General features: G+C 34.9%; 1 protein-coding gene and 1 non-coding gene across 5 annotated transcripts; both read right to left on the bottom strand.

Moving 5' to 3' along the window:
- Positions 1-24,458: 24,458 nt before the first annotated feature.
- On the bottom strand, positions 24,459-54,325 carry LOC149539472 (uncharacterized). Of its 4 annotated transcripts, none has more exons than XM_089800715.1 (8): positions 53,897-54,325; positions 44,211-44,290; positions 26,341-26,377; positions 26,105-26,246; positions 25,777-25,959; positions 25,320-25,421; positions 25,063-25,218; positions 24,459-24,940 (listed from the first exon to the last, which is right to left on the bottom strand). In XM_089800715.1, the coding sequence occupies exons 2-8, from the start codon at positions 44,245-44,247 to the stop codon at positions 24,779-24,781; spliced, it is 819 nt and encodes a 272-aa protein (XP_089656841.1). In that variant the 5' UTR covers positions 44,248-44,290; positions 53,897-54,325; the 3' UTR covers positions 24,459-24,778. The 4 variants fall into 4 exon arrangements, with proteins under 4 accessions (XP_089656841.1, XP_089656840.1, XP_089656839.1 ...); XM_089800714.1 differs by having other exon boundaries at positions 26,093-26,246; positions 53,897-54,140; XM_089800713.1 differs by lacking the exon at positions 44,211-44,290.
- Positions 41,869-41,949, bottom strand: LOC149539473 (small nucleolar RNA J33). The gene has a single exon (XR_016356587.1). It is a non-coding gene; the product is annotated as a small nucleolar RNA J33 (small nucleolar RNA).
- Positions 54,326-72,089: the final 17,764 nt, after the last annotated feature.

Below are 72,089 nucleotides of genomic sequence, written 5' to 3' on the forward strand. Positions count from 1 at the left end.
CACGTGTCCTAATTTCAAATAGTTCAACCAAATTTTAAAGTGTTTAGCCAAATTTCATGCATAGTTCAAGAAAACATGCTTGCCTATATTACAAGTTATTTCTATCTCGTATCAAGTGGATCAGCTCATTGTTGGATAATGTGTAATATTCTCTCATGGTCATCAATATAGAGCCTCAACTTATGTATTACACGTCCTTTGACTGGATGAAGAGTTAGACCAGTGGCAATTACATGGTTACTATACTGATAAACTTTGTTGTTAGGTTGATAATCAGTGAAATAAATCCCATTTTTAAGTACTCTTTTTTGTTTCAAAAATGTTCCCTATACAACAATAGAACCTGCATACACATTTAAAAATATCATAGATTAATTACTTACTGAATATATGTACACATATCCATGTATATCAATCAAATAAGTCAATAAATTTGAATTCATAAAAAACATAGAAGTGTGTTAAAGTATACTAAGTTGTGGGAAACATAATTCCATCACTTATTTCAATCTTTGTTAGCTTCTCCCTTTCCATGGTGCAACACAATAAATAATAGCTAACACCTTCTACATTTTCATATTCTGCCACGATTGCAAAAACATTGCCTATACAAAGTATATGTATAAATTCCATGTACATGAGTATAAATTATAAATTAACCAAAATTATGAAACAAATATTTATATGTGCATACCAACTCTAATCAATCCTAATATGGTTCTAATCACTAGAAATCAATGGAATGTCATCAAAGGTTGCATTCTTTGACCCATTCGTATTAATAAAATATAGTAGCACCAAAGTCCATTCACCCACATATCCACGTTCTTGATTAATGCAACCACCATAGTTTTTATTAATACAATCAGGACAAAAACATGAGTATTTTCTAATGTACAATGACCACACATTACTATATGTACTCATAAATGAATTCAAAGATTGTGTCTTCTCTACCCTCTTACATCCATGCATTGATCTTATATCGACACTTGAATGTAAGGTCCACGCATACATATAAAAAATGAGTTAAACATGTACATATTAGTTATCACCTAACACATTAAATACAAATTTGATTCAATTTAATTATTCAAATTAATTTTTAACATGTGTTGCATCTATACCTAATACCTCCCAAAACACTTGGAATAGTATGACTTGAACTGCTTGCAATGACATGTTATTTGTATTTGCTAGCACCATAAAATGTATTTTGCACCATTCAATCACATCATGAGCATTATTAATGTGATATCCTTTATAGTCCATTTGATACTTTCTTAGAGAACATTTAATACAAGCTCATGCACCATCATGCTCACCATTTCCATGTCCATTCTATAAAAAACTTCAAAAGTGTAGTATATTTTGGTATTGATGATATCTACATAATGCATAAAAGGGTCTAGCTAATTTAATTTTTGTTACACATCCATCTAATCATACAAAATACTTTTCTATTTTTATGCCTTTAGTTTTCAAATATTCAAAAAATTCTTAAAACAAAGTTCCACAAAATGTGTGTCATGCTCTTTGTCATCACTAATGTAAAAGTGATACTCTTTTTTAATGAGTCATGCTTGATCTATGATTTATGCACCATCCAAATCAATTTGTCCATGTCAATAAGGCACCTAGACCATAATAGTAACCTACTCTATAAGGTATTACTCTACTTGAAGTAACTATTTTTTAGAAATGAAAAAGTAATTCTCTATAAAGTCAACAATAGATTAAAAAATTTCCAAGTGGGAAAGTTTCTCTTAGTGTTTGAAATGCTATTGCTTTCCACTTAGAAAAAAATGCATGATGTATATATGGTTGAATCAATTTACGAAAGTTTGACATAAATTCTTCAACAAGTATCTCATCCTCTACATATTCCAACATTGTTGATTCTTTTCCAACTTTTATTTTAGACTTTATGTACTTATATCTCTAAAATTTGACCATCCTCATCATATTAGTATCTTCATCTCTTAAAGGAAATTTAGTTAGGTTACCACATGTTTCACAAGTTCCTCTTATGCAATCTATTTCACCTATTGCATGATCATCTAATTTACCACATAAGTTTGATGTTATGAATTGGCTTGGTCATTTTGGAAAAGAATTTTGAGAACCACCACTTCTTCTATCATCTTTCAAAACCCTTGATAGTATAGATAAAATTCAACATGATATTGACAATAACAAGTTTCAGAAGATTTATTTATCATCACAAATTAGTTCTTCAATCTTTCAAACATTGTTTGTCCAATCTTTACATCAAGATTTAAATTACAAAATGAGAGATACAATTCATGTTTTGTGACATCCAACCAATGTTTTGTGTGTTGCAAATATTCCTTAGGCCCAATCCTTTACTTGATGATATCTCTTCTATTCGGCGAAGGACTAGTATTATCAATCCAAAATTGAATAACCTAGTTTTTAACTATTTCCCCAATTATATCGAATTGAGGAACTCTACACATTAGTGCCCAATATTCTAATGGACTATCATCCAAATTGTCTCTCCTTTTAAGATAATGTGGTATTGTCTTTTGACTATTCTTGATATGAGATGAAAGTGAAGATATCTATCTTTTTTGGGAAATTTTCTTATTTAGAATATATGTCAGTTTCACTCTTTGTGCAATAGATCTATCTACAAATCTAGTTGTTTTCCCAATAGAATGCAATCCTTCCTTAACACTTTCAACAATATCTTTTTGTAACTTAGAAATCCTCTTTTTTATACTTGTATCTATACCCAATAGTTTCAATGGCTCTTTTAATTCATCATTAAGAAGAGAAATTGATAATAATTGAGTTTTATCCATTGTATCAAGATTCTCAAATTGTGCAATTATTTCCTTAGAATTTTTATTCAATGTCCTCTTTGTAACATGTGTGCCTGCTTAGCATATTCTCTCAATTTTTCCACATCCATTTCAATTAAATGATCTATGTTTCTATGATTATTTTTTCACTTCTATCTTTCAGCTAGATTAACATTATCATTTGTTGCTCGATCTCAAGCTACAAGAAAAAAAATTAAGTCTTAAGATACAATCTTCTTAGAGGACATATATCTACATACATCTTGAAATATTATATAATTTTATCTAAATTTCAACATCTACAAATACTATTAATTTTAATTTTAATGAACTAAAGAGCTCAATGAACATACTTCTTTGAACTTGTGATGAACCTTCGTCAATATCCATTGCTTCAACTTCAATTTCCTCCTATCCAACATTTCCATCATTGACTACTCTGCACACACGGTAACAAATAAAATCAAGCACTTGTAAGGGGAAACGTCTCTAAAATTTAAAATTAAAGTTAGAAAGCTTGCCTACCTAGAAACCTAGAGAAAGATTATACTTGTGAGAGATGTGTGTACTTGTTTGAACTTGGGATGACCCTTCTCCAACCCTAGGAAGTTGTCCTTGTTGAGTACGTTCTACACATGTACATGTTTGAAATTGCAAATAATTTAGTCATTAAATCACTTTGAATCTTAACAATTTATATACTAAATTGAACCCTAGGCGTGATACTTTTAACCAAATTATCTACCCTCACATAAATTAAGTGGACCCTTAACCATAACTCTAAAATAGGTCATTTACTTAACATAATTTTAAACATATATATTTAAAATGATAAACCCTAACTCCAAACATGGTGATACCTAAGTTAATAGTAACCCTAATTTAATAAATGCTAAACTTAAATATTCCTAATTTAATAAACCCCAATCCTAAATATATAAAACTCTAGAATTAGATTGTACACTATAAATATAAAACGTATTAGAAAAAAGATTGTACATGTGTACCTTGCCTCCTTCTATAGTATCCTGCTAAACTTATTTGATGATTTTCATTGTCTTTTTCCTTCATTCTTTTTCATGCAGACTTGCTCTTTTATTTTTATCTCCCATCACAAATTCTTTATGCAAAAATTGAAAAAGACAAGCTAAATATATTTCCTCCATTGTGAAGTGTGAGTTATCTGATTTATTTTTATTCTAAAATGAAATAATTGATTGTTTATTTATATGGGAAGCACAAAATTGCAAAAAAAAGTTTTGATTAGTAGATGGGTTGATGTCGTGATAAGTTTAATGATTAATATTAAATGTTTTTAATTAGTTCTAGATAGGTTATGATAATCTCTGGAATTAAGTATTAGTGTGTTATGATAGATTAACCTTTAAATGCATAATTAGATTCTCCTAAGGATTGATCTAGTATAGTGTTAAAAAGGATAGCATCATAGTCAACTTATGAACTTGGAAACTCTAATATGTAAATTTGAATTCGAAGTCATACCTTTGTAAATTGAACCTAAATGTTAATCGATCATCTCATTCAACCCAAGCTAAGTGTTCCTATAACACAAGGACTTTGGGTTTTCAAACCTGTGCATTATGTTGGAATACTGACTCTACATCTTTATGATGGATCGAAACTACCTATATAGTAAGAATTCAATTGTATGAAACTTCTATAAATTCCTATAAAATCTATTATTGAAGAAAATTGAGACCACATTAACGCAAGGCTTTGGGTTTCGAAGGAGAGAACCCCAAGGTACCCTTGCTAAGAGTTACATACATAAGCTTAATCAAACACACAAAAAGGAACAAGAGACCATATGCAACATTTATCAGTGTAATTATTTAACTTCACATATAAAGAAACAAGCATGTTCAGTTGTGAGGCCTTTCGGGTTACAGCCATATACAATGGAGTTATAGAATTAGAATTCAAACTTACATCCTTTATCTTCCACACTTTAAGATCTCCAAGTGTTTCCCCCTTGACTATCTCTCCTACATCTAACCAAGCTTCTTATATAGCTAGCTAGGCCACAAGTCGGCTAGCCAATCATTTAATTACATTATAGCTCTAGTCTTGGAAGAGTAAACCAAAACCCAAGTAAAGGATAACATAAGATCACGCACACTTAAAGATAGGTTCACACGAGAGATATGAGTCAGCTCCCAACTATGCATGATGCCACATCATCACAGGAAGCGACATAAGCAGAAATAACATGCCTCACTGGATGAAAACTACAAGAAATAGAGACTGCAAAGAATGACATAGAACTTGAACAATATGAAACATTAGAACATGCACGCTTAAGACAAGGATCTAGGATAAGTCCTCGACATGATATCAAACACAACGTGAAACCAAAAGTAGAAAAACTACTTCACAAACAACAAACTGGTATAGAAAATAAGAAATGTTTTTTTGTTGATGCAAGATTACTCAAAGACCCAAGATGCTCCTGCATCAAACAACTGGGATTAATAAAGAACTAATGTCCAACATCAAAATTACTGACATTCTAAACTGAATCATAAAGATCCAATTTCTCTTATGTAATTCATGAACTATCTTCAACTGGTTTGTCTGTCCATTTAACTAGGTATTCTATGTAGTCTTTTCCTTTCGTATTCTTTCTTTATTCTTCTATTCAAGATTGTTTCAATGTTGTATGTCTTCTTAGGATAATCTAGTTTTTTTGTAGATTCATCATCTGATTGAAAATACTCAAAGATATCTAGAATATTGAATATAGGTAAAATATTCATATCTTTAGGTAACTCAACTTCAAAAGCATTTCCATTATCAAACTTTCTCAGAATCTTACAAGACCAAATTTCTTCATTTTCAGCTTATTGTAGGTGCCAACTAGAAATATGTTCTTCTTTAACTGAATCGTAATCATATCTCCAACTTCAAAATATTTATGTCTCCTCCTCTTATCTACCTTCTATTTGTATTTCAAACTATTGTCCCTCAAATTCTTGTTCACTTCCTCATGCAATGTCTTCATGAAATCTGCAAATCGTTACCTTCGGCACTTCATTTATCATAAGAAACCAAATCCCTTAATTGATTAGTTCCTTTAGGACTCATTCCAGTAACAATCTCACAAAGTGTTTTCTTAGTGCTCCTATCTACAAAATTGTTATATGCAAACTCTACTTGTGCCAAAACCAAATCCCAATTACCAGGTTTATCTCTAGCCAAACATCTCAACAAGTTACCCGAACTTTTGTTTACAACCTCAATTTATCCATCTATTTGTGGATGAAATGCAAAACTAAACTTCAACTCTATGTTTAGCTTCTTCCAAATTGTTTTCCAGAAATAACCAGTAATCTTAGTATCTCTGTCTGAAATATAGTCTTAGGTAAACCATGAAATCTTACTACTTCCATAAAGAATTATTCACCCACATCTACTACATCAAATGTCTTCTTACAAGGTATGAAATGAATCATCTTTGAAAATCTGTCAACCAATACAAAAATAGAATCATTACCTCTCTGAGTTCAAGGCAAACCAAGAAAAAAGTCCATACTGATATCATCCAAAGGTTTACTAGGTATAGGAAATGGTGAATACAATCCCAAATTTTGACTAGTTCCTTTTGTTGTTTGAAAAATTCTACAACTTGTCACCAATCGCTACACATCCTTATAAATCTATGGCCAAAAGTACCTATCAGAAATCAACTTCATTGTCATATCAATTCCAAAGTGTCTTGCAAGTATGCCACTGTACTTCAATGAAAAAGAAAAGTTCTACAAATACTCAACCCACTTCATATGTCTTTAATTCAACTTATTCTCACTTCCCAAATACTGCAAATCTTTATGGTCAATATACAACACAAAATATTTAGGCATCAAATAAGGTCTCCATTTCTTCAAAGCTTGAACAATAGCATAGAATTTTTAATCATAAACTAAATATTTTATCTTATCATTCTATTTTTCAATAAAGAAAGCTACAAGTCTTCCTTCTTGACTCAAAACAACTCCTATAGCATTTCCACTAGCATCACATTCAACTTGAAAAACTTTACTAAAATCAAGCAAAACAAGTATAAGTAATTAAATGCAATCTTTTGTTTTAACATTCCAAAACTCTTTTGTGTTCCATGTGTCCACTTGAAATTCTTTTTATCCCCTCTCATAGTCTTAGTCATTGCATCACAGACAAAACTAAAATTTCTAAGAAACTTCCTATAAAAACTTCTCAATCCATGAAATGATCTAACTTCTCCAATATTCTCGAGTGTAGACCAAACGAGAATAGCTTTTATCTTTTTAGGATCCATCTTCAAACCATCAGTTGAATAACAAAACCAAGGTACACAATATCTTCCTTCATGAATGAACATTTCTTCAAGTTAATCAACAATTTCTCCTCCTTCAATCTGTACAATACTTGCCTGATATGCTTAAGGTGTTTCTATTTAGCTTTATTGAATATCAAAATGTCCTCAAGATATACAATTACAAACATACCCAAGAATTTATTTGAAACTCATAAAAGTACTAGATGCATTTGTTAAACCAAAAGGCATAACCAACCACTCATACTAACCCTCATTAGACTTAAAAGCAATTTTCCATGATGATAGCCACTTTTCAAAATAATCTTAGTAAAATACTTTGCTCCACCCAAGAAATCCATTATTTCATCCATCCTAGGCAAAGGAAACCTATAATTCACTATTATTCTTGTTTATAGCTCTAGAATTAGTGCACACTCTTCATTCTCCGTTCTTCTTAGGTGCTAATATAGGTACCACACAGAGACTCAAACTTTCTCTAATCAAACCTTTCTCAAGAAATTATTGCACTTATCTATTCAATTTAGTTTTTTTAGCAAGTGTAAGCCTATGTGATGCTTTATTAGGCAAACTAGCTTTAGGTATCAAATCCATACAGTGACTAATACTTCTAACAAGAGGTAAACCAAACAAGAGGTAAACCATTAGGTACATTATTAGAAATAATGTCTAAAAACTTCACCAACAAAGATTCAATCTCAAGTGCATGTTCTAGTTCATCTTGTTTCTCAGTCTTTCTAGGAATCAAAGAAAAACAAACATCATGTTTCTCCATATCCTTAGCAAATTTTTTTCCATCAACCAAACATACTCTGAGTGTAGTACAATAATTCTCTTCAAGTTTTTCAACCAAAGGAAACAATACATGTTTCTTTCCATCAACTCAAATAGTATATTGATTCAATCTACCATCATGCAAAGCTTGTTTATATACTGCCAAGGTCTACCCAACAAAATATGACAACAATCCATAGGCATAATATCACACAAGACTTCATAATGATAATCCCAATTTTAAATTTAACAAGGCATTGTTCACTTACAAGTAGATTATGTTCCAAGCAACATGTTAGGGCTTAGGATGTCTCAATCTCTACAATGGCAACTTATTAACCAGCTTCTTAGATGCCAAATTATCATAACTTCCACCATCAATGATTACTTTACAACATTTTCCAGTGATACATCTGATCTTGAACAAATTTATTCTCAAAATAGATTCTTCACTAACTTCTTCATTCCACAAGATTCTTCACAATATTAGGATCTCACCATTCTCAAGTTCATTAGGTATTTTAGCAACTTCTTCACAAGGAAAAGTGTTTATGCTACTGCCTCCAATATTTTTTCCAGAGTTAGTCCATTCAAAAGTTTTATGTCATTCTTCTCCACACTTGAAAAAAGTGCCTTTAATCCAAGACCTTTTCTCTCTTTTTCCACCATCATTATTCCTAAAGTAACCAATATAGCTGCCTCTAGTGTAGTTGCCTCTTTTTTTTAGCAAGTTCTTCTTTTCATTCTGTCTTTCATGTATCTTGCATCGCATTGTCAAATCTGCTACCTTCTCCATAGGTACTCCCTCTACTTCTTTCAAATCTACCACCTTTACCTTTTTTTCTTTGATCATGTTTCTTTGCCAATATTTCTTTAGCCTTCAAAGCATACTGGTGTATTTCTTCCACATTGTCCATCTTAACATAGTTGATCTCATCTTGAATTGACATCCTCAAACCCTTTAGGTATCTAGCCACTTTCTCAACTTCATCATCAACATGTCCAAATCTAATATCCAATTTGTAGAATTCCTTAGTATATTATTTCACACTTATGTCCTTTTGCCTCAAATTTTGGATTTTCCTCATCATATAGACCTGGGTGGATCCTCTAGGGGGACTATGTCCGAAGATGGCTTTCTATGTTGAGCACTTCTTAGATATTTGGGATGGGATTATTGTATGCCCTGAGTACTTACACAAATACTAGACACATGGCCTGCATATCTCCCTTTGCTCCTTCAGGGTGGGCTCACATAGACTCCAGATCCAGGTCGATCACAATATTGGTAGAGAGGATCGGGTGTGTAGACTTTATACCTTAGTAGAGGCTGAATCTAAGATCCATTTCTTGTTCAAATGCCCCGTATACTACAAGATTAGAGGGATATTTTATTGTTTATTTAGAGATTGTAGATCCCTCTCAGATTTTTTCAGGTACACAAATCAGCGTTGCATTGTGCTCTATCTCCGTGAGTCTTTATAGCTCTGTGACCATACTTTACAGCTATCATTTCCCAAGAGTCAGACCCAGGCAAAACTTATTATGACCACCTTCTCGCCCTTAGCTCCAATGAGGGGTGTGAAGTGACCATATAGTTTCTCTCACATGGGCCATTCTAGATCTGTGAGACCCTGCAGGGGATCTCTTCACCAACGACACTCCTCTCGTAGTACTCAGCTTCATCACATGGCCTCTGTTAGCCCTAGATCAATCATTGTTGGACTTTTTCTCATCTTTTATGTGATGTCTCTTTCTTTCTTCTTCTTTTGTTGTACTTGTTCTCTTTTTCGGACACTGTTTGGTGCTTCGTTTGTCTGCTTTCTTCTTGGTGTAAGTTTCTAGTCCCATAGACCCAAGTTGTGGTCTTTTATTGGACATTAATAAAATTACCGTATCTTATCTTATCAACAAATTGACTTGGTAATTCAAAAGAAGAAATTTCTTCTCTATCCTTCCAATCATTTTCATCCATGTCTTGATCTTTTCTTTTCCTCTCCTTTTTCTTTCATTTTGCAGATGATTCCACCAAACTGAAGCGTGACCCTTCAACTTTGTGGCTTTTATCTTCACCTTCTTGGTATCAAGCCCACCTTCATACTCGAAGTATCTATCCATCTTAGAGATCCAATCCAATACTGCACTAGTCTCAAGTTTTCCATCACAGCAAGCAACTTCAACAATAAGTCTAGCATTTGCCCTAGAAAAAACTCTCAAAGGCCTTTCTTCATCTTGCTCAACCTCAGGTTCAAGATTTGGATTAGGTTTTTCTTCTTCATCATTGCTAACAACTTCAATAGGTACACCTCTTCTTTGTGGTGTCTCAATAGCATCAAGTCTTTCTGAAATATGTCTCGACATGTCCATAATAGCATTATTAGCATTTTCTCTACCACAAACCATCTTGACAATGGTTCCTTCAAAATTGTAACCTTTTGCAAGTTATAGGATTTCAGGTTTGCCACCCTAACACCAAATTTGACAAATTTCTCCATGATCCAAACCATAAGAAAGAACTCAACTCTGATACGACTTGAAACAAGGCTTTGGGTTCCCAAAGAGAGAATGCCAAGCTACTTTGTTAATAGTTACACACAAAATCTTAATCAAACACACAAAAAGGAACAAGAGGCCATATGCAACATTCAATAAGTGTAATTATTTAATTTCACACATATAGAAAGAAACATGCCCAACTGTGAGGCCCTTTCAGTTGCGGCCATATACGATGAAATTACATAATTAGAATTCAAATTTGCATCATCTATCTTCCACACTCTAAGATCTCCAAGTTTTGTCGCCTTAACTGCCTCTCCTACATCTAACATAACTAGCTAAGCCATAAGTTGGCTAGTCAAGCATTAAATTACATTATAGGTCCAATCTTGGAAGAGTAAACCAAAACCCAAGCAAAGGACAACATAAGATGACACACACTTAAAGATAGGTCCACACAAGAGATACGAGTTAGTTCCCAGTTGTGCAAGATGCCATGTCGTCATAGGAAACTGCGTGAGCAGAAACAACATGCCTTGCTGCATGAAAACTATAGGAAATAGAGACCATGAAGAACAACACAGACCTCAAAGAATATGTAACATTAGAATACGTACACTTAGGAAAAGGATCCAAGATAAGTCATCGACATGATATCAATTGTGCACAACCTAAAACCAAAAGAAGCAACGGCTACTTCGTGAACAATAGATTGGGACAAAAAACAAGAAATGTTTTTGGTTGATGCAAGATTGCTCAAAGACCTAAGATGCTCTTGCATTGCACATGCAAATATACTTAGCAATCATCATTTCCCATTAATTATCCAACAGGGGTTTTGGAGCAGCCCACTAAGATGATCATGCATCAATGGCTTAAATTCTATTTTGGGCCAAAAATTTGGAGGACACAAGATTTTCAAGAATGTTTCTGAAATAGAGACATGTGTCCAATGTTAAATGTATTTTAGGCAAAAGTTAAAAGGATGAAAGGTTCCATATAATGTCTCTAGAATAGAGACACATATAAAATATATGTATACTCAAACATGTGCCCTAACCTTAACTATTGACCACATATTGACAAATATGGTCATTGATTAAGACAAGCTTTGGAAATTGTAGGCAAAAAAATTCAATTTACCATGTCCAAATAGTAGATTTGATTGGCAATTTCATGAAAGAAAGAGAGAAAATTACAAAAACTGATGGGTGATGGGCCCAGCCATTAGACCTAATATTTATATTCTTTGAGTGGCATAACTACCCCAATATACACATTTTATTCGCCATATCCCAAGTCACTAACATGAGACATCGCCACTAAATTTATCCCTAAATCTTGACCTTTTGAAGAATGAAAGACAATTTTCATATATTAGCAACAATGCATGATGTATTTGTTATCTCCTAATAATCTCGCCACTCATTATTTTTATTAATTAAACAACCTAACAAGGGAGTTTACCCTTGCGAGTCCAAGGCTTGAATAAGGAAATTCGAGCCATCAAAAAGTCCACGATGAAAACAACAAAGACAGAACACAAAGCACAAATGCTTTAGGGGCCAAACTCACATTACATGAGGAGGGTGAGTTCTTTCTACGTTGTCATAAAACTATCCAACTAATAATATCCTTAGCCTCCCCAACAAAGGAGATTGTACTAGGGTAGTTGTTGGCACAATGGTCAAAGTGTTGTTGAAGCTGAGCAGCATTGGCAAAAGCTTTGTGTAGAGGTGTAGAACTTGAACTTGAGACTTATCAGTAGTAAAGTATTACCCAAACACCAAAACACCAGAACAAGAACAAGCAGAGGGAGCGGAAAGGTCTTCATGGAAAGAGGGCATTGCACTAGCAAAATTAGGGGTAGAAACAAGAGTTGCGAGAGGCATAAGACTCAAAACGGCACTAGAAGTCTGACACAAGGGCATTGTTAAGATTTTCTGCTAGGGTTTCATATTTGTCAACAGCTTGTGAATCTTCAGAGGAAGAATCAGAAAGAGAAGTAGAAACACAAACTATCAAATGACCATTACTTGCAACCTTTCGCTAGGCAACAACACATTTTCAACACTAAAGAGCACAATTAATAGTTGTGTCCAATAGAGAAGCAATGTTGACAATGGAAGGGAACACCCACATTATCCAATGCTTTGGTCCATGGCATTTCTCAACTATGAGCCCCATGTCCTCCATAAGGAGTTGTTAAACATCTATATCAAATAAAATATTAGTGAAAGTGTAGTGCCTCTCTCATTTGATTTCTATAAGTCATCTTGATGGATGCAACCTTGATGATTTTTCTTTGTGAGTGATCATGATTGAGAGCATGATTGGTCTACACCATTGGGGTAATTTGATTTATATTGTTGCATTGGTCGATCGATTATACTTTTGGCCGATTTATGAGATTATGATGTATTTGATAGTTTCACTGAGGTTTGTGCCAGTGGTTACCTAGATTGATGTGCTATCATGATGTTTTTCCATGATTACCCTAAGATGTGTGCATTGATTGCATGGTGTATTATTATCCTGTTGCACTTGACTAGGTTCCTGCAGCAGTGTTTACTCGTGTATTGGACCATGTTAACTTATATGTTTATGGTGCCTTTTTCCATTGTTGAATAATTACCATTAATTCTATTATTGAATGCTTAATGAATTAGAGAATGAGTTATCCATATTAGATTCATGGAATTATGTGCTACAGATATTTACTTTATTCATTTCAGTAATTTATGCAAAGTGGATTATTTAAATGATTATTTAAATGAAATTAATTAAATGTTTTAATTACATGATTTCACGTAAATACCATTGAATTCCATTTAATTGGAATTGCCAGATTTTATCTAGGTCAAGAAAAGATTTAATTAGTGAGTCAGTTATTTTCCTATTTTAATATTTCATTTTTTAAGTGAATATAGATCCTAAAAAATGAGTTCTTTCTGACTTCTCGCTTTTAAAACTTGATTTTGGAGAGCAAAATCCAAAATCCTCTTAAGGAGGAATTACTATTTTACTCATTCTAGAAGCTGCATGCGTGGGATCGACATGAGGTTGATCTTGTTGGATCCCACTTGGGGAGACCTTGATTTTCCAAGACTTTTGGCAGTTTTAGCGAAGCAATTATTTTATTGCGAGCATTCTTGTATTTTCCCTTTTGGCTACTAGGTAGAGCTCTCCTATTTTTTCTATTTCAGCTTTGTTTTAGAGTTTGTTTTGGATAGTAGTTTACTAGGAGGTAGAGAACTAATGTTGCTCTCCATTCCTGTAAGTTGGCTATACCCGGTTGGGCGGGTATGAACATTTGATTGCCTCTTGACTTAGGGTTTTAGGTTTTCAGATCATTATGTTGGTTGTTTTTGCATATGGACTTCGAACCCAAATTTTATTTGATATTTGGGGTTTTTATACCCAATTGTAAAAAGGGTTTTAATTTCGTTGATTTTCCTCAATGTTGAATTTTGGGCATTTTTTACTTTGCCTCAATTTGTGTGCCACCCAATTTTCTTGGGTGTTTCTTGACACTAATGTTAGTCATTTATTCGAATTATCCATGAGGATTCTAATCCAATCATAGATGTATTCAGCTTGCATTGGGATTCATGTCGAATTTGTACTCCCGATAATGTGCTTGGTTGATTTTTACACCTGGTGTTTTATTGTTCTCATTGAACCCTTGTTATTTCATGGATAGTAGGATTCGTGTAGAATTTGTACTCCTAGATTTAGGCTGGTTGAGCGAGTTCATGATGCTTGGTGTTTTGTTGTCTTATTGGAATTTGAGTAGAATTCGTACTTTCAAATTTGGGCTGGTTGAGTGAGTTCATGATGCTTGGTGATTCGTCGCCTTTTTGGGATTCATTTTGAGTCCATACTCCAGGATATAGGTCAGTTGAGTGAGCTTTTAGAGTTGTATCAAGTGTTGCTTTTCTCATATCCAACCCTTGCATTAGTTTTATGTGATTATATTCGTGAAGTTGGTTGTGCCCACACATGAGCACGTGCACGTGTGTGTGCATATGATGGGATCTTGCAAGACTCAAACTCCTAGATATAGGCTGGTTGAGGGATTGTTCATTTGGGGGTTGGGTTGGGATCTTGCATTTTTTTTGGGCACTCGTAATGTGATGAGCATGGGTATGTAGTGTATACGTGCGGAGCGGCTTCTCTCGTTACCCCAAGTAACATCTCTAACAAGGTAAACGTAAAGGAGTTTCTAATAAGTGATAACTAAATGAATTAATGGGTAACAAAACTAAGATGAGATAAGAGAATATTTGTACAGGTTTATTCGACGGTATGTGCATGTAGAAGTTTTCCGAGGGTATGTGCCTATACGAGTTTTTCGAGAACAAGGTGTGATGGCCTCCCAAGGGAGATTTTCCACACAAAGTTTAGCTTGGGCTTTCTGATGCCAAGTGACTTATACTCCACTAAAGTCCCTACATAGTAGATGTAGTGCCTACCCTCGTTCACATCTTCTCTGGACATATTATTGCTATTGTTATCAGACTTTGATGGACTAGTTTTATGTAGATGGATTAGTGGTATTGTTTTGACACTATCAGACATTATGTTATGGATTCACTTATCATGTGATGAGATCATTTAGACTTCACATTTCATGTATGTATGATGATCATTATATTGTTTTCAGTTACTGCTGATGATTAGTTAGATGGTTGATTATCTTATGTGCTTTATTATGGATACTTACCCCATACTTGCATGTGTATGGTGTGTGTGTTTTCTTATTGTATGGTGTTTCTGATGTGGTTAAGGAAGGGAGTCGTAGTCACCTGCTTAGTCGGGATCTACACGATGCACCACTTCCTGCCATTGCCTGTTTAGCTTAGCACTATATATTTTGTATGTACATGCATGGCTTTTCTGCAGGTTGCAGGTACCGAGTATCGACTTCCCTGAATTGCCAGGATGAGCGTACCCTATTATACTACCTCAATGATAAGAGAGGGGAGATAAATTCTCAAGTCCAAATCCCAAACCCTAAAACCATTTGTCCTAGTGAGTTAGGACAAGTATCTGAGTTGAGTACCCACTGAATGTGTCGGATGACATATTTTGTGATTTTTAATCTTTTAGACTGATTTCGTATGAATTGTCCTATGATGGGTTTTCATATTTTATCATGAAGGTCTATGGTGAATTTTCTATTAACTAAGTTTTAATAAATAGATTTAATTAACAAATTAATTATTTGAGAGATTAAATATCATGATTTTGATATTTTGATTATAATTAATTCAAGGAGAATTAATTGAGAGAAAAGAATTAAATTAAAAGAAAATTAGAAATTAAAATAAATAATAATTATAAAATATTAATAAATTAATAAACAAATATTAATAATAAAAATTATAAAAATTAAAATAAAAGTTATGAAGATTAAAGTGGGAGTTATAAATATTTAAATGAAAATTAATTTAAAAAGTTATTGGAGTTATAAGTTTGCATAGGAAATAATGCAGTTCCCTATTTTTCATGTGTCAACAACACGGGGGTTAGTGCATCAATTAAGCACATGGTGTCTACAACCCTAGGGCTTATCAAAAAGGTTGGAAATAGGTCCATGCTTAGTTGGCGATATCTTCCAGCTGATTCTACAAGCATTCTAGGGTTATCTGAAAGCTCTTTATATTGGGGCATTCCTTAATAGCTTGGAGATAGCGGGGACATAGCGTGGATAGTATGGCTAGCGTGGAGAATAGTTGAGGCATTGGAGGATTCGGGAAAATTTTGAAGAAGGGGAGCTTGCTCTGCGGGTTGTCTGAGGATAAGCAAGTTTAGCATCAGAATCCAGGTAGATTCTTGTGATTTCATTATGATACTTCTGCATCTTGCTTTCCCCTGTCTTCTTCGTATTTTCCATATGTCTTCATTGTGCATTTTCAATTTGGGCAATTAAGTTTTATTTAAGGATTCTATATGTTTAGATCTTAAAATAATACGGACTAGGGTTGCAATTTCATGGACAAACCAATTAGAATTAGTCATCAGAGAATTTTAAAAGAACAAGTTTCATAGAGAGGTTCTGAAAATGAAAGCTTGTATTTTTATAAACATACTGTGATTCTGTATATTATATATATATATATATATATATATATATATATATATATATATATATATATATATATATATATACACATAACCCTTAATTATATATATATACATACATATATATATATATAATATATTTATATATATTCATAACCTTACTGCGGCAGAAATGTTTTAATAAACGAATTTCGCAACTTATGAAATCGCGTTGCGATTTTATGTTAAAATATATATATTAATGCATGCTTGGGTGGGGGCGGAATCGCACCCCGTACCCATGCTTTAAAGGGGCACGCGGTACCTGCTGCGCAATGTACCCGTGACTGTATTGGTCGCAGGGTACCTGCGACAGTAGGGTACCCGCGGCAATTGTCACCACAGTGACAGCCAACGGCATAATCGATTTGGCTTTGTTCTAAGGAAACTTTGTTATTCAATTTCCTTTATGAATTGAAATTAATAAAATTCGGTTCCGTTTTTTATAAAATGCAAAAAAATAAATATTATATTATATATGTACGTATGTATATGTTTATATATATATATATATATATATATATATGTAATATATATATATATATGTAATATATATATATATATGTAATATATATATATATATGTAATATATATATATATATGTAATATATATATATATATGTAATATATATATATATATATGTAATATATATATATATATGTAATATATATATATATATGTAATATATATATATATATATGTTATTAAAAGATTTAAAGTTGATAATAAAAGATTTATAAATTCATCTCTTTTTAATGATGAATAGTTTTGTAATTATGAATTAATAGTTTAAGATTATAAGATATATGAAGCATATGAAAATTAAGTTAGTGGAAACGTCTTTTAAATGTTATAATTGGAAACTGAAGTTTAGAGGGAATTTTTAATCCATCCAAAAATTAATACATGAAAAAACGTAGGAAAATGTTCTTTCTCTAAACTTGGGATACAAAAACTGAGATTTTGCATATGAATTCAAATTTTGAAAACTTAGCAAAACCAAAACATGTGTTTACATTGTGTATTCATTATGCTAATGTTTTGGGTTTTGGGTTGACTAGTGTTGACCGGTATAGGACGTCTACCAGAGGCTTGGGGGTTATGTGAATGTGATGTCTTGATGATGTTTTAATCTCGATCTTTATAAACCCAACCATGATTATGTGATGGAATGCTCTATGAATTGGTTGTGAATACTGATTGTTATAGTTTAGATTTCTTATGTCTGGAACCCTTGACTTAACCATTATTTTGGTCATCGATCAGTTATCCTTGGATATATTCCAGTCGCCATGATGGGACTAATATGTGGATTTATTACTGATGATGTCATGATGTGACATGTTTGACTCAACCATTTTGGAGTCTTCGATCAGTATGATTTTGAGATATATTTTGGTTATTGAGAACCAATTGATATTTTGATTATCAGTGATACTTCAGTTGCCAATAGAGAGTTGTTGTGTTCATGATTTTCTATGGATGTTGCTCATGGCGATTTGATGCTTTTATGCATATTTAATCATGGATATTTGTTGATTCTTATTATGGTGATTTTGTGGACTTTCTTTATGTTTATGATACCATGAGCATTAGGGCAGGATATCTGCATGTAGTGTCGGGAAGTGGCTTGCAATGGGGGCCGGGGCCCTAAGAGGCTGCCAAGGTAACTCATTGTAAGTTGGTTAATAAGTGATAACATTCACACACTTAATACTAACTGAATGAACCTAAAAAGATAAGAGTTTTTGGTTCTCGCCCATGCCTTGAGTGCTTGTATAGGCTAGGATGGGAGTAGAGAGAACGCATGGTTGCGACCTTGCATTCCATAGTATGCCTTGTCAGTATGAAAGGATACTAGTGGCCGCATGAGATCTGTATGGACCCGTGGAGTTTAGCTAACTGCCAGGGTAACTTGTACGAGATAAATGCAATGACACTTTCCCGCTTGCATAGTAGGTTCCTACATGTCATTGTGTGCCTCTAGGAAGTAGATGTCTGTTTTGTGATTGGAACCTTTGAGTTAGTATACTTTTAGGATTCTTGGACTTTAGAGTCGTGTGCTATGTGGTTTTGATAACTTTTTTGGGACTTGAGATTATCTCCTCAGCACAGTGGGAGTGGACCACTTAGGTACCACGCGGTCGGGTGGTAGTGTATTTTCCACTCTTATCATTTGAGATTCATTGAGACTTTGTGGTTAATGCGTCCTTCGTGATGGTGGATGTGTATCCTTTCATTGATGATTAGCATATGTTAGATGATGATATCTTATGCTTTACTTTTTATGTTAGTAGGATGTTTAGGAGTGACATTCCTACTATGATAATACCGATGATCTCTTCGGTGCTTGGAATGTTACGCACGGAGAGATGGCTAGGATCCACGATGGTCTAATGATGCTATTAACGGTTGGGAGGAACCGTGCACTTAGCTTATTTATTTGATCTTTCTGATAGATGTAAATGACTTTTATGATGATGTATCATGAGTGTCATGTGATTATCTTTACTTTGATGTATCATGGATTAGAATATGGATATTCTTTTAAGCCTTCATACCCTGTGACATGTACAGTGGATGAATGAGCAGTTGGATATGTAATAATTGAACATTGGACTTATCATATTATTTCATGTGGATGTTGTACTAGATGGATTCATGTAAGTAATTCACATTAAGGGGATCTTAAAGAATGTAATCTGTTGTATATGTTAAGTTTACTCTTTAGATAGACATTGCTATTGCTTTCATTATTGTGCATAAGTTGTATGTGGTAATTACCTCCAAAAAAAAAAAAAAAAATGCTACCAAACTTAGTGAAATACTAGGTTAATTCTTTGGATCCCTTGATGGGGCATTACAGTAGATCCATAAAGAATCTATCCAGGACCTATTGCATTGCATTGTCTCATGATGTTGGTTTCATTCCTCTATAATGTTTGGTGTGAATGTTATCCTTGGATGACTATATGGCATGTGGTTGCGGTCGGATCATTATATCCATTAGCACGGTGGGTGTGGACCTACGGGCACCATGTGGTTGGGAGGTATAGCTACCTATACCACTATCGAGGATTGGTGTACATAAATGTTCTACTTCTAGTTTGAAGTCAGTGCTAGATATTCACTTGGTACTTTGGTGTATCTGGGGTATGTTCCCTTTTGATTTATGCTTTATCTTGGATGCATTGATATCATGTTTAGATGATGTTTAGTATGTTACTTGATACATTCCTTTTTCATGATGTTGTATCATATTGCTAGATGATGTTTCTTACCATTGCTTTGGATTAGTGATGTTATTGGTAGGTTAGCATGTGGGATGTACTTGTCCTTATGATGTTAATTGATGGTTATTGGTAAGAACGATCTCATGAGACAACTCCAATTATCTTGATGGCGATTTGAGATTCATGCTTGAGGGTATGGTTAGGGCCCTTGAGGCCTTATGATGCCATTATGGTAAGGAGGAAATGAGCACAGTTGTATTGAGTTGGTTATATCATGCTCAGAGAGAATATATTATGGTTCTCTATTCCTTATTACTATGATGTTGCTTACATTCATGTTTTGGTTATGATACTATGGTTTAAATGGATAGATGATCTTGCTTCTCCACTCTAGTATGTGAGGGTTATTTGATCTCTTTTATACTTCAAGTGATCATTCTTCAAGCTTGGTGGTTCTGGTACTCCCCACTGTGGAGGTTCTAACCCTACTTTGCCTCTTAGATGGCTAATTGGCCTTATGTTCTAAACCTGGGCAATACTTGTTCAAAATTGGGCGATACTGGCAAAGTATCGTACTGCAGTAGTGAAGAGTATTCTACGATACTGGTAAAGTATCGCATGGCCATAGTAGAAAGTATCACCATAGTAGAAAGTATCACACGTGGTCTATGGAAAAACCTCCTCGAGCAAACAACGAGCAATTTCTGACTTGTTCGATGCGCCCTTGAAGGAGATTAGGGTATCCTTTTGGGCGTTGTTGCTTCCTGTATAAAAAATATATCATTCTCTTCCTTCATTCTTCTTCTTCTTCCTCCTTATAACTAAGATTTGTTTTTTTCATATGTGACGATTCATTTGAGATAGGTTCCAGAGCTCTCCGAGTTAAGATAAAGATTCTAGAAAATCTCAAGGCTTCAGAATTTCAAACTTAGCCAATTTCAAGATTTAGCATTTGTCTTTTAGCATGGTGTCAAGTAGATGAGTGGTTGTAACCTTGAGCCCTTGTCTTGTACATGACTGTTTGAGGCTCTCTGCTTATAATTCTTGATTGTGATATGGTTAGTTGGAAATGGACTTGTATATTTAACCATGCTAGGAAATAGGGCTTAAAAATAATAGCTCTCCTTGTTTATTCTCATGATTCGTGTGATTTGTAGTTGTAAATTATGGTTTAGTGCTTGGGGATCTTTGGAAGTGTTTGTAAGACTTTCGATGGTGTAAGTGAACATGTGAGTTTAGCCATGTTCCCTAATTCATTATCTTGTATAGATGTCTCATTCTTGCACTCGGTTACTTTATGTTGTTGTTAAGTAACTTATCTTAAGAAAAAAATTATTCAGTGCATGTTTTATCCTTGTGTTCCAAGGATCTCTAAGCGGGGCACTATAGAAAGTAGAGTTTCCCACAATTGTTTTAGCTTCATCGACCTTCAAGAACTAACCAAGGGATGAACTCAAAGCAAGAAATCTCACAGAAATGGAGTGGGAGTTTTGAAAGGTGAACCCACACTGGATGCACATTGAGTGGTTCAATAAGCTAATGAAATTGTCCAAGATTTGACAGAAAGGGAGTCATTCGCCCAAACCCACAATTTGTTCAAAAACCATAACATGATATTTAGAAGAAACTAGCGCAATAAAAACCCCTTAGCACAAGGGTAGAGCTCAATGTCACCCAAGCTTAATTGTCTCCAAGAGTTGGTAACCCAGCAGTGCATATCTAGAAGAGAGGGCCAAAGGCCTACGAAACTACCAACCAACCCACGACTCTAGTAGAACTCCACATTATCCGCCACCTGAGGGCCACAAACCATCACATGTGTTGTCTTGGCATAGACAATGAGTTCAGCTTCACCTTGGAAGAGATGGTAGCAACAAATTTGGCAACATGAATGTAGCTCAAATGTAGGGGAGGGGGGGAACTCTCCCTTGTTAGCTTTCGAATGAGAACCACCAACACCAATAGCCAAATACTAGCATCCAATCCAAGAAAGGGGTAATAGAACGTTGTGATCAATCAAAAGTAAAGCACCATTGCACATTTGTAGGGAAGTGGTTGGAGCAAAAAAAATGCCAATAGGGAAAAGAGGTGGCTCATTGGTAAGTACAACAAAGGGCTCATACAATGCATAGGCACATAGAAAAACCAAACCACTAACTAGCGCAAAAGGCCCATTAATTCCAACCCATGCGCATTTGAGACCAAACATAGGCAATGTCATGTGGGGGGGAAGCAGAAATAAGAGGCTCCCCAAAAAAGAAAAGAATCCCCAATAAGAGGCTCCCCAATAGCGGAAAGAATCCCCAAGCTAGGTGTAGGAAAACCATTGCCAAACCAACTAAAAGAAGGGCCCCCAATAATCGGCAAGTAGCATTCCCAAATGCAAACCCTACACCAAGTTGGAAGTATTTGAAATTCTCGAGCAAGAAGAGTCATTAGCGTTCTCCATCCCACGCATTTTTCTAGTTGCTCAAAAACTCCCTTTTCTCATATTGAACATTCATTTCACTCTAAACTTCCACATTTACACTAAAATCTCCAAAATCACACTCAAGTAATATTCCAATTTTATTTCTACTCTCCTTTTGTGGGACAATTAAAGAATGCAATGTATAATCTTTAACTAGTGGTGACTCTTAATTAACTATGATAATTGCATGAGTCAACTCTAAATAAACTTACATGTCATGAAGTCATATAGCCCTTGAATGATGTACGAATAATGGTGATGTTATGTTCTTTGTTGATTCCCTTTCTCTTATCAGTGTTTTTGGGAACATTGGTGCCATGAGCACTTTCTTTTTGTCCAAACAATGTCAATGGCAACAACATGGGAAACCTTGTCTTTCCTCTTAACTATGTTTCTTTTGTTCTCATTGCCAATGGAATGGTTTGTGGGTTGTTGGCCATGGTCGGTTAAGGGAGTCCCTATGATTCTTCTCACCTTCCTAAGCATAGAAAGGAATGGCCCCCTTATTGTTCATATTCCTTGTTATAATTTTTAGGCAATATATGATTGACAATGAAGTTTTCTATGCTAGTCAAATCTGATTTGTAGATTAATTCCTTCTAGGCTTCACTCCTAGATGTGCATAAGTGGGCTTAAGAGACTTGGAGACCTCTCACTAAATGTGTGACTAAGCTTTTTACTTTATTATGGATTTCTTATCATGTGCTTCCAAACTATTGAGCACATAGTAATGGTGTTAGATAGTAGGTTGTGAAATGGATCTCAAATTATGGTTTCCCTCTTACGGTTTTATGATTAAATCTCTCAATGTTTTGTCAAATATCCTTCCCCTAATTTAATAAAGATTATTGTTTTAAAGATATTGACAATATTATTGGTCATTTTTTGAAGGTAGATTCAGCCATATCAATATCAATAACAATTTTTTTCCCATATTTTGGTAGGCAACACTTTCAAGACTCTTCAAAGAGAGGTTGTATTGATTGTTGAGAATAGGCAATGAATCTAGGTTGATTACAAGGGCCTAGTAATCCATTATAGAGAATGCTTTGCTACTAGACATCTTGCTTTTGATAGTCTCCAATCTCACCACAAGATAGCAACCTCAACAACATGGTGGTAGAATGCTCTCCCCAATCATTTGTCAAATACCATGTACCAGATTGTGCAATAATGTATCTCTTTGATTTCTTGTTCCTTTAAAAATCATCTAAGCAAGGCTAGAGAGGTGCTTCCATCAATGTGAGCCCTAGATGTTTCATGCAGTCTACTATAGAGCATTGCTGATCAAATGGATTGATTGCCCCATATCCCAAAACTTAGTGTGCAAAAGGCATTGTTAGTCTTCAAGCTTTCTCTGTGCATGACAGTCTTGATCATTGTAAGGGTCAACCTACTAATGGACACATCATACCCTCCCCATGTCATGAAGAATTGGTTAAACAATCACATACAATGCAATCTTACATATTCCTTGAAAACTTGTTCTTAAATGGCATATTGATAGGCTTGTCCCCTTTTTCTTAAATCTCTTGTACGCATGGTGGTACTTTGCATGTACCTTTAGTTAGCCTTGAAACATAGCTAGCATTCACCTTGTAAAATGTGGCCATACCTCTCTATTAAACTTGGACTGTGTGTCAAAAGTCTCAATCTTGCTCTTTCCCCACTAATAAGATCCCAACAGCAATGTTGTGGCTTGGACAATTTCAGTGTAGTGTATGTCATATATTCAGCATTATGCCATCATGAACTTTTATAACTGTGTGACATGCCTCTGGCATCAAATCCATTTATACAGTATCTCGGCCTTGATTTTTCTTTAGACACCACGACAATGTGATTGACTTGTAATTTGAATAGATTTTAATACTGAAAAGAACTAGCATATTAATTCAACAGATGCCTTGTCAAAGTGTCATTTCTAAAATTACATAACTACAAATACCTTATTATGGAGAGATTTATTTATCAACATTAAAAAAGAATAACTGCTTGAAAACCAATTACTACTTAACTACAGATATTTGCCACTCATTAGCTCTATGAAACGGAGGTATAAACTGTTTATTTTTTCCATAGATGGGGTATGCCACACATCGTGCAGCTATAAGCACTCAAGATGGCTGTAATTTCCTTTGCACACTATCTTCCAATCTGGTGTATCCATTAAACATTCTTCAATAAAGAATCAACATGCACCTCCAACAACTTTCAATTTTTATAACAAAACTAATTCCCTTAATACCCGCACATTCTAGCAAAACACAAATTCTTCATGTTCTTCGAATTATGCTTGACAAAGGGGATTTTGACAAAGGGGATTACAAACAGTGGGAAATTTAAATACTTCTGAATTATTCAATTGCAGAAGATGATTATTATAGACATTTTTCTTCACAGCAGGCAAAAGCTGGAAAGCCGAAAATAAAAGATGGACCCAAATTACAATACAGAGGATTTCTATAAATCGGCAAAACTTGAATTGCTAGGGTAAGCTTCACATATTATCAATTCTCAAATAAGGGAATTGATATCACCAGTCTTGAACACAGATGAGATGCCCGATGGAATTCCTTCTCGAGGACTATTTGTATTGGGATCCAAAGGAGGCATTGCACGAACCTCAGAAAATGTCCCACCATCAAAGGTATAGGCATAAGGCAAGGCAGTGATGACCTGAAGAATGCAGGATTATGCTTAGTTTAGGTGTTGTCAACTAAATTTATAGCCAGAAAGAAATCTATCCCTAGGCAATGGCATGGAAGTAAAATGGTTATCTAATGATAGAAGAAACAAACCTGAAGTTGCAACATCTCCATTTCTGTAAGCCCAGCAAGATGAGCAATGATACAGCGTAAAACATTTCCATGGGCCACAACAAGCACATTACGATGCTCCTCTAGTCTTGGGATCACTGTTGACTTGAAAAATCTGACAGATCTTGACGCAGTGTCCTGGGTGAAACAAAAGTTTAATATTTCCTGTCTATTGAATAAGCATACACAAAATATCTACATAACAAATCTTGGGTGTATTTGCAGCCCAAGTACCAAACCTTCAGACTTTCTCCATGTGGAGGCCTTGTATCATAGCTCCTCCTCCACATCTTCACAGTCTCTTCCCCAAACTCTTTGATTGCAGCCTCCTTACTCAAGCCCTGCAGATAAAATATGATAATGTAATATGAGCCAAAACTTAATTCACATCTTGACAGCAAAAGGAATTCAAATGGAGAAAGACATGGAGTTCGATGTGAAACGTCATCTGTTAGTTCTTGGCTGCCCAGTAAAACTTGAAATTGTATGTCTTTTTGAAAAGACGTGCCTGGCAGAAGATGTTTAAACACAATAAAGACTAAACATGCACGCCATGGATGGACAGTATTATGAATCTCTTTGACAGTCGGAAAATATTAGGAAGTAATATCCTGATCCATTTCAACCTCATCTCAGTAACAAAATAATGAGTCATTTATACCTAAATGCTTGAAGAGTGAAGGATTAGAACTAAACCTGGAGATCACCATAGCTACGCTCATTAAGAGCAGGATCTGCATAAACTGGAACCATATGGCAGGAAGCATGCTTTAAGGCCTTAGCAGCTGCATCCCGGAGCCTCAGCCTGTTAGCGTCACCAGTCTTCCCTCTACCATGGAAACCACCTCTTACTATAACTGGCACGCGCTTGTATATATTCTGCATCCAAAAATAAGAAAGAAAGGAACAGATCATCTAAATCTTCCATACAGAAAAAAAAGGTAATCGTGCAGTATGGTGTGAACTGAGCCTTAAGAGTAAAGCATTTATGTCAAAAAAACTAAAAACATACAGTACTTAAAACCTGTGTCATTGCAATGAGGGCTGTTTGTTTGGCTCTGACCAATCTGCTGGTGAAGATAATGTCAAAATCAATTTCACGGACAGCACGACCACTGGCTAAAGCATCCATAACTCCTTTTTCTGTAAGGGGTATATCCACATCTCTGAAATAAAGAGAATAAAAACACAGACAATTAGCATATTTCAAATGGAGAAAAATGCATGTATATAGTAACTTGAAAGTGGAAGGCAACTAACCCTGTGAAAAGATTCAAGTAATTCCACATACTCTCCCCTACAGGATTTAAAAAAAGTGTTAAGCTAGGCAGTAGAATATAAATCTAGAATATTAAAATGTATTCAAATCAATCACTGCAAATATAGGCAAAATATGATTTTTGTCTGAATACATAACAAATACAAAATAGTGCACATATATCTGTGTACACTGCAACATTCAAATTCATGGACATATTCAGTTTTAATTAAGATGTAGAGATGTGAGAAACAAGTTAAACACTTCATATACAGGATACAAGATTCTTGTAAGTATCAAAGAATAAGTGTCCTAAGTTCTAAGACTTTGTTCCAGATGGAGAAGATTGGCAAAATTGAGGGGTTTTTCTACTCTATAAGGTAGACTGCTAAGCAAACAAGAAGAAACCTTATTAGTTGGCAATATGTTTATGTCATAGTTCTTTCTACTCTAAAAGGTAGGCCAACATTGTAAACATGCTCTAATATGAAAGAAAAAGATTATATTAATGTTCCCTATAAACAAAAACAGGTCAATGGGGCTCGAAATTATATTCAGTTGAAATAGAAAAGTACTACAGTAAAATGAGGCATAGGAAATAGCATTAAGAAGTATACAGCAAAAAATATACAAAAGGATCCAAATTGTATAAAAAATCAAAAACTTCCTATTTTTGTAGAAATAAAGTTGTACTCAGTTTTATTACTCAGAACATCTAGGCTTGAATCATGTCCATAAACATTTGACAGGACAGCATTCCAAGCATAAAAGATGGTGTTAACATAGTAACCACAATTTATATCAGAAAACTATAGATTTTAATTTATGTAAGTTCCAGTCATATTCCTATCTGTCAACCTGCAATCTTTGTTGCAAAATTGATTATCAGTTTGTGTCACGTATATGAATGATTGCATCCTTGATTCCTCTTCAAGAGTTTTATGGTTGGTTATGGATTGTTTAATGTGCATGATCAGAAAAGAAAAGAAACAACAGTTTGTTTGAGAATATAGATGCAATCTCTAGTTAAGTTTGTGTTACACAATTTGGTTTACTCATATTTTAGGGTTTACAGTGGAAATTTTCACATGTTCAATAGTATCATAATAGCTTGTAGACATTGTTCTATGATAAGATAAATTGGGTGACGGCCTGAAACCTTGCAAAAAAGCCAAACATGCAGATGAGCAGGAGGAACTCAGAAGCAATGAGACCACCAACACTAGGAAAGAGAATACCCTTTTCAAAAAGCATGACTTTTGACTGAAGCAACCAACCAATGGGAACAAGGGACCAAACCCCACAAAAAGCTTCATATGATCAAAACATACGAGTTTAGGAACCCTGAACCGTCTTCCACACAAGAACCCTTGTGTTAGATTCAACATAGCCAAAGAAACCAAGAACTAACAGCGATTTTGAAAGGCTTCTGGCAACGTTTTACCGGGAGGAGTTAAATCCACCAAGAAGACTCACTGTCTGAGATGTGAAGGTTAAAGCCACCTTCAAGGATTTACAAATCCAAATGATGAACTGACTGATGACAACACATTTGTCTTAATAGTTCCAATGAAGTGCACTATGAATGATAACAGATTCCACTCATACCTCTTCTCAAAGCATATGAAAATCCTTCAGCTCTGCCCATATATATACATACATATATATATATATAAACATTGAACTATATATATATATATATATATAGTTCAATGTTTTGATAAAATCAGTGTCATGAAATATTCAATGCAAAAACTATAGTATGGGATTCAGCTCCAGACAATATTTCACTATTCTCGACACATTAGATGTGCTGTTCACCATGAAGTCTGCTATAAACTGAGTGAGAACAATGACCAGAGCATTGACAAATCTAAGTCTTCATGTGGTTTGCCATATTTGCCAAACTTTTGCCACGAACACGAACAGAAACAAAAGAAAATTTGTGTAAAGGCTTGTGAGGTTTGATTATCAAGAACCTGGTGACAGGTCATTTGTTATCACAGATTACAGTTTGGAATACATTTCATCCAACAAAATATATAGAGCATCAAGAGCTAGGAAAGAACAACACATTCAGGTGTCTTAGGCATGACAATTCACAATTGGAAAGTTCATCTGGAGTTTGTTTACCATGGAGGAAAATATGGAAAAGCATAAGGACGGAGTTTAAGAAGGTTTCATGTGCATGCTAAGTTGAGTGATCCAAGCAACCTTTGCATTATAATCTCTGAAATGATCTTCCAGGTGCTTTCTGAGTTCCAAATAGTAAATATTGACTCTACTCTAGTCACATTTGGTGTCTAAATGAACAATAATACGTGAATGCATGGCAGGGATGTATGAGCAGTGGTGGTGTGAGTTGCAACCGAGGGAGTAGGTGGTGTTGGCACAAGCTCTTCCCTTCTTATTTGGTCGTGTTGTGTGGGGTGGTTGTCTTTAAATTGAACAGTGAGGGGTCTTCCTATGTTGTCCTTAAAGACTGAGTTGAGACATCCTTCAAAGAGGAAGAGTCCATACAGATTGTGATTAGTTTCTTTGAAGAGAAGGAATTAACGTTCAAAGGGAGTTCAACAAACCATTAGAGGCAACCTTGGACAAGGAGGTCAGAAGTGTGATGCAAGAACTTGAGCTTTAGAGGGAGCAAGCAGAGGATCTACTTCAGTTGTTTCCAAGGATCTTGGTCACTTCAGTTCAAATGGAGTAGACCACATCAAGATGGTTTCTCTAGTGCTCAGGGAACAGGACTATGATTCATGGGATGGAGTCCCATGTGTGTACATTGTAAGGCCTTTATGTGAACACCTAATACATTATATTCTTGGGTAGATAGATACTTGGTGAGCTTGGATTCATCAAGAATGATGCAGACTCCAAACTTGTATTTCATGACAGCTCAAAGCATGTGAAGATCAAATATAACTATATTAGAGATATCGAGCAAAGGAATGCTATTCGGTTTGAGGTGCAATCCCTTGTTAATGAATTCTTCTCTATAAGGAAGTTTGAGGTGCAACCCCTTGTATGTATTATTCTCTAAGATGGAAAAATTTGAGGTATCATCCCTTGTAGTATTTTTCTCTAAGACGAAAATTTGAGGTGTCAACCCTTGTAATGCATTCTTCTCTATAAGGAAGTTTACAATTTTCAGATGTTTACAATTAGACATTGACCTTGAGTTGTGTAAGACTTGGCTATCAGAGGAGAGGAGAAGCATTGCCATGGGCTTAACCTCCCAATCGTGGACCCTTAATTATCGCCACACAATCTCTACCAAGAAAGGCCCTCCCTACCCAGGGAATTCTCTATTGTAAACATTATCTCATCTAAGAAAATCTCTTTCAAAATCATAATTAAAGAGAGTGCGACTTATACAAGGGTATTTGAAATATATTCCCTGAGATAAGAAAACTACACCTTGTGAATCAAGATTGGTATATGCTTTTAAATTCAATACCATTGTATAATGATAGAGCCATAATGGCAAATGTAATGGTTGCAAATATAAGTGCTTAGATATCTAAAAACTATCCTTTACATTGCCAACGCCAGAATGGCAGATGTATTGGTTGTGCAAATGGATGCTTAAACATTCAGATATCTTTTGTAATGCCAATGCCAAAATGGAAAATGTATTGGTTATGCATATAAATGCTTTAACATTCAGAATTCCTTTATAATGCCAAGGCCAATTCAAAAGATACATTCACTATGATTACAATTGTTCATACAACCACCCAATGAATCATCCAGAATAACCAGCATGGTCAAGATGAAGGGTGTGAAATAGGAATCATTGAACTACAATTACTCTTGCGTGATAAAAGAAAAGAACCATCAGTAACTCAAGCAACATGATTTGTTTAAAAAACCGATGTCAGCTCATAACAGTCCTTAGTTTAGTCTTGTTGTCAAGTCGAGCAGTGGGTGATTGGGTACATAGTGCCCTCACAAATCCTTGGCCAAGGTAGGTTAGTGGCATGCTTGCTGCTATGAACACTAGAGGTCAGGGTGCTAACAGTTGGCAAATAGGTGTATGGAAGGTATCCTAAGCCTAGCTGGTTGTTTAGTCGACGCTTTAACACCAGGATGCTCAATGGTTGGACAGTGGTGCCCCAAGCCTAATTCCCAGGGTAGGGAGGGCCTTTCTTGGTAGAGATTGTGTAGGGATAATTAAGGGTCTGCGACTCAAGGTCAAAGTGTAATTGTAAACATCTGAAATTTGGGTACTTTACTTTACATTTATGCTTTGCATTTTCAGTTAAGTAATTTAGTTCGATGAAATGGTTAGCTTCTCTTTATTTGGATTAAGGCAGTTAATTCAATTAATCATTTACTTGTTTATGTATAATTCTAAGTTGCCGGTTCGGATTTTGGTTCGGATGCGAGTTTGACATCCGAGTTCGAAATTCGTTCAAAAATTTTTTGGGTTGGGTTTGGGTTTGTATTGGGTTCGTCCGTACAAGATGTTTATGTGTGTGTTGCTTGTAGAGTGTTTCTTGTAGTTGTAACCCATGTTTGTTGAGTATAGGGAGTGCCTATAGAGTTGGAGACTATATCAAAAATTGATCACAGAATGTCTATTGTAGATTGTCCATAGAATGCAATGAAAAATGCCTCCGTGGATCATGGATGCTCTGCGATAAACAGTTCAGATTTCTCGTTCTCAACTATACATTATACAGAACATTCGTGAAATGCCCATTCGGATTTCTCATTCTGGTTACCGTAATTGATTATATGGTGGACGGTATTTAGTGAATGTTAAGTTTTATGTAATTTATTTCAGATTTCCCAAACTCTATAAATTCAGTTCAAATTCTGCCCGGGCTCTACTAACGTCTAACAAAGTTGCTACAAATTCCCCCAAAATTGTCCAGGGTCTGAAATAGCGAATCTGCAGGGAATTTTGTAGGCATCAGGTGAATTTGAACAGTTTTCGAACCCACTATGAATCTCAACGAATCGAATGTCAAATTTGAGGATTTCTAAGCAAATACGGAAACTTAGGTATAAATGGAAAGGAAAACAATATCCATGCATAGGTGGTTATAATTGTCTTTCATGTTGCATTGAAATATTTCTTAGATATTTCCAATACATTAATTTAGTATGAATTTTAACATGTTACAAGTAGCCTTAATGGAGGTCATGTGAGAGACTCCATGACTTAGCGCTTAATGGAGGTCATGTGAGAGACTCCATGACTTAGCGATTGTGCTAATAGTTCTAAGAGTAGCCATGGTGAACGTCATGATGAGATGATGACAATACGTTGAGTGGTTCTGTAATGAGCACTTGTGTTCATTTGCATTCCAAATCATGAGAGCAGTCATTGAGAGCACCACGTAGGAGTAGCCATGGTGCACATTACTCTAACTTAGATATCAAGAAAATTTCCTCCCTAGCTAAGAGAAGGTGTTAATATTATTGTAGTTGTGGTCGGATTCCATCAGGCCGACATATATAACATTAAGTTTGTGATAACATGATTATTGTGATATAATAATTATATTGATAAAATTATTGTGATTGATAATATAATAGTTGATAAAATTATTGTGATTGATAATTTAATAGTTATGAAGAGACATGCAACATATGAAAAGTCATGCATTTGGAAATATGAAGACACTTGTTTTAGAAAATTGAAGCGACCTTTGGTTCTGATACAAAGTCTCTCAATTTAATATTTATGTGTGTGTGCGTGTGTGTGTGTGTGTGATTTCTTTGTATGATAATACACGACATCAAGTTGAAAGCATTGTACTTAAACTTTCATTATTAATAAAAGAGATTTTTCTGATGTTGCTGGGTTCTTCCCTCGAGTTGGAGAGTTTTCCCAGGATAAATGTGTGGTGTCTTTATGTGCTTATTTTTGTTTTTATTTTCTTTATTGTTGTCTATCATTATTTCTGGTAAAAACATTTACATGGTAACAAAGCAGGTTGGATAACAAATAAGGATATTCAAATTTAGGTATTTTTCTAGATTGCTTGGGGCATATTGAATTTTCTGCACCATTGGTATTGGGAGATCTACCTTCAATCAATCTGAAGTCTTCTGGGAGGAACTTTGCTTGGAATGGATGTCGGGCATTACTTTTATCTTGCTCTAGTGTGAGTAAATATCCATGAGGCAGGAACAATTCTTTGAAGGTTGGTTGTTTATTAATGTCATGTTTCTCATTGAGTGCAGAGAAGGCTATCTCAATGTTCCATAAATTTATTTGGAGATTGTTGGGATGAAAGATTGTGTGGGTCTTTCTGCTGTGGGGTTAATGGAAAAGAGGAAGTGGCTGTGTAAGCTTCTGCTGTGCGTGAACTTCCATAGATGATTCTGCGGCTTCCTTCCAATTGGTAAGATTCTCTTCATCAATAAGTTCTGAGATTAATTCATATATGTGAGGACAACTATCAAATGTTTGGGGATTGTATTTAAATTGCCAAAATATCTTTTATTATGTTATCAGCCTTCATAAATTTTGCAAAACGAAATATTATTTTACTGGTGAAGAGATATCAATCAAATAACTTGAAAAGATTATATCATTAGCCGAGAGAATAAGTCAAAAAGTGAGTTGAAGGTTCAACAGCTGAAACTATCATTTGGCAAATAATACTAAGTTTTTTAACTAAATGTTTTATATGCTAGTATAGTTTGGAGATGAAATGTTAGAATATTGCAGAAGATTAAAGAAATGGAAATACTTGAGAAAATATTTGTAGAGGAAATATTCCTATTGGTTGGCAAAGACTCCGATATTCACGTGAAGAAATATGTCTAGCTTTCTTAAAGAAACAACAATATTTGCAAGGTTTTAATGCTTTGATGTAGTTCTGAGTTTTTCTGGTGATCGTGACTGATGTCTAATATTGGTATTCAGTGTGTATGCAATCTGAGTTATGGCACAAACTTTGGGAAGGCATTCTTACATAATGGACAAATAGAAAAGGCTGATGTCATTTAGATAAAGAGAGTGGCAATTCTAGGGGTTATGGCTTTGTCATATTTACCACTAAATCGAGTGCTTTAAGTGCACCAAGTGTTCCATAGAGGAAATCAATGGTCAAAGGTCTCCCTGCTCACTAAGAAATGACCAACGCAAAAGTAGCCTCAACTCATACACACAATACCTTGTCCAGGATGATCTGTTAATCCCGCCACACAGGGTCTGAGAGGATTTTGTTAATACCACAATGCTTGCCTTAGGTGCGTATATTGATCCACCTGTGTTTGATCCAATGGTAAATTCCACCTTTTCTGGCCATCTCAATTCTCAACCCATGTTGGGTAATTTTCAATCTCCAAACCAATGGAGAGATTCAGACCTACAATATGAACTTGGAACAGAAGTTGAAAAGTCTTCCTTGTTGATAAGTAGGAGATGATTTCCACAACTAGTCAAATTGTGATGTGAATATCAGGATTTAACTGTGTGATTTTTGAGTCAAACTCGATGACCCATGTTTCATGAGTAGTGATTTAACATGAATCCATCTCTCATGAGAATAAATGGAACACTTAGCACTCATTGGATCTAGGTGATGCTCACAGGGGTGAAGCACCATGTTGAAAAGTCTTCCTTGTTGTTCGAACAAGACAATCATCTTTACAGCAGGGTTAAGCTCACGATTAGTAACATCAAACAGTGGTGTGGGTTCATGCGGATGGATGATAGTGTTTCTGGTGTCTGATGTTCTAAGGTTCTGAGTATTGAAGAAAGTAATCATTCTTTGTTTTGTTTTAGTGAAGGGTCGTATCTGATATTAGCCTTGTTTTGGTATTGTGCTTCAGCATTGAAAAGTGCCGTATCTGATATAAGCTTTGTTATGCATCATGCTTCAGCACTGAGAGTGTTGTTCTCTATTTTAGCTTTGATAGTTCTCTCTTGATTAAAAATAAAAAATTAAATGAAAAACTGAGTAGAATAAAATCACTTATTTAAGTAGTCTAGGTAAGACTGTAACTACAATCTTCATGTCTGAGTTATCATTGAATCTGCTACAGCTATCTCTGCATCTGCTTCAGACATTTTGTGTATGGGCATACTTATATTGATTGTTAAGAGTTAAGAGTTGATTAAGCCTAAGAGCAGCTTTCAAGTTTTGTATATCCAAACTACAAAGAGATATAATATTTTATGATTTTTTTTTGTTACAGCAATGGGAATAGTATTTGCTTTTTAGCATTGATCACTATATATCTTTTTATGATAAGTTGATTTTATCTCTCTTGGTTGTAGGACGCATCAAGATGCAATGAGATGATTATATACAAAAGCCATGAACATGGGACATTGCTTGCAGTCATAGGACTGAATTGATGATACATATTTTTTATTAAAAGAGGAAGATCGTATACTGGAAATGATCTTCAAAGGGAGACTATTCAGCTTCAGAGGGAGATTATGTGACAGAGGAATATGGTTAATTCTTTGCATGCTTATGTGACAGTGTGACTACTAAAGCTCCATGTTTGGTCAACCTAAAATCAGCTATACTACTCCTCCAGAGAGGGAATCTCTATTGAGAGAGAATCTCAGCCATTCTTATACATGTTGTTGATGAATTATTCTCTATGAAGGAGAAGTTCGAGGTGAAATTCCTTCTTAATGAGTTCTTCTTTGTAAGAGAAGTTCGAGGTGAAATCCCTTGTTAATGAGTTCTTCTCTATGAGAATAGTTTGAGGTGAGATCCCTTGTTCCACCCTCTTCGAGTCGGTATGATGGATCCACCCTCTGTGACTAGACATAGTGGAAATGCATTATTCTCTAGGAGAAGTTTGAGGTGAAAGCCCTCATTCCACCCTCTGCAAGTTGGTATGGTGGACCACCATTTGCGAGTAGGCATGATTAAAATGCATCCTTCTCCAAGAGAAGTCTAAGGTGAAAGCCCTTGTTCCACCCTCTGCGAGTATGTATGGTGGATCCACTCTCTGCAAGTAGGAATGGTGAAAGTAATGTGTGGGAGTCCATGACTTTAATCTTATGCTTTTATGGTTCACCCTCTAGAAGTAGCTATGGTGAGTAATGTTACAATGTTTTAATGAGAATTTATTATTGACATATTTGGTTGGAGCTGCGTGCCTTCCATACTAAAGATCTCTCACTAGGAGAGAGTGTTGAAGATTCTAGCTGCTATAGAGATTTTTATCTCTGATTTTATTATATGCTGAAATTGGGACAATAATTGTGTATTACATCAACAACTAAAGAAGATATTTATAACGATATTCTATCATATTAAGTGAGCACAATGCGGCATTCAACATGTGCTAGGTGTCTCATTATAAGAAGAGACATGCAACATGCGAAAAGTCGTGTTTGGAAATAAGAAGAGACTTGTTTTTAAAATTGAAGAGACCTTTGGTTGAGATATGAAGTCTCTCAATTTAATATGTGTGTGTGTGTGTGGTTACTTTGTATGATAATACACGACATCAAGTTGAAAGCATTGTACTTAGACTTCTTATATTAATAAAAGAGAGATTTTTATGGTGGGTCTGTGTTTTTCCCTCAAGTGGAGGGTTTTCCCGGGATAAATGTATTGTGTCTTTATGTGCCTATTTTTGTTCTTCTTTTCTTTATTGTTGTCTATCATTATTTATAAGCAAAACATTAACATTTTACACCAATGCCCCATTGGAAATGGGGCCCCCCCTTTGCTTTAGTGGTAGGGGTAGTGGTCTTAGATGCTTTCAAAGTTTCAAGTGATCTTAAGCAGTCATGGAAGCAACTTTTGAGTCTCCAAGTTGAAGAGATAAGTTTGGACAACTTCAGTCTGCTAGAAGTCAAGCCTATATAGGGTGTAAATGAGAGTTAGGCTAGGCTAGTCAAGGATATGGAGATGAAACCAAAGGATTTGTGACACAATGAGTTCGAACCTTGTGAAAATCCTTGTTCCATCTTTAGTTTGATATTAGAAAGCTATAAAAGATTGTCGAAGGTGGCACTGTTGGAGGAGTGTTGAATCTGGAAATTTGGCTGAATCTGGAATTTTTTGGAAACTACCAAAATTTAGAATCTTTATTATAACTTAAGTGTAAGTTGCAGTAACTTATACTTAAATGTTATATTTTATATCAATCTCTTTGCCCTCTGAGCTAAAAAATTGACTAAGTCTGGATGAAGAGAGTAAGAGGTGGCGAAATTCCTCTCAGCCCAGGAATTCCACCCAAGACCAATTCCTCTACTCCCGAAATCTCCGCCCAAATGGAACACAAACTTTTGGTGAGGTCAAGCACCCAAGTTATGAGGATGAAAAATTTGAGAATTAGGGGGTGAAAATGATAATATTGTGAAGGCAAAAGGTGAGTTTTGAAGTAAGGTAAAGCATGTGAAGGATTGGAAATCCTCTCAGCCAAGGAATTCCGCCCAAAATCATTCCTCTACTCCCAAGATCTCCACCCAACAAGAAAGACAAATCTTTATGAGAATCAAAGGCACAAGTGGAAGAGATAAGATAATGAATGAAGGATGCAAATGATGAATTGAAGAGGTTAATGATGAAAATGATGAAGGCAAAAGAAGAAAGTTTGATCAAGACGACGCATATAGAGGTGGCCATGTTTGTCCTCACATCCTCAAAATCTCCACCATGGAGAAATTCAAAAATAACAATTTCAATCAATGAGAAATCAATACAAACAAGGAGAAAATTGATCCACCCAAATCAACAAATAGCTGAGGCGATTGGATGATTTATGTGCCTAAGAGGAATATCATTAAATTTAATTACCTATATGGACAAGGTTGGCCAGCATGATGAAAAATTAAGATTAATTTAAATGTTTTAATTGGCCTAAAAAAGCCAAGTCAGCCTAAGGAATAGACCTTCCCTTCCAAGTTCCAAGTTGTATATATAAAGGGGGCAATAGCAATTCATTTGCAACATCAATCACAACAACTTCAGCTCTGCTTAAAACAGTGAGTTTCTTCTCTCATTAGCAACGAATTTGCATCATAAGACAACGAATCACCTCCCTAATGGCAGCGAAACGTCTTATAAAAGCAGCAATTCTCCCTTTATGAGCCATTTGGAAATTTCAAGCAGCAATTTTCAGTATTTTAGGCAGCTTTCTTCCAAAAAACAGAGACAATGGCAGTAAAATGGTGAAATCTGAGCATGATATTCATTACAGAACTTACTTATTTTCCAGATTTCAAGTAATTTCAGGTTCAAGTTGCCAGAATTAATCATTCTACCAATGAAATCAAAATTAAGATTTGCAAGAAGAGAGAGAAATTTGGTCAATTGTCGTTTGCCTCCTTGTTTTGATGTAGAAGGAAGTGGAATTTAGATGCAAATTCATTTCATATCTCAGTCATTTTGTTTATTTCCTATCAATTTTGTGAGCTTAATGAAATCTTTCATTTATTTTGCAAGGTAAATCATTCAAGGAGAAGCTAGGAGGGCAGGGAGATGACGAAAGGCTAAATTCAAGACTTCAAGGAGAGAACAAGTGGATGCTACAAGCCCAAACTCAAGGACTTCAAATGAGGAGAAGATGCAAAATCAGATTATCAAACTGTAAATTCGAAAATCAAGACCAAGATGGAGTACAAGACAGCAAAAAACTCAAGTGAAAGAAAAATCATCAACTTGAATTTCCTCCGGAAATCGAAGTTCATTTTGAAGGGTCTAGCTACATGAAGGACTTAATTACTTCAGGAAGTTCAAGATTCAGAGCTTGCAAGTACAATCAAATTCAAATCATGGTAACAAGAAAATTCCAAAGAATGAAGAAGAAGAAAATTTGCAAGGATGGGGAAAATTTGAGAAGATGAAGCAATTTGGGAGTATACCATCACAATCGAGAGATATTTTCTCATCACCAAAGAAATGATCAAGTCTACAAGATAAGGTTACTGAGGTGGTGCCCACTAGTCTTGTACCAATCAGAAAATTCCAATTAGACATGTTCAAGAACATTCAAGTATATTATGCAGAGTACACAATTTTCACACTGGCTCTCAGAAGCATTGTAATTTTCTTTTTGAAGCATAGAGTGGCACTTTCATTGTTAATTTTCAAATCAGATTATACAAATGCAGCAGAATAACATTATAAAATTAAAAAATGACTCTCAAAGCTATCCTGGGAAAAAGCCACCTCTTGAGGAAGACAACTCAGCCTGCCAAAAAGAAGTCCTTATTAGAGTTCAAATCAATACAAAAGATTTTCTCCCTTATGATTGACATCTACTCACAGTCAATCAATCGGCCTGATTTCCACAACAAAAATCTCAGTCTCAATGAATAAACAAACAACTTAAGCTAAGTGAATGACATGCACAAGAACGATCATTCACAGATCATGAGAATATCATGAACAATAATATGAAAATACTCTAATATATAGAGAGAGAACAGAACAAAATAAAGACACTCCAATCACTGCTAAATCTCCAGTATCATAGAACCAGTGTGGATACTTAGAACAACCAAATACCATTTCACTGCACACAAATAATCTTCAAATTGAAAGAAAAGCAAGAAGTCTCGTTGAGAACATCACATGAAATCCCAAAATGGCAACAACACGTGAGCTTGATAATCATCAAATAGAAGAGACAAATGAAAACTGCCAAAACAAAATTCTTGTCCAAAAGAAGTCACATCCACACCACATCTTTCACATGAATACCAAAATATTATTAAAAAAATCCTCGTGGAGAATGATCTCAATCACCTTTAGTAGAGAAAAAAACTGACCAAAGATGAAAAGTCGCCCATTATCACCAAGCGACTAACCAAGGACATCTGGCATCATTACTATTAGCAAACAGATTTGTCTTCTGTGAAAATCCTTCACAAATAACTCTGAAATGCCCAAACTGAAAGACAAACTCTGAAACCAACAGTTGAGTCACTTGCAATTATTTTGTCAAGTGCTCTCTGAATTTTGAAATGAAGGTACAGCTCCCTCCTTTTGATTTATAGTAAATAATTTTCTGATATGCCTTTAACCAGAAGGCAAAGAAGTAACACTAACATCCATTCATCAACATGATATGAATGCGAAGTTTGATTTAAATAACTCTAAAAGAAAATCAAATTTATGACACACAAACCATCTAATCAATCTTCCCATCTACAGAGAAATGAAATGGAGATTTGATATTCATTTTGCATATTTGGATGAATAAAACCTCAAGATTCCATTACATACCAAAAATCCTTAATAAATGAGAGCAAGATAATATTTGAAATTAGATTGTAATAACCAACAGATCACTCCCAACCAGAGAACTATAAGTTCAAACCAACTGATCTGAAAATGTATTTCCCTTTATTCCAAATATACATACAAAATGACCAACTGATCATTTTGTCCCTAAACCATTAACAAGCTTGCAAAAATAAAATAAGATCATCTCCCTCTACTTCTCTGTTACAACTTGAAAACTAAAGCTGTCTTCCCTTTCCTTCAGAAATGCACAAGCATGTGAAACTTGGAGAACCCCACTACAATAGATTTTCCCCCATTAAATGATCTTCCCCAAGAAGTTGGTAACTACCACAACTTCTTCTTACCGAACCATTTTACATTTTATCTCCTTACCTTGTCCCCCACTTCAATTCACAAATCTTTATGCACATTACAATAATAATTAATTGTATTAAGAATTAATTATTTTACATTCCTCTTCAAATTTAATCCACTAACTCACCTAATTTATTTCTTTTCACATTATGATAATAATTAATTCTCATAGAATTAATTATGTGAGAGATTAATGTTATTTAAATTAATTTGATATTTAATTATTTTGCATTTGAATATTTTAATATTTAATTCTTTTAAAGAATTAAATACTATATAATGCAAAATAATTTATAAATGATCTTTAAAAGCCTACCTTTTGCTAATCTCTCGCTTTGTTGAGTGAAGAGGGGATACTTAGGATTTTAAAACCCTAGTAACAGTGGCTCTAATTGGGGATTGTATTATGTGCCAGGATGCAAAGAACTCCAGAATCTTTGGGTGGTCCAGTGCCTATCCGCTGGGTTGTAGAGTCATCATTCCATCATCTTCCATAAAATCTAAACCTTCTGATACTAATAAAATGACTAATTGACTGCCTACTCCACCAATGATATCGCAGTCCTCTGATTGAGATAAGTTATTGAGTTTAAACCTTGGCTTCCCAATGTACGTAAAGCATTGACTCTATAAATACTTTTGTCATCTTTAAATCTAGCTTACTCTGTGTTGTGTCATTCTTCTCATAATGGTAAGAGTTTTCACTCGCTAAATCAAAAACAAAAGAAGCAACAAGTACAAGTGGGCATTTTTAAGAAGCTCATTTGTCCTGAAAATGAATAAGGCATTGCTTCTTCCATCGAAAAAAGCATTAGTGAGCACGTTCAACTGAACCACTGCAACTTTCATGAGAGCCATAAGCATTTGCAAACCTCCATAATAGTAAAAACCCATTGATTACGTATTGAATGCATTAAAGTCTACATGGTATCTAGTACTCACAATCCTCTCTCAACATTTATTGGGATTGGTGTTGCATCAAGTGAACCTAGAGTACACTGTAATTTCATAACACAAAAATTAGGTTCTTCATTTCTCGTTTTAATGCCAAAACAACTCCTGTTGAATGACCATTCCACTGAAAAATTATGTCTCTCTTACTTTTATATACTCGAGGCCGCTAGATCCAAAAGACAAGAAGGCATTGTTTAGCAACGATGAATCAAGCCTCATAGTTGTCTCCAATGTATGCAACCATCACTAGTGTAATAATCATTGAGCTGGCATATATACAACATTGCTAATGTTTATGACCTTTGAAGCCTTACTCATGCCCCCACGAGTTAAGAACCACAAGCAATCAAAATCATTCGGGTGACCATAGTACACCCTAATCTTCAAAGGATTTGCAAGTACACGCTAGACAAGGGTAACAAAGTTTGTCCCTTGAGATTATATGAACCAAGCAAGTGAAGAAACTGATCCTGTGAACACATTTTCTCTGACGCCCAGTATAGAAAGCTCTCGGATGCAATAGTAGTTTGTGAACTCCTGTAACAAGTTTTGCATTTTGAGTGACTCTTCAAAATAATTTTCTTGATTCATATCAATTGAATGTAATGCATGACATCTTGTGAAAATCAGAGCATGATTCTGATTTTCTGGTTGACCCTCTCGAATTTTCAGTGGCTCAGGTAGCATCACCCTACAGATCTCTGCCTTTTGTTGTAGTGCTGAGTCATACTTGACAAGAACTGAATAATATTACGTAGTTTCTCTTCCAGTTTTGACCTCATCTAAATAAGCTATTCGAAGAACTTCATCGTTCTTCATCAAATACAAGATATCTTTAGCACGACTATCCTGCCTTGCCTTTTGGGCACCATAAATCTGACAAGTAACAACATAAGTAAATTTCAAAAGGGCACAAGCACCTACACCACTCCTTTGTTTTTTTAGGGTACCATTGAGATGGCATACTCATATTCTCATCTACACCATCCCTGAACCTTGATGCTGCAGCAACAAGTTGTTGAAATCCTTTCTGAATATCCATCTCTAATACTGAATCAAGAAAAGCCAAGATTTTGAGAGCTTTGTAATAGTTCATCATCCCTCTCACAATAAGCGCCAATGGTTGATGGAATGTCAAACCCATTAGACTCCCATGCGCGCGAACAGTCTGGTATCCATCTGATTTGCGAGTAGTTAAACCATGCTTGGTGCATTTGATTATTCAAGAACCACGCACATTGCCCAATGATGTTTGCTATCAATAAGTTAAGAGGTATTTGGAAGTTTGAAGGTTTGTGTCAAGCCCGACATGGGATCCTAGAACAAACCTCATCTTCTGACATGTTATTGGTGAATCTTTGGAGTAGGGATTTTCATTTCTAGCCAGTTCCCTTACATATTTTCACATTAGTTGACTATAACAAACGAATTTTCTTAACAGAAAACAAAAGAACTAAAATCTGCTTTTAAGTAGAAATGAGAATAATACTTCAACTAACTTCTGAAACATAACATCTTATAATCCATTTGATGAGATATCAACCAAATAACAATTAACTGAAATGACGATGAACTGAAATAACGATTAACTGAAATAACCATTTCCTAATCATTCTTTGTATACAAGTAAAGTAGATTACTGCCATTTTATTGTAATGTAAGAGGAAGCATAGCAGGGATATAGAAAGAACATACTAAAAGGAACTGGTGAGTCTATAACTGGTTGTGCAAGCCTCGGCTTTCGGGTAAGAGGAGAAGCATTGACTTAGGGTTAACCTCCCAACCGCGGACCACATCCGTCCCCCCACAATCTTTTGAAAAGAAAGGCCCTCCCTACCCTAGGACTAGGCTTAGGATACTACTAGTCCATCCATCCGAGCAATACCGGTGTTTAAAATGTTCTCACAGTTATGGACGAACATGTTTGAATAACTGGCACTACCGACATAATGTGATTCTAAGAAGGCAAGCATGCCTTTAATGACCTTGGCCAAGGTTTTTGGATGTGTTTCTATTACCCAATCACCACCATTCGACTTGACAATAGGAAAATAAGAAATATGGACATGCACAAGCTATTAAATGATTACTTTTTAAAATAATTTATAATTATTATGTCACATCTGAATCTGTTTCATGTTATTGCAGATTTCTCTCTCTCACCTCTTCACCCTCTTCCTTGACCATACAGCCAGGTGAGCCCCAGGTGTTTAAATCTTAGAGTAATCCAACTCTTTTTGCTGAACCTCAGCTGGTGTAAGAATATTACATATTTCAATATGTCATGTCACAGTCTCTATGACTTGAAAAATGATCTTAATAGGCTTGCAAGGAAATATAATTTGATTCTGATATACTTTAGTAAAACAAAGATGTATGGACATGTCATGTACATTTGGTCTTGACTCAACATAGAGAGATTAGACTCATTGAATATTCATTTGATTTTGTAATTCAAAAGTAATGTATGGGATTTTCATGGACACATTCCTTTCTACTGCAAATTCGAAAACAGTTTAAAAACATATAGCAGTCTGAAAATGAAAGGCTGACCACATAACCTGGTCTGAAAATAGAAGACATGAGCCTTGGCTTGATTCTAAGCAACCAGTTCCTTAGATGTGAGCAATCCGAATGCAAAACTTAGAGTAGATATGAATTACAACTGGCCTAAATCACTTGCAACAAAAGGGTAAAATAATGAAATAACATAAGAGAGCAGAGGTAAAATCGTGGGAAAAGAATGTCTTTGACCTCTCCCAACTTCCATAAATAAGGAGGCATTTGAAAATATCAAAGGCTTCCAAGAAGCTGTAACTCTTGAGCAGTTTTAAAAAAGGAAGAAGAATTGTCTTCTTGCATCATCGAAAATATATGCCAAGTGTATATTCCCGCCTCTTATAAGGAAAATAAATAAATATGGAAGAGAACTCAAAGGTTACTAAAAGGATAATTTAAAAACACATATATATTTACTTGCACTTATATATTTTATTAAGATGGCATCATATTTAATGTTTATTCAAGGTTGTACCTATTAAGTATGTATATCTAAATACATGTTTCACCTAGAAGATTATTTTATCTTCTTATCCACTCATGGTGTTCACACATTTAAATATACGTATTTTAATAGAAAAATCTTTGTATAAATAATACTATGGTGTCACCTTATTTTTATATCTATGTGCACCTACATAAATATGTATGATATTGAAGGGATGAAATGTCAACCAAAAGTCATTAGAGGTATTTAATTAAGTTAAAATGATTAATGGTTTCAATGTTTATCTAATAGCTCACGCGTGTCCAATGATTGTATCCTGTCATTGAAGTCATTAGGTCCTTACCAAAATAGTTAGAGGTCATACCTGTCAACCAAGTAAATCGACTAAGGTAGTACCCCATTCCGTAGATCCCGTTAAGCAACGCTTCTCCCCTTCGTCTACTCCTATAATCACCCGTGCAACAATTTTCCACAATATTACCAAGTTCCATGATAAATCCATAATAACATTTAACATTGATATTTAACAAGAAATTTAGTTCATAACCATAATTTTGAAACCAAGCAATTGCTAACTACTGTCATCATCATATGACAAATAACGTATAACGACCATCATCATTAAAAGTTAGACAAAATAATTGATGAAAAATAATTTCATAGGATACAACAATTATATTTAACTACCCTTTTCACATGAATAGCAAAGAAAAACCCATTCAACTCAACGGCTATAATAATTTAAGTTAGGTCAAAATTTGGGATGTAACATTGAAGCTGAAAAGTTTGAATCTTCTTGGAGATTTAGACCCTTCTTGCATGACCTATGAGTGGATTCTCTCAATATATTGCATGCATCATAGAGTATTTTTTGCTTGGTGTCTGACTATTCAACCATCCACAATGGTGATAATCTACCTAAATCCTTTAATGTACGTAAGGCTCCTTACTCCAAATATGCCCTAAAATTCATTTGAATTTTGATTGATGCACATCTACCAACTGTCCACCCACGAACTACCACAACTATAGGAGATGGAATTGTGTGTACACTCCCGATTCATATGTCATCGACATTGAATCTTGCTGAGCCTCTATCGTTGAGAATTCTTTCCAAACATGAACATGCTCAAAGTGATGGACACCTTCACAAAACTATTTCTAAATGATTCCCCATGCGCTGCAATACAGGTCTTTTGTACCAAATATTCCATATAGAAGTATTTCCAATGTCCCACTAATACTATAATTAGTATCAGACACTTGTAACAACCTTTTAATCATTTATGGGATTTGAAATCTTATATGTACCAAATATAAACAAGATCTAGAAATATTAATATTAATATTAATGAAGGGTCTACATATTTTACCCACCACAAAAGATAAATGTAACTCCACTATACGGACAGTCTACCATGAATCATTTTTTGAAAACCCTAACCTCTTGAAATAAAAATGTAGAAAAGTTCAAAGTATGTAGACATCAACTTTTGAAAATTTTCCTTGGAAAAATATGTTTTCTCCTTTAGCAAACAGAAACACCAGGTGTTGGAAACTTTAGACAGTGAAAATAGATGAGCAGATGATGTTGCTAATCAATAAAGACTGCCTTAATTTCTTGGAGTTTTTTAGAATGTGGATGGATAAAAGAAGCAGGGGAAGGTAAGGTTCAATGCTGGTGCAACTTTATTGAAAGAAAACAAGAAGCTAAACAAAACAAAAACAAGCTCAAGCCAAAACTGCAAAAAGGGGGTGGTTATTTACAATGGAGAGGGAAAAACCCTAAAAACTAAATGTGACCACTTACAGGATGGAAAAAGTATGAGCTTTTTTGGACCAATTTTTGGTAAAATGGTGGAAGGTTTTGCACAGAAGTAAGCAACATGGCCTTATCTATTGTATGGAAAATGTATGCAGAGGAGGGAAAATAAATACATCTTCAAGATTTTCTTCAACAATTTTCAAATCAGTGTCATCTTTTAAAAAGATAGATGAAATGTCAACTACTTTTTCCATACCTTGAGTACTTTGATTTTTGGATTGCTCGTGTGATTTTTCCATTGTAATTTCTTGCACCAATTCTTCCACAGGAAGAGGGGAAAATATTTGCAAGGGGATGAAAAATCCATGAATACTTTTCTTCCTCTTGATTGTCACCCGATTGCTCTTCAAGATCCTTTTCTTGTTCATTGGCCATTCCACCAATTTATTTAACTTCACACATTTCCTCTACTTTTTCTGGCTCTTTCACAAGAGATCTTCTTTGGATGAGGATAGCACTATAAAAAGACTCTAGAAATGCTACTTTTTTTGTCAAATCCCCTGCAACTTCTTGGATTGGATTCTCTCTAAATGGAGGTATAAAAATAAAGATATCCACATCATTTTCATTTCTTGAAGGAATCTAATCCTTCAAGATTTCTAGATATCTTTGAAATACTTTCTAGTATTCAACTTCAATAGAGCCGCCAACCTCCATCCTTGGGAGGGTACCTCAAAGTTTTTTAACAAATCAATTGCATAACGCACTTTGATTTCCCCAACAGAGTCACCAAAAATCTGTTAGTAAACAGATTTGTCATCTATGAAAATCCTTCACAAATAACTCTGAAATGCCCAAACTGAAAGACAAACTTTGAAACCAACAGTTGAGTCAATTGCAATTATTTTGTCAAGTGCTCACTGAATTTTGAAATGAAGGTTCAGCTCCCTCCTTTTGATTTATAGTAAATAATTTTCTGATATGCCTTTAACCAAAAGGCAAAGAAGGAACACTAACATCCATTCATCAACATGATATGAATGCAAAGTTTGATTTAAATAACTCTCATATGGCACACAAACCTTCTAATCAATCTTCCCATCTACAAAGAAATGAAATGGAGATTTGATATTCATTTTGCATATTTGTATGAATAAAACCTCAAGATTCCATTACATACCAAAAATCCGTAATAAATGAGAGCAAGATAATATTTGAAATTAGATTGGAATAACAAACAGATCACTCCCAACCAGAGAAACTATAAGTTCAAACCAACTGATCTAAAAATGTATTTCCCTTTATTCCAAATATACATACAAAATGGCCAATTGATCATTTTGTCCATAAACCATTAACAAGTTTGCAAAAATAAAATAAGATCATCTCCCTCTACTTCTCGGTTACAACTTGAAAACTAAAATTTTCTTCCCTTTCCTTCAGAAATGCACAAGCATGTGAAACCCGGAGAAGAACCCCGCTACAATAGATTTTCCCCCATTAAATAATTTTCCCCAAGAAGTTGGTAACTACCACAACCTCTTCTTACTGAACCAATTTACATTTTATCTCCTTACCTTATCCCCCACCTCAAATTCACAAATCTTTATGCACATTACAATAATAATTAATTCTATTAAGAATTAATCATTTTACATTCCTCTTCAAATTTAATCCACTCCCATTAAGTCACCTAATTTATTTCTTTTCACATTATGATAATAATTAATTCTCATAGAATTAATTATGTGAGAGATTAATGTTATTTAAATTAATTTGATATTTAATTATTTTGCATTTGAATATTTTAATATTTAATTCTTTTAAAGAATTAAATACTATATAATGCAAAATAATTTATAAATGATACTTAAAAGCTTACCTTTTGCTAATCTTCACTTTGTTGAGTGAAGAGGGGATACTAAGGGTTTTAAAACCCTAGTAACAATTACAATGAGAACCAACAACCTCATAAGAAGGAATGCTACCTTACATAAATAAACGAACATTTTCAATTTAAACTAACATCATAACTACCTACACACACATGGAGCAACGAAAGATGCCAAGTCGTATATTACATGAAGAATGTGTTGATTGATCAAGATTGCTGCAAATGTATTAACGTTGCCTCTTCGGTATATATTTTTCAAGAGCAGCGATCTCTCTCTTATATTGTGGAAAACACATGGAGAGACATGTCCCTTCATGGGACATGTCTATTCATTATTATTTAATTAATATAAAAATTAATTATTTAACTATGTATATATATCTTTAGTTTAGTCTCGTGGGTTTATCCAACTGAAGCTACCAAACATTAATACTCCCTCTTAGCTAGGCAGGATAAACACATAGATATTACACCAATAGTAATATATGGAAAAGAAAAATTTAAGGATATCTTTGATCGGAAGATATCAACCATTTTGACATCACATTTGATATCATGAGTATTGGCCTTTGGAATATCAACATATGATATTCACCAAATACTTTGAGTAATGGCCTGCAAAATATCAACATATGATATTCACCAAGTACTCACTAAGGTAATGGCCTGCAGAATACCAACATATGATATTCACCAAATACCTATCATATATCTATAAACACAACTCATAGACCGTCAAGTGAATGACATCTAACACATAGTTGTTGATTTACAATATATAATTTATCATGATTTGTTTCAACATTACATAAAATGTATATCATGACTTAAGTTATTGTAAGATCATCACCTTCCAATAACTTTTGCAAATACAAGCGATAAACATTTGGAAGTCATCACTTCCTCATGATGTACATAGGGGGTAGGCCCATTAAAATCATACAGTCACACACATGGACTTTCGAACTCCCTCTGAATATCAATCATCTAAGCTCCTCATCCAAGGTTGTCATTGAAGAAGTGTCAAACTCCCTCTAAATCTTATATCAATCTCCCTTTTCCTACAAGAACATACTCAGAGGAAAAGATCAAGGCAAATAGCTCTAATGTTACATATTGAAATATAAGATAAAAGGGAGACTAATATAATACTCAGGGATAATAAATAATTTTGCATAGTAAGATCATTCCAATATAGATTAAATAAATATCTAATCATTTTGTCGAATTTGAATATTTATTAAATATTATCCCTTTGAATTGACAAATATTTCAAAATAATAAATGTCGAATTTAAATATATACATTGAAGATATATGCATATATTCAATCTTATATATATACTTTAAACCTATTATTTTTTTATTGATGCAACCAATTTCACAAATCTAAATTCACGTATATTCATAAAAAACAAACAGTAAATATTAATTCATAAAATGAACTTCACCGTACCTACCTTTGCTTTTTGCAGTGGGACCCTCTAGTCGTCGTGGCATTCATCCGCAGAAATGACTTGTGTCTCTATTCCTATTTCTAATATTATTTATATCTCATAATAACATTAGACTTTGCAATTCAACATATAATATTATATTAATATACGTTTTCTTACTATCATTCATGTCAGCTTGTATCTTCTTCACATGATTTACGGCCTTGGAAATTACACTATCTATGTGAGTTATTCAACCTCGGGCTTGTATGGGTTTGTCCTTCTAATTGGGATGCCGCATCATGTACATTTCCTGTGTTGTCATTTACATGCAATTTATTTCCCTTGGACACTTCTCACTAACTTCCTTGGCAATATTGTCAAATGTGTTCAATCATTACTTCTGATTTTTATCAATAGTTCAACATTCTTGAAAGTGCCCAATCTACCTTCTTTCGCATCAATATATAATATTATATTAATATACGTCTTCTTATTGTCGTTCATGTCAACTAGTATCTTCTTCTTCACATGGTTCACGGCCTTGGAAATTACACTATCTATGCAAGTTGTTCAACCTTGGGCTTGTATGGGTTTGTCCTTCTAATTGGGATGCTACGTCATGTACATTTCCTGTGTTGTCATTTACATGCAATTTATTTCCCTTGGACACTTTTCACTGACTTCCTTGGCAATATCATCAAATGTGTTCAATCATTACTTCTGATTTTTATCAACAATTCAACATTCTTGAAAGCGCCCAATTTACCTTCTTCTGCATCAAAAGTCAATGTAGTTTTAATATAAAATGTGTTTGATGTCCTCTACTTCTTATCTTCCTTGACCATTTTTTACCATATTCTTCGTCTTGAGTCCATTTCAGTGTTGATAGAGTTCTATCGCACATAATTCTCAACTCCATCCAACATGATGGCCCAAATAATTATATATCTGAATTTTGAAGCATATTCTATGTTGCTGACCACGGTAAAGTCCAGATTACAAAACACCATAGTCGTAATCACTTGAATACACACGCCTGAAGTCGATATGGCGGTTGTCGGCAATGTTGAATGAATTATGAGTGTTGTGACCACGTTCGTCCCGCAAACTAGGATTTCTCTGTCCTTGGCCATCGATAAAATCTCTGGCTTCCATCAACTTGTTAATACGTGTCAAGGAACTAAAATCAGGGGTACTTTCAATGCTCAAAACCATCAATGATTATTCCAATTTGATCACCAATTTCACATGGATTATCTCACATTTGCATCTTACTCATGAAGACCCCATAAAAGATATTGAAGCATACACAAGATTGATTTCAAACAGTTTCTATCACAGAACAAAGTATAAGTTGTAGATAGATGTCATGATCAATTTAAATGCTGGAGAAGAACCCTTGTTGTGCAATGCGCAGATCATATGCCAAATTTAGAGAATGATGATAGTATTGAATCTATAAGCATCAATTTCACAAGAATTCACGAGCCTTAGACGTCACCCACTCAAATGGCACGCCACTTCTAATTGATTTTTCTTCAGTGGGATTCTTGCATTACAATATGCTCTTGAATTCCATTCGATTTTATTCACAAAGACTTCATACATTTCACCTACAAAGTAGTATCATAATAGAAGCAATCAAGGATGTGATTGGGATTGGGATTCTATATGATTTCTACAAGTGACTGGTTTGTCGTTTCCGCATTTGTTATATTCTCTTATTATTTGAGTATGTTGGTGATTATGTACAATACTTAATCTTTAATGACCTGTGTGGAAGTCCATTTCTTCTAATATGTAGAAACTAACACTTTCATTATTTGTGAAACTTTATAGGTTGGTAGGGAACCCGCTGAGGGTCGTTGCAAATGTATTAACATTGCCTCTTTAGTACATATTTTCCAAGAGCAACAATCTCTCTCTTATATAGTGGAAAACACATGTCCCTTCATAGGACATGTATATTCATTATTATTTAATTAATATAACAATTAATTATTTAACTATATATATATATATATATTGTGGAAAACACATGTCCCTTCATAAGACATGTCTATTCATTATTATTTAATTAATATAACAATTAATTATTTAGCTATAACTATATATATATATATATATGTATGTATGTATCTTCAGTTTAGTCTCATGGGTTTATCCAACTGAAGCTAACAAACATTAACAGAATGATATCTCTCACAGCTATAAACCATTAACATTCGTGAAATTGGATCATAGTGTGGTAACCCTAATAAAGGTTTGTAATGGGTAAACCTTGGCCAATGATCTTGAATTGATCTTGGCCCCTTCACTGTAATTAAACAACTCTAAAAGGTCAAGGCCTTCTCATTTGTAAGGGGTTAGATTCTAGATCCATTAGAGAGGAGATTAAGATTAGAGGTAGAGAGGGAGAGGACTTATTGAAATTGTTTACATAATGCTATCAAAGTATTTGATGATTCATTGTTGGCCTTTATGGTGGATTACTTACTGTTGCTTTGGAGTTTGCATGGTTTCTCCAATTCCTTGTTTAGGATTTTATTTCATGTAGAGTAGAAGTAGATGAATGGAAGGTATTGTTGAATGGTGATTAGTAGTGAAGCTAGTGTCCATACCTTTTGGTACTTGTTGATTGTGAGTAGCAATGCAAAGTTAGTTTGGGCTTAAATTGCAAGAGTTTAAATTCAATTGAAGATGTTCAATTAGATTGCACCTACATAGGGTATTTGGATGAATGTTGACAATGTGAAAATCATTTTTGCATCCATGGAAGATAACACTCTCCTAAGCCTAGTTGACACAGCAAAGCAAGGATTGGTTAGAGGCTAGCCCCATCATCAGCATTGTCTTACACTCTTAGAGTTAGATAGCTTTTTGAAATTGTTTGGTTGGAAGTTAAAGTCAAGTTGGCATCCATTGAATGAATAGTGTAAGTCCCTTTACGATAACCAGTATATCACATCATAAAACTAAGTGAAATCTACAGGAAGAAGGAACCTTTAAGTTGTCTCATTTGACCGGACAATCCATATACAATTGTTTGGTTGGAGGTTAAAGTCAAGTTGGCATCCATCGAATAAATAGTGTAAGTCCCTTTGTGATAACCAGCATATCACATCATAAAACTGAGTGAAATCCACAGTAAGAAGGAACCTTTAGTTTGTCTCATTTGATCGCACAATCCATATACATTATTTAGCATATGAGCATCCTTATTCAAGAGAGAGTTGAAGATCTGGTGTTTCATCCTAAGATACTAAAATTTGATTTTGCATGTTGTGATGGAACAAAACTCACATCAACAGGCCCCTATCAAAATTGATCACATTAGGCGAGGCATAGGCCCTTGAGTTTCATCATCATCCTAAGATACCAAGTATTTGATTTTGCATGTGGTGGTGGAACAAAACTCGCATTAACAGGCCCCTAAGGCAAGGCATAGACCCTTGAGTTTCATCATCACAATCTGCCCCCTAGTATGTTGTGTACATTGTAAAAAGATATCATTAGCTCCCTCCACTTTTTCTTACTTTGTAGGTTGGTTTTATATACAGTAGATTGTAATTGGTTATCAGGTTCAAATTACAAAGACAAACTATCTAGTAATGTATTAAGCTGTGTACCGATCAAAAATGTATTAAGCTGTGTGCAAAGTAGTCACTTATCTGAAAACTATTGACATCTCATATTTCGAAATTCATGGTGTGAACTCTCATTTCTGTCCACTCTGTCTATCTCTATGCAATTAAATTGACTATAAATATAATACTAAAAAAACAGCCTTTTTTTTTCAAGTTTATCTGCATGTGGGTTCCGATTGAATCCTGTTAACTTTTGAAGTTCAAAAATCTTATCTTGTTATTTGCCAGTTTATTGCCTCAAAAAAAGATTTGCTACTATGGATTGTTACATTCTGCCGCTATCTTTAAAAAGGGATAATTTGCCTTAATGAGGATCGGAAAAGCATGACCCAAACTTTATTAGATAAAATTAAAAATGGCCACACAATTTAATCAAGAAACATTATTACACAAAAGAATGTAATTCGTTAAAACAGAAACACGTGGAGATCCAAATCGGTGATCATTTCACATCTCCATCTTGATGACAGATCGCAGTCTCAATTTAAACAGGTTAATCCACAAATATGCGTGTACCATATTCTGCAGAAACCTCAAATTTCTGACGAAAAGTTTTCCTTGAAATTAAGACACAAGAACATAAAACAAAAGAGGTATTTGGCATTTGCCAATTCTTATTAGTAGAAAATATTTAAAACTAAATCTAAAAAAATAATCCTCCATTAGCAATTTTTCAGGAAATCTATGGGGCTTGGGATGTATAAGGAGCAATCTCTTGTCCATATTGGAGAAGGTCCTCAATTAAATCTCCATGGTGACCTCCTTCTAGCAAAACATAAGTAAGCACTCAATTACAGTGCAGAGAAAGCACTCGGATACACTGAACCGGCAACATTAAGTTGCATCTCCCTCCTCTTCACCGATATAAAAAAATTATTTTCTCTATGCATTATGGATCGCAGAAACCGAAAGCCTTAAATACGATAAATTAATTTTATTTATCCTCGCTCTGTAATTTCTCCGGAAACCCTTTTACAAAAATTATTGTTGCAAATGCTTCAAGTCTTAAATCCAGTATTTTACAAAATCGAAAATTATCTCTACTTAACATTCTCAGAAACCTTTCTCTAAAAGTTTTGGAAAATAGAAACTCAAACTCCCAAACACGATAAACTATCAAAAATAGCATGCAACTTTTCCCGAGATAATAAATTATTAAAAATAAATTATAACTCTATTTATGCATTTTTTTTACCAAAATCCCTTCTCTAAACATTATGAATTGTCATACATCACTCGTCGCATTGGATATTTAATAATTAAAGCTCTCTAATAAAAATCAGCTTCCATTAAGTAACAAGCATACCGTGGCGCAAGAGAACAAGGTGATTTTGTGTGCTCTGCACAGATATTTTGGAATTAGAGGTCCCGTGTTCGATTCTGAGGGAGGCCAATGTCAAATGTACAGACCTCTTTGCTGATTGCTTTAACTTCGAGGGAGGACTCAAGAACCATTTTGGCATTTTAGAGTAAGCTAATTCCATAGTAGTTAGAAAAGGTTTTGAGAGACCCGGAATGAATCGATGAATATTGCTGCAATCAGATGTGTCGCCTTTTCAGAGCAAACTTACGGTTTTACGTTATCTACGGTAAAACAATTTGATATGTTGAATTAGGTTTTGCTATGAAAACCGGGTGCCCTGGATATTGAAAGTGACTTTTTCCCGAAGGGGAAATCTTCGAGGGAGTATTTTTGTTTTCCTTTGGGGATGGACACCATGATTCCGAACAGGTCAAAAACATGGATAATTCTCCTTCGTTTTGTAGCTTCCCTAAAGAGGTCGGAAGATCCTAAGCGCCCGTTTGGTTGCTGGAATTCAACCGGAATAGGAATTGAAAATTTGAATTTGTTTCTGGTGCACGGAATAAGAATAGGGAATAGAAATACATATTCTCATTTTGACCCCAAAATGAGCATTTGTCCATTCTAAAAAATACCTGTAATTGGAATGGATTGTTTCTATTCTCAATCTGGTCTTTCCAAAATTAATACTTGTTTCAAATCCGTGTGCAGATTCTTCATAGACGAGACAAAATACTGATAAGGGAGGTGGAGCGATTGGAGGCAACGGGATTACAGTATGCTTTGAAATGATCAGCTCGTATGTTGTTGACCTGTGGGGAGCGTTGAGTTATCAGAAAGAGGTGTTTATTGTTTTATGAAAAGTGCATTACAAACCTTTCATCTTACTTTGGCACATCCAAGCTAAGCCCCAAGGATCTGTCCAATATTGCAGTGGTAGTCGCATTAAGGGAAGCACAAAATGTCATTACTCTCGTCTCCAATCTCACTAAAAAAATCACCGATCCAATGCCGAAAGAGGCATTTAGTGACTGTTCATGATTTTTGTGCACATTCTTCATTGTAGTGATTGGGGGTTTTGGTTCGGAGTGTAGGATTTGAGCAAAAGCGCACAACAAATCCACGAAGCCCAATAAAACCTACATGCAGAAAACCTATCACGGAGAAGAAAAAGACAAGAAGAGGCAAGGGTTTGATCTTAAAAACTCAGATGAAGAAAATATTATTCAACGGATCTTCATAATGAAAAATACAAAGAGATCAATCCTTATAAAGGAGATCAAAACTCGAAAAGGGTAACCTAAAGCCTAAAAAAGCTAAGTTGCACAATATAATTAATAAAATATTAATTATATGTACCTACAAGATAGCTTAAGAAAAGTAGAGTAAGAGGCAACTTAATTAATTAAATCAAAGTGATTTAATTAATAAGTGCAAACAAATAATTACTCTAACACCCCCCCTTAAGCGAAGCTCAGGAGGTAAGCTAACCTAGCACAGCTATGAAAGTAGGAAAATTGGGTCCCGACAACAAGGCCTGATCAGGTACCCAATCACAAAAAAATCTCTATAAAAAGGAGAAATAGAGAAAACCACATGGGAAAAACCCTACTCCAAAAAGAGATAGCAAAGAATGTTCCAGAAGAAGGAACAAAGAGATCAGAAGAGAATCACTAAAGCATGAAGAATCGCAAAACTCTGTCAAAATGCTAATCTGTAGAACCTCCATGGAAATAGAAGGCATGAACCGAGCGTGTCTATATGGTAGATGATCCATCTCACCGAAATGCATAGGTAGCCAGCCACTGCAATTGCCTAGTATGTAGGATTAGGTACTAAATATAGCTCACACCAACAAACCATCGAACCGAGGAAGCATAGAACAACAATATAACCTCCCCTTAATGCAAACGGGGTGAGGTGACAAGCAACTGAAAAGATGGGCCAAAAATCTCCTACAACACAGGAACCAAACACATTGAGAGTGAGGTACAAACACCAATAAAGGCACATGTCATCGACACTGCATGAGGCAAAAGAGAAAGAGGGCCTATAAGCAACAAACAACTATCCCCCCCCCCCATGGCACTTTATAAAATAGTGCGAGTACAACGAATCACAATGATGAAAAGGATCCTGAAACGTAAGAGTGGCACTTTATCTCAGTGTGTTGCATAAAGATGCTTACAATGAATATCAATAATGATCAAAAAAAACATAAGGCTGAAACAACAGAAGGTAGAGGCCAAAACGAAGTATTTGAAGCAACAAAATTGATCCCCAAACCTGAAACAAATAGGATATCCACTAGAATGCTAAAATGCAAAAGACTGAATAGGATGTGCCTGGAAAAGAATCTAGAACAACAACTAGCATCACTGGAAAGAGCACAGAAAGAGCTTTCCAGCGATATAAAGAAGTCCAAAAACGGAGATCAAATGCTCAAGATACACCTCCTGGAGTGCAAAACAGAACATCTAGCTTTGGCTACCAAAACAGGCAACCAAACTACATCAAAACCCAAAAACACCTATACCATCATCTCCGTCTCAGAACTAGCTTTCCGACGCATTTTTCGGATTGAAAAAATACGTCTGTATGCTCAAGTTACGAAAGAAAAACTGACAGGGCCTCTGAAAATGCATGAAAATTTTATTTTTTTTAATTAAAAAATAATAATAAAATAAATAAAAATCACAAAAAAAAGTGCCACCACTTGGGTGGAGGCGGAGCTAAGGAAGGCGGCAGAGCCGCTAGTGGCCGCGGTGGTGGGCGGGCGGCGCCACCGACGGCGGAGGCTGCAGAGCGGCAACGGTTGCCAAGAACCGCTGCGGTCAGCGGACCGCCGGCGGTTACCACTAACTGCTAGCGGTCTCGGTGACTGCAGGCAGTTTTTTAAACCGCCCACTTTTTATATATTTTTTGCAAATTTTTTTTTATTTTTCACCTCGATCCGCATGCCAATGGTCGTACGGGCCTGTTGAACAAAAAAAATTTGCCTCTCAGATCAATGTTGTCCAAATCGAACAAATTTTATATCAAAACAGGGGTTTTGACGCCTTCTGAATCCATTCATGAGGTCTGTTTGGCCTCAAACTGCTCTGAAAATTAGTGACCCCCTTGTTTTCTCAAAAAAAGCTTGAAAAAACACCAGATCTGATCCACCAAACCCTTGTTCTCCCTTTTTCTTGAAACGTCGAACAAGCTATAGCAAATCTGGCTTTGATACCATGTACGATTTGAGCAAAAGCGCACAACAAATCCATGAAGCCCAAGAAAACCTGCATGCAGAAAACTTGTCACAGAGAAGAAAAAGACAAGAAGAGGCAAGGGTTTGATCTGAAAAACTCAGATGAAAAAAATATTATTCAACGGATCTTCATAATGAAAAATACAAAGAGATCAATCCTTATAAAGGAGATCGAAACCCGAAAAGGGTAACCTAAAGCCTAAAAAAGCTAGGTTGCACAATATAATTAATAAAATATTAATTATATGTACCTACAAGATAGCTTAAGCAAACTAGAGTAATAGGCAACTTAATTAATTAAATCAAAGTGATTTAATTAATAAGTGCAAACAAATAATTACTCTAACATGGAGTGTCGAGAAGGCCCTAATTTTGTGCAAAGAGAGAGGGAGAGAAAGTCCCAAACCCTCCATGTTGTACTGTCGGAATAGCAGAGGAAGGCCAAAACATTCAAAAGTGTAGGAGGTAATTTGGTCAGGGGAAAAGATCTCTGGCCAACACTTCCATCGCCAAATCTCCAGCCATCGAAAATAACAATCACTGTAATTCTGAAAGCCCATGGCAAGTTAGACTCAAACGCAGCATCACATCGCATTCATCTGCTTCTTTTTTCTCAACCCTTATTCCAATTTCAGTCCAGTGAACCAAACAAGACTAGAATTGCAATTTTCAAATCCTATTCCTAATCCCCATTCTCATTCTTATTTTCCATTCTAATTTTCAATTCTTATGACAGCAACCAAACGGGACCTAACTATGGAGAAAATCAATTGGGAATTTGGAATTAATCCAAGGTGGCTTTCACAGGAGGTCAACTCGCCCATCGAAAAGCTACCTTTCGAGTGGCCTTAATCTAGATTTTAAAGGGTTTCAACTTTCGCCTACACACCCTAGCTTCGTGCACATGTAGAAAACTATATGTAGATTTTAATAATTTTATTTTTGCATTTTATAATTTTATTTATGTATTTAAAGGCAGTTGATAGCGTAATTAAAAGAAATTGGGCTTTTAGGTAGATATTAATAAATAAATAAATTTAAATTGTCAAAGTTGTCAAATGGTCTAAAAGTGGTCTTTTTCATTTTTTAAGTGTCACTTAAAATATATTATCTTTCATACATTAACAATGCACAAAATAATCAATAAAAAAATTAATTTTTTTAATTATATAATCAAAAAATTACAAATATTTAATTATAAAATGAACCCATTTTGGGTCTACTATCATTAACCACTTTATTAGAATGGGTGTTTATAAAATCAGTCAACAACTTCTATACATCGTTCCACATCTAATTTAAGTCATTCGATATCTTCTAAAAATCATTTAACATCATGTTAAAGTCATTCAACTCCTCATTTATAAACAACTCAACGTGTGTAAACATGTGAGGAGGAATGACACATTGCCAACATTATTGGGATCAATGTCTATTAACCCCAAAACCCTAAAATGTTGGTTTTTCATAGTTTTGGGATTGTTTTCTTCACAACATCCCTTTATGTTTGTTTGCAAAATACAAAATTGGAACTAGAATTCGCCTGTCCTAATTTGACCCCAAAATGGGCATAGCAGAATTCCTAAAAAAAGATAAATTAGGATAGCTTATTCTTATCCCAACTTTTAATAAAATCAATTTGATGGGTTGTCGGGTCATAACTTTGCCATTTGATTGTATTGTTTCACTCAAATGCATTTTTTGACTATTTTCTATGTTCATCTGCAACATAAGAAAACATTATCCAATCTCAAAATTTGCAACAAAAAGTTTGGAAAATAAACAACTCAACGTGTGTAAACATGTGAGGAGGAATGACACATTGCCAACATTATTGGGATCAATGTCTATTAACCCCAAAACCCTAAAATGTTGGTTTTTCATAGTTTTGGGATTATTTTCTTCACAACATTCCTTTATGTTTGTTTGCAAAATACAAAATTGGAACTAGAATTCGCCTGTCCTAATTTGACCCCAAAATGGGCATAGCAGAATTCCTAAAAAACGATAAATAAGAATAGCTTATTCTTATCCCAACTTTTAATAAACTCAATTTGATGGGTTGTCGGGTCATAACTTTGCCATTTGATTGTATTGTTCCACTCAAATGCATTTTTTGACTATTTTCTATGTTCATCTGCAACATAAGAAAACATTATCCAATCTCAAAATTTGCAACAAAAAGTTTGGAAAATAAACAACTCAACGTGTGTAAACATGTGAGGAGGAATGACACATTGCCAACATTATTGGGATCAATGTCTATTAACCCCAAAACCCTAAAATGTTGGTTTTTCATAGTTTTGGGATTATTTTCTTCACAACATTCCTTTATGTTTGTTTGCAAAATACAAAATTGGAACTAGAATTCGCCTGTCCTAATTCGACCCCAAAATGGGCATAGCAGAATTCCTAAAAAACGATAAATAAGAATAGCTTATTCTTATCCCAACTTTTAATAAACTCAATTTGATGGGTTGTCGGGTCATAACTTTGCCATTTGATTGTATTGTTTCACTCAAATGCATTTTTTGACTATTTTCTATGTTCATCTGCAACATAAGAAAACATTATCCAATCTCAAAATTTGCAACAAAAAGTTTGGAAAATCTTGCCTCTTTTATTCAATTATGAAAATTGCACCTTGAAACACAGAGTTTTCAACAATACAACATTTTCAAGAATAGCCTCTAGGAGAGAGAAAAGGGAACCCTCGGCCACTTTAACTAATTCAAAAGTTCTCTGTGATTTATTCAAAGTTGCAGTGCCTAATGCACTTGCAACCTGATTGCATAAAGCAACTATATAGGTACATGTTTTTCCATGTTTACAATTTTTTTAACTTCTACATATAATATGTCATAAAAGCTACACCTATTCCTATAAAGCATAGAAAATAAGTGTTTAAGGCATTTGAAGGATATCTTTGTAGAGTATCTACAAAATCCCTAAACTTCTATAGAGACTCACATACAATTGTTGCATCTAGTGCTCCTGTATGTCATGCAATAATAGTTACCTTTTGAATTATGCTTGCACTCTCAGAGGTAACGTTATTTCACTTTACCAATTGATTTTGCAAACTACTCAATGAAGCTTTGTAGCTTGTCTGTTTATCAATCATGATGAAGTCAAAGTTATCCACCTCAAGTTGTAGACGAGTAACTTTTGTGAACTCTATCAAAACATCTTCTTCAACACTCGGTAGTTATTTTGCATGTCAGTTCTTGAAAACATCCACTCACCATGCATTCTTGATTGTTAAGATGATTTCACCACAATGTTGAACTCCATACAAATCCACTCAATTAGCTAGGCATATTTTTGTCCACTAGACTGATGTCTTTAAGTGTTTTGGCCCTTCAGCCCCCTTTTATAACTTCTTGCAAAAAATCACTTTTTAATAATTAATCATTTGCTTATAATGTATCTTATAATTTTTTTGTTTTATTTTACTTTTGACATAAGGAAATTAAAATATTCAATTATTAATTATAATGAATTAAATGCTATTTGTCCAACAAAACTGATGGATAAATAGTTGGATGATTATTTTTTGGTTGGTGGCTATTATTTCTCTATGACACTAGTTTGACGTACACAGCTTTAAAACTATCTTAATATAAAAACAAAAATAAAAATAAAGTTAATTAGACAAATTAATATAATTATTTTATCTCCAAATGATTGGGACGAAATTGAGGACATTTAACAGTCTTCCCTTTTGAAAGATTGCTTGTCCTCAAGTAATTTAAACTTTTATGCCAATACCAAGAATCTAAATGATTTTGAAGAATGCTTGACTATATCCCAATTGCAGTCTATGATACAATTGAACCCTACAACTCTGTAAAAATTATGTCATAGTATAAGCAATTCACACATCATAAAAAAGTGCCTAGATGCCGAGGTGAAATTAGGAATCTATCTAATGGATTTTATTGTGCCACTTTAATTACAGATGGAATACTAATGTGACAAATCTCTTCTTCTTTACCTTGGTCTTGTATACCAAAAATTAGAACAATCGTTTAGAATCAAACTAGGAGACTTCCATGATTTGGATTCTCCTTCCATACACAGAAGAACCTTATATCAAAGTGGTCTTTGTAATCCTTATACTAGCCATCCATCCCACTCTTATGTGTCACTAAAAACATGGTCAATTGTTTATAGGCTTAACAAAATAATAATAAGCATACTTCACAGTGCAATCAATGTGAAATTTACAGGCTTTCTCCATTTGAAATCCAAAATAATCACTTGAATTCCATATCTCACCATTTTCATCGCACAAAGTAGGAGTGTCTCACTTATCAGATCATTAAGAGATGATTTTTCATCCAAAATGGAAGATGCGTCATCTAGAGAATTATTGTCACGATGCATAATCCTTGTTCATCACTACACTTAATTAACTCACTAATCCCTTCAAATATCTATTTAACCTACATAATCCTTGTATCATATTTGTTTTCCTTTGATGTCGTTATAACAAGTGGTTGATTTTCTGCTTTGTAGAGAGAAAAGTGAGCTAAACATAGATTAAGGCTAGGTTCATCAACTTTTTTCTCCTTTTATGTTAATGCCTTACAAGAATTCTCTTCAAATTTGATAGCCTGGTCTCTATTTGATAGAAAATGTAGGTAATTTGATTACATTACCTCTAAATCATGTTTGATAGTCTATAATTTTTATGTAGTTGCACCAACCAACAAATCCTTAAGTCTCTCTTCAAGTTAAACTATCCAAACAGGGTACTCAATGATCTAGCGTGTGCTATCAAAGTAAGACAAGGTTTAACAATTGTTTCCCCAGTGACCAACTATGGGTCCCTCAAATCTTGCAACACACTAGGTCCTTGATCATTAATAGTGTTACACAACAAAATTTCTCACTTTCCTTAGCATAAACTTCTAAATCTGATACCTCTATATCACTACACTTATTGATTTCCTATAGTGTAAGCTAGGGTAGCACTTTTTTCAATCAAGGAGTCATTAAATACATGCATATCTTTATCTACTAAGTTAGCAAACTCCAAACAGTAGATCCTTCAATTTCAACACTATCATGAAGACCAGTGCACTCCTTTCCATTTCTAGATGCACATGAAGCATTAGCTTCGTCCTTCTTTGAAGAAGCAACAAAACCTTCAAGACCATATTCTTCTCTCTTTGTCTCCTTCCAAACTTTCTCAAAAGATGACATGGAAGAACTAAAATTCGAAATAGAATGCCTGTGTGCCAATTATGATCAACATACATACAAATGGCATTATATTTTATCTGCATCATACAAATGGCAGTATATACTCTCAGCCCCTTGATGATATCATATACTGGTAAAATTAACCGTGTGTTGAAACTCTTTGCATGAACCTTTTCATCCCCGAATATGACAATGTTGAACGTTGAACTCAAATTTATCATTTTAAGGCCACAATAGCTTCATCCAGCATTTTGTGAAGAAGTTAGAATAATGGGCAAACCATTAGCTTGTCAAAACTACTCAATTTTACAAATTTGAATGCCTTCATTTTCATTAGCAAAGAGATTGCTTTTACATTCTTATTTTTTGTGCACTAGAGTGGATGAAAAATCTAGTAACTTTTAGAAAAAAATCTGCAAGATGCATAGATTTGTTTGTCTTATTTATTCCTTGTTTTTTTTTAGTAGATCTAATTGTGAACTTTTGCTTTTTTGGCAGGCCATCTATGAGCATCATCCTCGGTTGAAACAATTGATTCTTGAAAATGAGTTAACAGTTAAGCTACAAAAGCTAGTTGTAGAGCGGAAGGAAGGAGAACATTCAGGAGGTCAAGTGTTGGTAAAGCAAATGGCAACTTCTCTTCTTAAAGCTCTTCACATTAATACTATTATGTAAATGATTTCTTGTCTTCATGTCTTATAAATGTGAAGAACATGGAGGTGATAAAGCACCAAGAGAAATAGTGTTTCTTTATTCTAAAAGATCCTAATATTTTACTACAATCATTACATATTAGTTGTAAATCAGTTGAGAACTACTCTCATAAAGACTGCACATAGGTTTCCTATTTGTAATATCTGTAGACTGTAACAACATATGCACAAGGCCATTTTTCAATGGAAATGGTGGTTTTCTATTCTACTCTAAAATGTTTGAATTGGTAGCAACTCCAAAATTTGTTGGGCGCTTTGAAAATATACATCAGAATGGGTGAACTATTTGGTAAGATCATAGATTTCTCTACTAAATTCAAATACTTATTTCATAAATAAGTTGAAATGTTAGAGAAGTCTCTCTTGGATTTTAGCTAACATCATAGAATTCTATGTTTTGTTTCAAGATGGATATTTCACTAATTTTCTTCTTATCCAAATGGATACCTTTAGTTTTCCCTTCTGAGACATATCTAAAGTACTATTGTGGGTATGCTTTTTCTATACATTTAGTTAGAAATAAACAGATTATTTATCAAAGTTGTAAGAATTCAACAAAGGACTAATGGAAGTTTTTCTCTAGTGCTAGGTAGCAGATTATGGATCATTACTATAGTCTATTCTCAAATATAAATGTTATCTGTGGGTTACACCCAAGTCAAAAAGGATGGTTTAATTTGTGTATTGTACTAAGATTTTGTGTAACTTTGTTGATACTTTTTTATCAGTTGCATCAATATCCACAACAGATGTTGAGAACACGTGTCTCAACCTTGCAATCTTTTTCTAGAAAATTCCAAAATTTGTTTGTAGAAGTTTTCCACTTGTTTATACCTTGGAAAGAGTGTATAAAATACCAAAAGGTGTCCTATCCATAGTAGAATATAGGAGGGCCATTTTTAGAGCATAGTTAGCTTGTTTTATGACTTTTATGGGGTTCTAAACTAAGAGACAAAATTACGGACGGGATTACTATTTTAACCTAGTTGTTTTTCCATATTGGAAATGTAAATATAAAAAATGGGTAACATGTGTCATGGTAGTTTTTCCCATGGTTTTGTAAAACCACAAGTGGTTTCTAGGTTGTAAAATTACTATAAAAGGGGGGCTTGGGGAGGTGTTTGTGTAATTGAGTTCAGTTTGCAAGAATGGTGCTAGAAGGAGTCTCTCCAAGTTCAAGTTATGGTGATGCGCTCCTGTAAGAACTTGCATTGCAAGTGTATTGTAATCATCTGGATTTGATAATACATTTGTGGGTTTTGGAGGGTGGGGTTTTTCTCCCGGAAGGGTTTCCCCATGGTAATCATTGTGTTATGTGTTCATTGTTATTTTGGTTATGTTATTATGCATTTCTTGAGATCTTTGCAATATTTAGTTGAATTTTCATAATCGTCCTCTTAAAGATCAGCGTAGGAAGTGATTATGCACACATTTGCTTCCTTACAAGTGGTATCAGAGCTTGGCCAGTTTTGGTTCTATTTGTTGGATACAAGGTTTTTTGAGCTAATCAAGGTTTGGGTGGGAGCTTGTGTAGAGTATTTCATTTCTATGTTGCAGGATTGAAAAGATGGCAAGCATGTCGAGGAGAATTGATGTTGAAAATTTTTCTAGCACAAACTTTGAGATGTGGAAGCTGAAGATAGAAAATCTATTGACTGATTGGGATCTATGGGATGTAATTGATGAGAAAAAGTTGAGGCCCACAAATTCGACTTTAGCCGCACAATATGATGTGACCAACAGAAAAGCTAAAGGTCTCATTAGATTATGTCTTGCAGACTCGATTTTGATTAATGTCCATGAAGAACCTACCACAAAGAAGCTTTGGAAAAAGCTAAGTGAGATCTATCAAGCGAAATCACTTGTGAACAAGATTTTCTTGAGGAATAAGTTGTATTCCTTGAGAATGGAAGAAGGTGGATGAATTTATGAGCATTTGGAAAGCTTTAATATGTTGGTGACTCGGTTGACCTCAATAGGGGTGCCAATGGATGAAGAATAAAGGTGTCAAATCTTCCTATGTTCGTTGCCAAACTCATGGGATAGTCTTGTGATGGCTATAGGGAGCACTTCAGTTGTCTTGAAGATGGAGGATGTTGTTGGTTCTCTACTTTCTAAGGAGATGAGAAGGAAGGTCTCTTTGAATGCCAAAGAGGTTTTGAGTGTTCAAGGAAGACCAAAAGAAAGAGGTAAGAACGAAAAGCAGCATGGCCATTCTAAGTCCAAAAATAAGGGGAGATAAAAATCTCTTAGTAAGTCCAAGGCAGTCTGCTAGAATTGTGGCAAATCTGGACACTTCCAAAAGGACTACAAAGAGGAGAAGAAAAAGAAGAAGAAGAAGCAAGATTATGATTATGAGTCTAAGAAGGTAGAAGGAGATGCTTTCATCGCACCCTTAGCCACTCATGTAGGTTAAAATGCATGGTTAATAGACTCGGGTGCATCTTTCCACATGACTCCTAATAGAAATTGGTTTAGTAAGTATGAAATATTTTATGATGGCAAGGTGTATTTGGGTGATAATTTAGCACTTGATATTGTTGGTCTTGGAAGTATTCATGTGAATTTTTTTTGATGGTAGAATTAGAAGATTTGATGGTGTCTTGCATATCCCTAGACTAGCAAGGAATTTGTTATCTGTTAGTAAGCTAATAGATGCAGGTGTGCATGTACAGTTTTCTGAAGCAAGTGTAAAAATGGTGAGAGGTGCTATGGTAATAGCAAGATGAAGTAGATTGGGTACATTGTACTAGCTTGATGCATGCACAATTGAGTGCAATAGTACTTTTGATAAGATTGTGAAAAAGACTACTCAGTTGGAGAAGGAGAAGATTTCTCTTTTAATAGATGGTCGTGGTTTTTGGGTACCTAAGGGTGATTTGTCCACCGAATCAAAGTTTCCTACAAAGAAGACCATGTTATGGCACCAAAGACTCAACCACATAGGTGAGAAGGGTCTACAGACCTTAAAAAATAAGAACCTTGTTGATGGGTTAAATGACCAATCTTGAATTTGATCTTTGTGAGCATTGTATCTATGGTAAACAAAATCGCATTTAGTTTTACTCGAGTTCTCATAAGTCTTCATGTACTTTGGATCTAATCCATTCAGGTGTATTTGGTCCAATTGATGTTCCTTCTATTGGTAGATCAGTTTATTATGTTTCTTTCATTGATAATTTCAATGGAAGAACATGGGTTTATTTCCTTAGGTGTAAAGCTGAAGTTTTCAGTCATTTCAAAGAATTTAAAGCAATGGTTGAATTGCAAACTAGAAAGAAAATAAAATGTTTGAGAACTAATAATGGTGGTGAATTTTGCTCCAATGATTTTGACACATTTTTTAAAGATTGTGGTATTAAAAGAAAGAAGACAACTCTATATTCTCCACAGCATAATGGAGTTGTAGAAAGAATGAACAGGACCTTGATGGAGAAGGCTAAGAGTATGTTGACTGGTATTGGACTAGAAAAAAAGTTCTGGGCCGAAGTTGTAGCCACTACCTGCTACCTGATAAATAGGTCTCCTACATCAACTCTTGTTGATAAGACACCAATGGAAGCATGGTCGGGCCACAAGCCTTCACTTAGACATCTAAGAGTGTTTGGTTGTGAGGCATATGCTCTTGTGCCAAAGGAGAAGCGGACAAAATTGGACAACAAAGTTGTCAAATGTATCTTCATCGAATATAGTTATGGTGTGAAAGGATACAAGCTTTGGGATCATGTTGCACAAAAGTATTTTATTCCAGAAGTGTTATTTTTAGAGAAACTAAGACTTCTTCTATTACAGTGCAGCCAGAATGGATAGAAGAAAAGAAAGATGTGATTCAATTTCCTGCTACAGTTGAGAAATTTGAATCAAGGCCCTTAGAAAGATGAGATGTTGAAGAGAGCTCTACGAGTTATGGATCATCAGAGGAAGAGGGAGAACCTAATCATGAACCTAAACTAGATCTTGTTTGAAGATCTACTAGACAAAGGAAACCACCTGAAAGGTATGGGTATTCTCCTGATGATTGGAGATGCATATTTGCATTAAATGCTAATATTGATGAACCAAGATCTATACAAGAAGCTCTTAGTATGAATGATTCAGAGTCTTGGAAAATAGCCATGGATGAAGAAATGTCAGCTCTTAAGAGGAATCAAACATGGGACCTTGTACCATTGCTTGAAGTACAAAAGCCTGTTGGTTGTAAATGGGTGTTCAAAAGGAAGATGGGTTCAAATGGAAGCATTGAGAAGTATAAAGCACATTTGGTTGCAAAAGGTTACTCTCAGGTTGAGAGAGTAGATTATGGTGAGATTTTTTCTCTAGTAGCCAAAATGACATCCATTAGATTTTTGCTTTCTATTGCAGTAGCTTATGATCTACAAATTGAGCAAATGGATGTGAAAACTACTTTCCTTCATGGAGATTTGGAGGAAGAAATTTACATGTCACAGCCAGAGCACTATGTGGCGAAAGGTAAAGTCATTTGGTTTGTAAATTGAAGAAATCCTTGTATGGTTTAAAACAAAGTCCTAGGATGTGATACCAGAACTTTGATACATATGTGTTGAGTTTGGGATTTGTACGATCTAAATCTAATCACTATATATATTTCAAATCTGATGGTGATGGTTTCTTAGTTATTGCCTTGTATGTCGATGACATGTTGTTTATTGGCAAAGGAAAAGGTTTGATTGCAGAGTTAAAATCTCAACTCTTGATAAAGTTTGAAATGAAAGATCTTGGTGCAGCTAGGCACATTCTGGGAATGGAGATTATAAGAGATAGACAAAACAAAAAGCTTTGAATAGGCCAAAGTAAGTATGTTAGTACTATTTTGAAAAGGTTTAATATGCAGGATTCAAGACCATTGAGTGTTCTTATTGCTATGGGAACAAAGCTTTCTAGCTCACAGTGTCCCACATCCCCATTGGAGATGGAAGAGATGAGTCAAGTACCATATCCAAGTGCTATTGGAAGTTTGATGTATGCTATGGTTTGTACAATACCAAACATTACCCAAGCAGTGGAGTACTTTCCCATTATATGTCTAATCCAAGAAGAGCACATTGGGATGCAGTAAAAAGAGTTTTCAGATACTTGCATGGTACCTCAAAGTACTTGATATGTTTTCATGGAATAGGAAACGAGCATTCCCTGGATATTCAAGGCTATGTGGATTCAGACTAGGCCGGTGATGTTGATAGAAGAAAATCCACCAGTGCATATGTGTTTACATTATTTGGTGGTGCAATTAGTTGGATGAGCAAGCGATGGGCTATGGTTGCTTTGTCCACTATTGAGGCAGAGTATATGGCAGCTAGTCGTGCTTGAAAGGAAGCCATCTGGCTAAAGAGATTGTGTTCAAATATAGAGTTCAAATAGGGTGTAGTGACAATTTATAGTGATAGCTAGAGTGCAATCTACCTAGCGAAGAACCCGACTTTTCATGCCAAGACCAAACACATTGATGTACAATATCATTTTGTGAGAGATGTGGTCGAGGACAACAAGGTGAAGTTGGAAAAGGTAGAGACTTTGGTGAATGTTGCTGATGATTTAACTAAGCTTGTGAGCACAGAGAAATTCAGATGTTGTTCAGAGTCTATGGGCCTCTCAGCCCCTAACAATTAAGTTTATGATATTTTTGGATCCCCTGACTCTTGCAAGGTGTTCGACAAGTGTGAGAATATTGAGAACATGTGTCTCAACCTTGCAATCTTTTTCTGGAAAATTCTAGAATTTGTTTGTAGAAGTTTTCCACTTGTTTATACCTTGGAAAGTTTATAAAATATCAAAAGGTGCCCTGTCCATAGTAGAATATAGGAGGGTCATTTTTAGAGCATAGTTAGCTTGTTTTATGACTTTTATGGGGTTCTAAACTAAGAGACAAAATTATGGATGGGATTACTATTTTAACCTAGTTGTTTTTCCATATTGGAAATGTAAATATAAAAAATGAGCAACATGTGTCATGGTAGTTTTGCCCATGGTTTTTTAAAACTACAAGTGGTTTCTAGGTTGTAAAATCACTATAAAAGGAGGGCTTGGGGAGGTGTTTGTGTAATTGAGCTCAATTTGCAAGACTGGTGCTAGAAGGAGTCTCTCCAAGTTTGAGTTGTGGTGATGTGCTCTTGTAAGAACTTGCATTGCAAGTGTATTGTAATCATCTAAGTTTGATAATACATTTCTTTCGGAAGGGTTTCTCCGCGGTAATCACTGTGTTATGTGTTCGTTGTTATTTTGATTATGTTATTATGCATTTCTTGATATCTCTATAGTAGTTAGTTGAATTTGCATAATTGTCCTCTCAAAGATTAGCATAGATAGCAATTCTGCTTCCTTACAATAGATTGTCTATCATTGAAAAGAACTTGAAAATTGTTAAAATGATACTTTGGATTCCATACACTGATGATTTGTGGACTTCACTACATTCGTTTGTTCATCACTAAAGATTGCCTATCACTAGAACACTTTTGAGAGATGTGAGGAATTGATTCAGAGTCACATATGGCTTTTCTTTGATCAACAGACTCTCAAGGTAACCTCTTTAATTCATTCATTCATTTTAGGACATTAATTAATCATTTAACTTATGAATTGTAGCTTTTAACTGTTCATATCTTTATTGGAATTTGAAAGAGTTCCATGTTCTCAATTCTCATTTCCTATGTATAAACATGTATTGTTTGTTATTCATTTCTCCTAATGATTTAGTGCACTACTAATTTAGGTAATTTGAGTTATAAAGAGCTACTATTTCCTTTCCATGCACCTTTTATCTTGTGCCATTGATCATATGCTAAGAGATCAAAATGTTTAGAAAGTATGTATTGTATCACCTAATATCTAGTTGTGTAAATTGAATACTAATCTAAGAAGAGCATTCACACAACTAAACAAAGCTAACACTAAAGATAGGACTCAATGGTTACCACCACAAAAGGAAGCAAACCAAGAATGGTAGGCTCCTTATGGTATAACTCATGATGAAGTAGATTTGTCCCTGATAAGTAGAGATGTGTGCTCACGATTGTGTTCAAGCTTCAGGTGGATGGATGGTGTGCATGGAGGATGGTTTCAACAATGGAGTTATGGAGGGATTTCAGCATTATAATGGTATTTTGGTAGTTTTCAAGCTCTCAAAATAGCATTATAACATTGCATGAAAAGGTGGATGATCTTTGTGAAGGGAAAGGGTTGTATTTAAAGGCCAAAGGGGTAGAGAGATGGATGGTCAAGATGTAAAGATGGAAAAGTAGTGAGGGAGGGTCAAGATGCACTCAAAAGGGAGTACATGGATTGTGTTTGTTTAGGGCTAATAGGGAAGTGATACTTGTCGCAAGGAGAATGAGTGTGCGAGGATAGGATAAGGGTTGGTCAAGGGAGTAAAGAGGGAGGTTGAGTATGTAAGAGGCATGTAAGAGTCATAAATGTTGGAGGGTGAGGGGAGGAGATATTTTGACTTTAGCATAGGTTAGCAAGTCTTAACCCTTGCTTAAGGTTGTGCACATGCTTAGAAGGGGGATTAGGATTAGCTTAGAAAGGAGGTTAGGAGGGCAAGTAGCTTAGCTTTGATGGGATAGGTTAGTTAGGTGGCTAAGTGAGGTTAGTATGGGTGAATTGGTTGGATTAGGGGTTAGGATAGGGTTTAGGGATGCTTTAAGGGTTCTAGATATTTTATTAAATGATTTATTTAATAAAATAGGGATATGGGATTAAATTAAATAGATTTGAGAATTTATTTAATTTAATAGAGGAAGAGGGATTTAATTGATAAATTGATTTTGGGTCATCATTTAATTTTATTAATTGGACTATAGTTATTTAAATTAATTAATTAACCTGGGGATGATGATTAATTAATTAAATAGTAAATATTTAATCAATAATGTCCTAGGAGATAACTAAATATGATTACCTAGTGATGTAATCAGATTTAGGTGTCTACATTTTGCCCCTCTTTGACATAGTGTTGAAACAACACTATTTCAAAAAAGTTCAAATATAAACGATGCGAGGAAGACTGCTTAAAGTAACATGGTTACCCAAGTTTTAAGTAGAGAACAGAATGGACTAGGTGATGCTCCCTCAAGAAGGTAGCAAGGAGAGAATACAAGGCATGACGGCTTCTTGAAAAATTTGCAGTAAGCTTGTGGGGGACAAGAGGACGTCGAAGAGGAAAAAAATAGGTAAAAGAGAAAAAAAAGGGAGAAAGAAGAAGGGTGGTGGGCATAAGGGGGTTGCTGGAGGAGCTGAAGAGGCGGCTAGGGCACCAGGGGATCCTATAAGTGGCTGGAAGAGAGCTATAAAGGGTCATTTGCTTTCAGACGGATGAGGAGATATTGTTGCTTGGAGCTCTAAGTTGGATTCTACGATGGCGGCTATTGGACGACCAGAGCATCAATTTGATGTTGTGCAATGAGTATGAGTGTGACAGATGCTCGATCATTTGATAAGGTCAAAAACCTCTTGGTAATTTTTTATTTTGCAGTAGGTTAGAGCATTCTCGCAAAATCAAAATTGCATTCCCGCAAACTTAGGTTTAGCGAGAACACATTCGAGATAAGGGGGATTGCGATCTCGCAAAAATAGTTAGGACGATGGGCAAAATGGGCTTATCAATCAGGGTTTGCGGGATCATGGATTTTGGGAGGAAATTTTATGTAGGAACGATGGTAGATAGGCAAGATAGCAATCTTGCCATGGGAAACGTGGATAACTCGACGGGGACGCAATCCCACGATAGGGATGAGGTCAACGCAGGGGAAAGAAAGGGTAAAACACAATCTCGTAGGAACAAGGGGCCACGGGATCGCTAGGGTAAGCTTATACGAGAACACTTGCAAGAACGCAGGCGGGAACGTGCGTCAAACGAGCCAAGGGTGGGCAAGGTCAAAGCATAATCCCAAGGGAACATATCCTAGTAGGATTGCAAGGTTCAAGGTTCATAGGAACGTAATGTTAGAGAAAAGAGCAGAAAAAATAGGGGTTTGGGTAAGATAAGGTGTGAAAAGCTTAGGGT

The sequence above is a fragment of the Cupressus sempervirens genome, chromosome 9 (genome assembly GCF_028749045.1).
Source record: "Cupressus sempervirens isolate cs-2001-9-10 chromosome 9, ASM2874904v1, whole genome shotgun sequence".
Lineage (NCBI taxonomy): Eukaryota > Viridiplantae > Streptophyta > Pinopsida > Cupressales > Cupressaceae > Cupressus > Cupressus sempervirens.

Coding starts and splice junctions, on each gene's coding strand:
- LOC149539472 (XM_089800712.1), bottom strand. CDS start 54,074: ATGGAATTAGCTTACTCTAAAATGCCAAAATGGTTCTTGAGTCCTCCC. Junction 25,422..25,776: donor GTAGCTATGGTGATCTCCAG/GTTTAGTTCTAA, acceptor TTTTATCTGCAG/GGCTTGAGTAAGGAGGCTGC. Junction 24,941..25,062: donor TGGAGATGTTGCAACTTCAG/GTTTGTTTCTTC, acceptor TGCATTCTTCAG/GTCATCACTGCCTTGCCTTA.